The sequence below is a fragment of the Zophobas morio genome, unplaced genomic scaffold (assembly GCF_036711695.1).
Source record: "Zophobas morio isolate AGI-343-1 ecotype UQ-CSIRO unplaced genomic scaffold, CSIRO_AGI_Zmor_V1 ptg000513l, whole genome shotgun sequence".
NCBI lineage: Eukaryota > Metazoa > Arthropoda > Insecta > Coleoptera > Tenebrionidae > Zophobas > Zophobas morio.
Window position 1 is genome coordinate 80781 of NW_026972616.1, and position 69042 is coordinate 149822.

The 69042-nt window shown below is 27.7% G+C and overlaps 5 protein-coding genes and 3 long non-coding RNA genes across 9 annotated transcripts; 5 read left to right on the forward strand and 3 right to left on the reverse strand.

Annotated features, from left to right (window-relative positions):
- Positions 1 to 4988: 4988 nt before the first annotated feature.
- Positions 4989 to 7524, forward strand: LOC135121162 (probable inactive serine/threonine-protein kinase bub1). The gene is made up of 13 exons (XM_064045469.1): positions 4989 to 5078; positions 5138 to 5290; positions 5340 to 5402; positions 5834 to 5921; positions 6011 to 6064; positions 6123 to 6280; positions 6341 to 6533; positions 6584 to 6729; positions 6790 to 6857; positions 6914 to 6955; positions 7012 to 7114; positions 7175 to 7406; positions 7460 to 7524. The coding sequence occupies exons 2-8, from the start codon at positions 5160 to 5162 to the stop codon at positions 6704 to 6706; spliced, it is 810 nt and encodes a 269-aa protein (XP_063901539.1). The 5' UTR covers positions 4989 to 5078; positions 5138 to 5159; the 3' UTR covers positions 6707 to 6729; positions 6790 to 6857; positions 6914 to 6955; positions 7012 to 7114; positions 7175 to 7406; positions 7460 to 7524.
- Positions 7109 to 9240, forward strand: LOC135121168 (uncharacterized). The gene is made up of 11 exons (XM_064045474.1): positions 7109 to 7114; positions 7175 to 7420; positions 7577 to 7697; positions 7753 to 7901; positions 7963 to 8034; positions 8104 to 8202; positions 8261 to 8421; positions 8482 to 8674; positions 8730 to 8836; positions 8897 to 9039; positions 9103 to 9240. Exons 1-11 carry the CDS (start codon positions 7109 to 7111, stop codon positions 9177 to 9179), a joined length of 1374 nt encoding a protein of 457 aa, XP_063901544.1. The 3' UTR covers positions 9180 to 9240.
- Positions 9241 to 9750: 510 nt separating this feature from the next.
- Positions 9751 to 14558, reverse strand: LOC135121156 (uncharacterized). Its single transcript, XR_010278874.1, has 5 exons — positions 14367 to 14558; positions 14068 to 14139; positions 11868 to 11935; positions 11168 to 11312; positions 9751 to 9833 (listed from the first exon to the last, which is right to left on the reverse strand). It is a non-coding gene; the product is annotated as an uncharacterized LOC135121156 (long non-coding RNA).
- Positions 14559 to 16414: 1856 nt separating this feature from the next.
- Positions 16415 to 17702, forward strand: LOC135121163 (uncharacterized). The gene is made up of 4 exons (XR_010278877.1): positions 16415 to 16616; positions 16690 to 16878; positions 17007 to 17493; positions 17631 to 17702. It is a non-coding gene; the product is annotated as an uncharacterized LOC135121163 (long non-coding RNA).
- Positions 17703 to 23900: 6198 nt separating this feature from the next.
- On the reverse strand, positions 23901 to 27420 carry LOC135121160 (leucine-rich repeat protein lrrA-like). Its single transcript, XM_064045467.1, has 9 exons — positions 27272 to 27420; positions 27158 to 27217; positions 26999 to 27109; positions 26831 to 26941; positions 25936 to 26038; positions 25351 to 25488; positions 24931 to 25086; positions 24206 to 24392; positions 23901 to 24003 (listed from the first exon to the last, which is right to left on the reverse strand). Exons 1-9 carry the CDS (start codon positions 27341 to 27343, stop codon positions 23928 to 23930), a joined length of 1014 nt encoding a protein of 337 aa, XP_063901537.1. The 5' UTR covers positions 27344 to 27420; the 3' UTR covers positions 23901 to 23927.
- Positions 27421 to 29061: 1641 nt separating this feature from the next.
- On the forward strand, positions 29062 to 33274 carry LOC135121164 (uncharacterized). Of its 2 annotated transcripts, XM_064045470.1 has the most exons (8): positions 29062 to 29146; positions 29251 to 29332; positions 29582 to 29864; positions 29930 to 30062; positions 30124 to 30258; positions 31524 to 31654; positions 33000 to 33102; positions 33161 to 33274. In XM_064045470.1, exons 1-8 carry the CDS (start codon positions 29120 to 29122, stop codon positions 33251 to 33253), a joined length of 987 nt encoding a protein of 328 aa, XP_063901540.1. In that variant the 5' UTR covers positions 29062 to 29119; the 3' UTR covers positions 33254 to 33274. The 2 variants fall into 2 exon arrangements, with proteins under 2 accessions (XP_063901540.1, XP_063901541.1); XM_064045471.1 differs by lacking the exons at positions 33000 to 33102; positions 33161 to 33274 and adding an exon at positions 31737 to 31764.
- Positions 33275 to 34088: 814 nt separating this feature from the next.
- LOC135121158 (uncharacterized) lies at positions 34089 to 34398 on the reverse strand. The gene is made up of 3 exons (XR_010278876.1): positions 34336 to 34398; positions 34228 to 34272; positions 34089 to 34172 (listed from the first exon to the last, which is right to left on the reverse strand). It is a non-coding gene; the product is annotated as an uncharacterized LOC135121158 (long non-coding RNA).
- A 16715-nt stretch (positions 34399 to 51113) lies between these two features.
- LOC135121169 (transcription initiation factor TFIID subunit 5-like) lies at positions 51114 to 60271 on the forward strand. The gene is made up of 13 exons (XM_064045475.1): positions 51114 to 51162; positions 52120 to 52211; positions 53938 to 54057; positions 55837 to 55979; positions 56165 to 56224; positions 56366 to 56443; positions 56526 to 56573; positions 56674 to 56819; positions 57195 to 57300; positions 58566 to 58628; positions 58940 to 59044; positions 59105 to 59189; positions 60166 to 60271. Exons 1-13 carry the CDS (start codon positions 51154 to 51156, stop codon positions 60269 to 60271), a joined length of 1161 nt encoding a protein of 386 aa, XP_063901545.1. The 5' UTR covers positions 51114 to 51153.
- The last annotated feature ends 8771 nt before the right edge of the window (positions 60272 to 69042 follow it).

Here is a 69042-nt window from a genome sequence, read left to right on the forward strand (position 1 = left end):
AAACCACTCCCTGATAATATTATTATCCCATCAATGGCAAAAGCCGAGTAAATGTGGGCCAAAATAAAAAAACTAAGTGTATGAAGATTAGACCCTTTCCATTTTCATACCGTAGTAAGCTAGAGCCAACTCTAGTCTTTGTTCTATTCATTATCCCGAAGAGGGATAACTATAGCGATAACGAGAGAATGTAAGGCATGGCTTTAAAGACTTTTTATGGCGGATGGCAGCTCTACCCCCTCTTTCGCTGAGAGCCCTCGTTTTTGAACAGCGGGGTGAGACTCCGGATTAAATATCTGCAATGCTCTGCAGAGTAGAAAGAAGAGTGATGTGTTTTTAAAAAGAACGCACGCTGCAGTCAACCTGTAGGTATTCTCATCTATAAGAACGATTTTGGAGCTAAAAAAGGCGTTATTAAAAAAAGGATTAAAGAAGTCTTGAAACAGCAACTTGGCATACAAATTCGCAATTTCCAGTGAGGAGACGAAAATACGGGGCCTGTCCAGCTCAATGCCAATCCTGTTGGCCTCTAAATATTTTAAGAGCGCTCCAGTTGCTAATAGCTTAAAGACCACGAGGTAAGAGTACAGCAGGTTTGTTTGTAGATAGTTATATCGTATAGCTACCATTTTTTCATTGTCCATAGGGATTAAGTTATTTATATACACAAATCGCTCTTGATTAGAAAGACCGGCAGGGATAGAGGCAAGGTCGAGCAGATGCAAGCTTCCTCTTCCCATGTTCTAGCAAGCGATAATATATAGTTCTAAAAAGTTTATTAAGACAGAAATGTCCTGGAACTCTACCGGTTGAAAATATTTTGGAGAAAGGCTTTCGATTTTCACATCTTAATATCAAATAAGTATGTGTTCAATAAATAATATTAATAACTACGTATGATGTAGTTTAATCTAATGTTATAATATGGCATTATTTTAAGGTTTTCATAAGATTTTTTAAAGTTTACTAAACTTAATAAGTTTGACTTGCAAATAGCAATAGAGAATGTAAATTTTTTAAAAAAAAAGTTTATACTGCTCTCTCCCTGGGAAGAAACCCATTCTCGTACCACGGAGATAGAAACCAAGTCACGGGGATCAAGTATTATAGTTGAAGGACAAACATCCTCTAAACCTTTTGACAATACGCTTAAAATATTTAAGCGGATAATGAAAAGTAATACATTTTCTAAAAATCGATAAGTCTTTATCATTCAACAAATCTGGGTACAAAGACAGTTTGCAAGATGAAAGACAAAAAACTGCGGCACCCACTTTCAAGTTTTTATGAAAGAAGGAGAGGTAAATCTGTGTCATAATACTAAAAATACTGTGATATTATGGAAGTTCACCAAAAATTACCGGTCTTCCTTCCCTTTTTTGCAGAGATGTATAATTAAAAAAAAGGAGTTATGTTATTTTTAGTATTGAATATTTAAGCTTATACATAAGATGAATATTAGCTTCCTAGAAAGTTTATGCAGTTTTAAAAGCATTACACAAATTTAATAGTTACTTTATACTAATACTCTAAAACACAGATCCAGTTTTCCTCGGTGCCAGTAACTGGTGTTAACCGGGTTCAGGTTATTAAAAAAATTGTAAAAAGCAATGCTTGTTAAATAAATCCTAACTAAAGGGCGTTTTTTATTCAGTTGTACACGTTTGAATTATCTATTATTGCTTAAAGTCTATTCTTTTTTAATATGAATGTTGTATTTTAAAAGCTGTTTTACGGTGAAAACTTCATTAGACAATGGTTGGTGTAGCATCAACTATGACCTAGAACCACCTTTAAACAGACACTCATAACGATCAAAACAGACAATTTTTGTCAGATCTGGCAAATTAATAAATTAAAAAAAATAAAAAATAAAAAAATTAGATTAGGATTACTAGTAGGTAATTAAAATCTTAAATGAAGCCCATTACGTTAAACCCACCAACAATGTCAACTTTTATCAATAAATAAGCCTACTACCTTACATATTATATTAATACATATTAACAATATACTCAAGTTCAAGTTGCTCTTTGGAAGCAAACTCAAATTTTGTTGGGTGAACTTGGTCGTGTGGGACGAGGACAGCCTCTGCTTCCATTGTTGCAGACAACTAAAGAGATTTAAAAGGTAAAAAAATTGGACAACGCTTCTCCTCAAAAAGCAAGGCTTTCGTATATATACGACCAAAATATATTGTTCCAAAAAATAATGAAGGCGCGGTTTGAGACAACAAATTAGTTTCTTTTTTAAACTTTCATATTAAAAAGTATTTTAATCAATTAACAAGTTTCTAAAAACAAGCAATACATACATGCAGTTAAATTTCAAATTGCGACAATAAAATAGGGTTTTTTTATGAAAATAGTATGTTTTCTGGAACTCTGCAATATTTTAATAATTTGTAATCATCATGTAAATTCATAAACTGCATTTTAATGAAAGCTAAAACACTTAAAATTGTCAATTAAATAGCAGATCCATCAAGTACAGTTTACCATAAAAATGTTATAATTATAAATATTCTTCCAATACAAATTAAACCTCCACTAAAAAGTTAAAGGATGTTTAGGAATTTAAGTCGCGTATGCGTCTTTACGAAAAGTAGGAAAACTCAGACAATAAAAATATTACATACTTTTACGATTGGATAAAACTGCTTTTTACAAGTATTTAGGAATGAGGAAAATTCTTCAGCAAGTTTCTGTGGGGTAAATTAGTATATACAATGTTGCATTAAAAACCTTCTTTTATGAAATTATGAAGTCATGAGGCAATGAAAATAATTCATGATTGCTTATTTAAATAAATTTTAAACTTGCCTTCAAGCAATTTTAGATGCTAGAAAATATATATAGTATACTCTCCATCTAAGTGGCGCTTTGATGTATATCTTATATTAACTTAAAATTTAAGTGTTCTTAATAACACTTTTGATACCAGCGACGTGAAACCGGTTAAATTAAATATCTTATCTTTACTTTCGATATGGGTGCCACAATTTAATATTGCGGTTAACAAAAATAGAACTAGAATTATCCGAAAGATATATTTTATATTATTTTAAAGCGCCGTAAGTTTTTCGTGTAGTTTATGGTTTTCAAAAATAATAAGTTTACTATATCCTTTTATTAAATTAAAATTAAAATTTATATGCCAGAGGTAAAGTTAGATTTTTTGTACTCAAAATGAGTGTCGATCATTTTTAAGTGATTATTTAATATAGGTAAAAATTGCAACAATTGTTTATTAAGAGTGTGGTTGCTTACCGATTTTTCTAAATGTTCAGTTCTTAAAAATTTTACTTTACCTGATAAAAAGTTAGTTATTCACGTTAGACATAATACATCTTTAGCTAGAGGAATATAAGTTTAATATCTTTTGTTGGTAGCCCCTTATCAAAAAACCTTAATAGCTTGATGTAAGGTAATACTACATTAAAAGCTTTTTTTACTCTTAATTTTAATAATCATACATCCTTACCTAAAAGTCAGCTGCAGTATTAGGAAGTAACGCTTGGCTGTTAGTAATATGTATTTTTTTAATGGCGTCACTTTTTTGGTAGATATTTTAAGCTTATCAGTGGCTTTGTAGATGCTCTATCAAACTAATCAAATATTTTGTTAATTCGAGCTCGCTTAGAGAGGCATTTCATTTATACAATAGTAAAATCAATTTTTAATTTTTGTTTACTCTGAATTTTCTCTTTTTTTTTTTTTATTAATTTATTATTGTTTTTATCTTTATAACCTTAAACCCCCAAAAAATTTTAAAAGCACATGTGGTGCGCAACTGTCTTATGGCTTGAACAAACAAAGCAGATATCATGCTAATCTAGCTGTTCTGTATATATTGATGACACTACGTTGAGAGACATGCGCCTTCTGGTAATAATTATAGTCACTCGCGGTTATTGAAAAAACCAGAAATGTATCCATCTTACTTTGTTATTTAGGTGTAGGCCTAAAGCGAATTAATTAATCTGCTTCTGCTTCCTTCCTAAACCATAATTAAATATCTTGGACCTTCAACAGTCTTAAACTCTTTTTTTTTTATAATTTTCAAAAATTTACGCTTGGTTTTTTTTATAGTTCGGAGACTTAGAGTAGGGTTTATAGCTTTTTCTTAACAATAGACAATTAGCTTGTATAGCATGCTCGCTACTATTAGTAAAAATTTAAGTTTGAAGCCACCATAATTGATTCATAGTAGTTTCATCGTCCCTCGATATAATAAAACCGTAAGTTAAGAAAGTTATGTGAGAAGATTCTAGAGTTCTTGAATGCAATTATTGTTTTCAAAACATTAAAATAAAATTAATATTATAGACAATAAGCCAAGAAAGGGAAAAGTTAAGAAGATACTATATTGTATTTTATATGGGAAGCAAAAAATTCTGCAGGGTCGGGTCTTCCTTTACGACTTGTTTCAATTTTTTTTTAAAGAAAGGACGTTATCTTTATAGAAGTTTGTTAATTTTAAGGGTTTAAAAGTTAATTTATGAGCGGCACTTGGAAACTTAAGTTAACTGCACTTGTTACAACTGCACTTTTTAATTTCGTTTAACTTTACGTTATTTATTTCTAAGCTCTTATATGTACATGACTAAAAATTTCTACTTTTTTGACTTTATTGTAAAAAATTTTTTGGTTTTCGAACTTTAATTTTCATCAGTTGCTACTTACTCTTGTTGATAGTAAGTTTTTTGGGTGTCCTAGAATTGAAGCTCCTTCATATATTCCACTTAGTTTAAATACAAACTCAACTTTACAGTACCATATAAGAAAGAGTTTTGTATTAATTATTGAAACGTTTTGGTTTGAGAGCGTCCGATATATATTTCTAAAAGGGAGAATACCCACCCTGGTATCCTTGACAAGAAAGGTCATGGTTTTACGCCCCTGACTCGGCGAGGATAAAAAGCAATTTGTGGAAAGCATCTACCCTGTTCCTTTGTGAGGAAAAGGCTAAGGCGCCTTCGCAGTCATCCCCTGTCCCCAGTTTCATACCTTTTTTTAGTACACCTAACCAGCGAATTCTAGTCAATTGAGCTTTTGACAGTCTGTATAATTTGAAAGGTCAAATTGATTTGTATTTAAGTTTTATAACTTCAGTTTACACTTGATATTTCGAATAGTTGAGACTCTAATTACTTAATTATGGAGCAAAATTGGGAGAGTTTCAAAGAAAATATTGAGCCTCTTAGGCAAGGGAGACAGGTAGAAGAGTTATATAGAATTATAAATAGCGATGATTTAAGCAACAAGCGTGATCTTCAAGATTCCATCAGGTTTAATATTTAAAAGATTTTTCTTTTTTATTATTTTATTTTAATTTAGGAAATTTGAACTGAAACTTTTAAATTCAGAGTTGCAAGACGACCCTTTGGAAGATTGGCTTAGGTAGTTACAGCTATATATATTATATGATTTGAAATTGTTTATAAATAGAAATTATTTAAAAAGTATGGCTATTATATGATTTGAAATTGTTTATAAATAGAAATTATTTAAAAAGTATGGCCATTGTGGCTAACTTTCTTATCACTATGAAACAAAGCTAGGGATTTTTCTTTTTGGAGTAAAAAGTTTTAACTTTCAGTATTTTTAACTTGTTTTAAAAACGCGATCACATAAGTTAGGAAAATTTTAAAACTTAACATATCTGTTTCATAACTAAGTAGTTATCATTTAATTAGGATTTTTTAATAGTACGTACCAATAATAGCGTAGAGTGAGAAACTGCCTTTTTAAATACTAATAAATGTTAGTTTTTTTGTTTATTTATAGCCTAATATATGGTTTTCTCAATAATATTTTAACTTTTCTTTTAGTTATAAATCCTTTTTGCAGCAACAACTTTATAAAGGTGACGAGAAGCGTATGATGAACTTCTATGAACGCTGCCTTCAGAAGTTTCAGGTTTTATCACAATTTGTGAAAGTTATAAACCTTTTCTTTTTCGCGTGCTACTTTTTTTTTAATGAGACTTATGAATACATTTTGAGTAGGGCGACGAGCAGTACGAAAACGATCCAAGATTTCTACGTTTGTGTATTGACTACGTTAGTAAAAATGAATAACAAAGACAACTACTTCAATCTTAGCTCTTTAAAATAAAAGGCGGACTCGGTGGATGATCCTGATGATATTTTTCATTACTTATTGCGCTCCAATATTGGAGCCAAACTTTCTTTACTTTACGAGACTTACGCTGTGAAATTAGAGGATTGCGGGAACTTTAGGAAGGCGGACGAAATCTATCTTCTAGGCCTTGAAAGGTTTTTTCGAATGGGCTCGCTACAGGGTCTCGGTGCATTAAATTTCTCTTATCACCATAGAAAAGCACAGCCACTGTCACGATTAACAAAGAGCTACGAGGCGTTTCAGCATCGCCTGGCTGAAAAACTCAAAGCTCAGGAACTGACTGAAAACCCTTATATTAGCGCGTGCGTCACTGGCGCCGGTGGCCTTAGTGACCCTGCAGCGGACATGAGGCTCCCTGCTGGCGACCAGGAGAACATCAGAAAAAGCGTGTATCTCTTCTGCCCTTGGTGGGCTACTTCCTTACGATCGCCTGACAGGTGCTCATGCGCAACCTTCTTTTCAAGTTTTTAACGATTCTGGAGAAAACACGTGCCCAAGTTCTACCCGGCCTTGTCGGCCACCTTTGTACGTGGATAGGAGGAAAGAGAATGCGCCTTTAGTCTCGCGCTGGGTGCAGCACTCGGTATTGTGCTAGTGCTACCACTCAGCAGCTGACCATACGACTGCCTAACTGACTTTTTAGCTGCCGCAGAAGACTACGTGCGCTACTGAAAACACACCATTTACAGTATATGTTGAAGAGCACAATGGGTGGGTGCCATATAGTGATTTCTACTTTCAGCATTTTTAATTTCGTTTGCGGTCAGCAACACGGGACCCTCTTTTTCTGGAAACGTCCATGCATTCAAGTAGCCACTTTCTGCCTATCTTCTCGCTATTGGTCTGTTTAATAACTATCAATCAGAACGCTGAGGCTTGAACCGAAAGAGAAGTTTTTTCACAGAACGCGCGACCATTGCGAAGATTCTAAAGATCAACTGGCCTATGATTATACCAAGCTTATGATGGTATGCCCTCCTGGTTTCTCGGCCAGCTACACTCCCTTCCTTTTCGACCCAATTGTATAGGGCACCAACCTGGAAATATCTCCTGAGGAGCTCCGGGCCCTACAGGCCCGATATCAGCCCCCGGCTTTTACTTTTACGGTCATCGAACCTTCTAAATTGTGTGACACAACGGGGGCCTCTAGACCACACGACTCTAACATCAGTATTCTGGGCGAGGAAACAAGCACCCTCAACTTATCGTCCGTTTACAAGAAACTCAACTTCGATACTCCGTCTGTTAACATCAGCCAAAGTAGTACAAATAAAGTCCTCCCTTCTTTATTACTTTTCCATTTTGTAATAAAGAGCGCGGGAGCGGTCACAAGAACTATTTCCTGTTAGACCCACCCGAGGCCTCTGAAAGTCGAGAGGCACTCTCCTCCATGCTTGCTTACCTTAATTTTTTTTTGATAATAATAATAGCCTCAACCACCCGCCTGCTCCCCCGCATTCGTCTCTGACTTGTACCGGTGTAGTGACCGCTTAACTGTCAAAATTAGCGATGCTGCCCCGGAAGTACGTTTGGATGAGCTACTGACTTTAGGTGCTCACGTGCTTTGTACCAATTGTTTTCATTACTTACCCTACTCATATATAAGGGCGGGAGTGTTATGGTGTGCAGAAGCTGCTCTCGGTCTCGTCAACCGCCCACGTTTATCTGCTAGGAAAGGTGGTCGAGGAGGACCACGGGGAAGGCGAGTGCGGCGACCCCCTTTATGATCCCGAGGATGCTACACTAGCCATGAAGGTAGTGCACCTGCCTCTCCTTACGCACTTACCATATTTGTGACTTATATGCATAAACCCAGGTGTCCGGTGCTGAAGGCCACTGGGAGTTCCATATTGTCCAGCGAATTGCTCGCGCCCTCGCTTTACTAAAAGTGTTTGAATGCCTTCCCCGTCCACTCTACTGTTGTTTTTTTTACTACCCTTTTGTTTTTAAATGAGAGGAACGAAGGGGAGGTTATTTTGTAGACTACTCCCGCGGCTTTGTGTACAGAGACAAGACTTTTCTACTGATGCGTTATTACGACCAGGGGACTCTCATGGTCCCTATATCGGTTATTCCTCCTTTGTTCTTCGTTTTATATGTTTTTATTATTCGAGGATGCGCTGGAAACCTACAAGCGCGAACAAAAGAAAATGCAGGAAGAACTCGTGATATTTTACTGCATAGAGTTACTGAAGGCTATTGAACTCTTGCATCGTTTCAACGTTGTGCACGGAAATATTGCTTTGGAAAACTTACTCATTCGCGCTGACGGGAGGTGCTGCACCACCATGCCTTTTTTTATAATTACTTGTGCCCAACCATGGCGAAAATTCAGAAGCCTCTCTGAAAGCTGGCATCCGGACGGTTCTAGTGGCTGGGCGGCCCACGGGCTGACGCTGATTGACTTCAGGAAAAGTCTAGATATGGACCAACCTGATGGCAAGCAGGGTCTTTGTGGTACCGGGGAGCTTTCGTCGGGCCTTCGCGCTTGTCCTGAACTTAGAGACGGCCACTCTCCTTCTTTCCAGGCTCGTTCAGTTACTATTTTATTACTATGAATGATTATTACGAGTCCATTCATAGATCGACACCTTTGATGTGCTATTTGTGGTATTCTCTCTACTTTACGCGTCACCACTGAATATTGTATTTGCTAATGGAAAGTGGAGCCCAGCATGTGCTTTCGAATCGTAGCATATATTTTTTTTCCCGTCAAAATTTTTATATTTATAACGCTGTCAACCTAAAAGTTGTGCCCACGCCGCCCTATGGAAAGAAATTTTTGAGCTTTTTTTGAATACTACAAGCGCCAAAACGACTCCTTGCTTCCTTCAATCCGCCCGCCTTCGCCTAGAAGTCTACCTGAAAGGCCAAAGTGCTAGCAGTAGGCTGGGTAGTTGCCTGGTTTTCCTCTTTTGTGGGGAGGGGTAAGCTGATTTCTATTTGGGCCCGCCAGGCGCTTTTATCAGGAGACAAAGTATCAATATATTCAACTTGCGGTACCTAAAAGATCAAGAGCTCGAAGATCTTTAGCCCTACAGCAACTACTTGACTCTTATTACTTTTTTTACACGTTTTAAGGAAAAAATCGCAGGCTTTTACAGTAAAAAATTGGACTTACTTATTAAACTTAATTGCAGTAAAAGATAAATATTTATGTTTTTACTAGTTTCCTTTGGTGTTGTAAAACTAAATATACCGAGTAAGCTGATTTTCCATTTTTTGCCATATTTAAGTTATAAAAAAGCCCATTAAACAAATTATTATAAGCCCCGAAAAGCATGCTAACTGCAAAGTTTTCTCTTCGGTACGTTATAGAATTTTTTATATTAGAATTAGAGCTTCGTAGCTCCATAAATCCATTGCGCTCTTCACTTTCTATATATAATATTGTAAAGCGAAATATTAGCTTTGTTTTTGTTTAATTTCAGCTCCTCTAAAAAAAAAAAAAGAACAATGATTTAGCCTCATCGATCTTTTATTAAAATATTGTAGAGCTTGTATTTATTAAACTCAAAACTTTTTTTTTTAATCCTGCAAATTATAAAAATATATACATTTTTAAGTTTACACGCTTTATTAATAAAGAATAATTAAAAAGATTGCGTATAATCTGCTACTGAGAGGTCTTAAATACACGTGATATTTTTTCTTTTCATCTCAGAATCTTACCTCATCGCTGTACAACTTATAATATATCATAAAATTAATCATTTTAAAGTAACATTTATGCAGAGAAAAGCTTAACTTGAAAATTAATAATAAAAAATCTTATTTTTTTAAAACATTTTTAATGAAAAGAGAACAATCAAATAATAAGAAAATAATTTTCCAAAATTTTATAAAAATATGCAGAACAGAATTAATTATTTTAAATTAAATATTAAATATATGATAAACTCTAACCTATTTTTAAAGTGAAGTATTATAGTAAAAATAAATGTGAAAACTTAAAAAAAATTGGAGTCGTAATGTTAAGACTAACATTATAGAAACAAATATAATTTAGTAAAAATAATTTAAAAAAGTTGGTTAATAAAATATTAGAAAAAATCAAAATTAAAATATTTTAATTTATAAAGTTAAAAAAATACTATAAAATACTGATAAAAAAGTCTTATAAAAAAATTAATAAAATTACAAATAAAAAAATCATTAAATAATTTAAAAATTATAAATTTACTAAAAAAAATTAATGCAGAAAGGTCTAATATAATTTTATAGGGTTTAGTGAATGAAAATAATAAATATAAATTTGAGGGCTTTGAATTTATATGTTTGTTAAGAAATTAAAATTTTCATTTAAAAAATTAAATTAAGCAAAAGAAGTATAAAGTTAACAGTAGAAAGAATAGTAATTATTTTTAAAAGGAGACAAAAAATTTAATTAGTTTAATTAAATTCTTGGGAAAAAAGACAGTTTTATTTTTAAAATATTCTTCAAAAAGTTAAAAAAACAAATAAATAAATTAATCTAAAACTATATTACGTATGTTTCCTTAACCCACATTTTAGTTCGCAAAAGAAATATATCAGTGAAATAATAAAAACGTTATAAAATTATTATTTTTAAAAAATAATTTTATTTTAATTAAAGTTTTATAGAAAGTAAATGGAAAAATATAAATTATCAACTCTAATTTAATTTATATTATATATTTAAATAATTTGCAAGTAATACAATTCTGAAACTTATTACAAAAAGAAAAAACTTATTAAAAATTACCATTAGCTTATAAAAATAAAAAATTAAATCAAGGAACTTATAATCTTTCACTATAATAATTAAATAATTTCAATAGTTTTAAAAACTTGCATTAACTATCAGAAATTGATGACTATAACGTAAATTTAATATAATAAAACTAAGTATAACGAATTAAAATGAAAGCTTACTTTAAAAGTGATTTACAAATAAGTTAAATTTATTTTTTGACAAAAAAAATTAATTACTTTCTATTATCACTAAATAAGTATTGAAACTAAAAAGTAAGTTTTTATATATAAAATTAACAACTTACGATTTCTGATTTCTAGAATTCTTGGTACCACAAATTTTGCCTTCTGAGCTCGTCTTCCTCTTCGGGAGCAAAATCTTTAACAATGTTGAAGTAACTTCGGATCAATTCTGGACTTCTTTCATTAATTAAATTGGCCAAAGTCATACTTTATTATAATATAAATATTTATAAAAATTTAATTACCATGTTATGGTAAAATAAGAATTTAAAATAAAAATATATAAAAAAAACTTTTATAAATTTTAATTAGAAAAATTTTTGTTACAACTTTACTAAAAATCGGTAAAAACAAATTATATTTTTAAAATATTAAAACATCTATAAATAATTGTAAAGTAAAAAAAACTTTTTTCGACAAAATCAATTTTTTTAATTATCTAAATATACTTAAAAAATCAAGTTTTCATTATTATTTAATAATTAAAAGCAATTCGTAAAAGAAATTATCTAAATTTTAGGGAAGAGTAAAAATTTTCGATATAGTATTTAATATTAACTATTATTTAGTAAAGACATAATAATGACTCAAATTTTTAAAAACTTTATATAAATACAACTTGGAGACATTCACCTAAAAAAAATATAAATATTCTTTTAATTATATACAGGCACTTAAAAATGTATCTTTTAAAAAGGATTTTCATATAAATTAAGTGGAAATTACATATATATATATTATTTTATAGACATTGGCGACTACCAAGTCAAATCAAACAACGATTTGATGCAAAGGTGATCGGCAGCTAAAATAAGTTCGAAAAGAACATCCTAAAAAATTTATAACTTAAAATAAATTTCAAAGATTTTTATTTTTATTTTTAAATTAAAAATTCATATGTAAGAATATCACGGTAAACTTTATAAAATAAGGAAATATAATCTAATTTAAAATATAAAATTCAAAAAAAAAAACTTCGAGCAATAAATTTAGTAAAGTAAATAAGAATTTCATTAGAAATTTACAGTTTTACATCTTAAAATATTAATAATAAATTTAAGTTAAAAAAAATCACATCATTATACAGTTTATAGTTTGTAAAGTGTATATATAATGGTTTCAAATCATATTAGTTATGAGTTAAATGCATAAGAGTAGAAAGATTTTATTTTTTATAAAAAGTTAATCTAAAAACTAAATGCATCAAAATTTAATTTCCTCATATTATAATATTTAACAAAGTTCGTTAAACTTATTTTATACAGGTTTATTAAAAGCTAAAATAAAATCCACTGATTTAAAAACTTCAGATATAAAAAATTTGCTTACAACTTAATTTTTTCTATAAATTGACTGAAATAACTATTTAAGTAATTAATAAAACATTATTAATGTAAATATCAAAAAATAATAAAAAATTAAGGAGTAGCCATATTATTCCATTTAAAAAATGTATTTAGTATATATAGATTTTTATAGAAATAATTAACTTCTGAATTGATCTTAAGGTCTACAAAAAATTATTAATAAAAATTTTATAGTTCAAAATAACTTTTTCTAAGAGAACAATATATTGGTATACAATTAAAATAAAGTTAAAATTATTTTTGGTTTTATATTTATAAGTTCTGTGAATAAAACTCTAATAATTTTAAAAATTATATACATTATTTATCCAAAAAATTATATTTAGTTAACTCGTAAATTTTTTTTATGGTAAAATAAATGTAAGTAAGCGAGCATATTAAAATTTTGTTTTTAATTATAGTAAAATATTTTTTTTAACAAATAAACATTTTCGTTGAATTATTATAATAATTAATTAAGCTTGATAATATAGAAATTATATATTAGATAAACTGCACAATTTATAATGTATAATTAGCTTTAAAACAAAAGTTTCATTAATAATAAGAAATTTAAATAACACAAATAACTTATAATATTTTTAGTTATATATTAACTAATTCATTAATTTTAAATTTTTTTTATTAATAGCGTACCTTAATAAAAAGGTAATATAAACAAACTCAAATAAGGAAAGATAAAAGCTCTACTATGTGATTTTCATAATATATATTAATAAGAACTTTTAGTTAGCAAAAAAAAAGAGGATTATAAGAATTGTAATAGCAATACAGAACTTTTGTATAAAAATAATGTATATAATTTAAGGTATTAAATAATATATTTTTCTATAAAAATAGTTTAATAAAAGCATCACTTAGAAAACTTTTATAATAAAAAAAATTAAAAATTAAAATGATGTAAAATAATTTCAAGGAGTATTAAAGTTTAATCTTAACCTAAACTTTCTTTTATTTTTACATTTATTATATTAATGATAGTAATTTAATTCTCAACAATTTTTACTTAACCAAATTAAACGAAAAACAATTAATTTAACAAAAATTATGCTTTATTTTAAAACTTCCATAACTTAAGAATCTTTTTGATATTATATTATATTTATACTAATCATAACTAAATATAAATAATTTTTTATAAGATTTTATACTTAAGAACTTTATATATTTTTTAATATTTTTAAAAACTTTTATTCTAGATATTTAAGATAAAAGTTAAAATATATTCTAAATATTAAACTATAATTCATTAAGAATTTAAAACGCTCAATGTTATAAATTTTAAAAGGCTAATACACTCATCAAAGTTTTCCAAGTTTTTATTTATAAAACCTTGAACAAATATTATTTATACATTATATATTCGAAGTTGTTTAATTGAGAGGTTAACCTTATAAGCTAAATATTAACTATTCTTAAATGTACTTAAAATACAATAAGTTTAAAGAAAATCTAAATATTATATATATGTAAAAGTTTAATAGTTAAGTAAAAAAAATTTAAAAAAGGTAAATTAAAGTTGTAAATATTTTACTGTAAAAATAATTCGAATTATTTAACTTAAAGTAATTATATATGTATATAATAAGCTTAACTTGTTGAACATTAACAAAAGATTTGTCCCATAAGTCGATACTGTCATAGGAGAAGGTTGGCTCGCTATCCATCTAACAATAAAAAAAATATATTTTAACTATAAAAATTATATTTAAGATTTCTGTAAATAATATATTTTAGCCATGAAAAATAAATCAAAACCTACATGCAAAAATTTACTTAAAAAAACAATTTAAAATTTATAGAATTTCAAGTAAAGATGCTGTTAAATTAACAAGCACCAAAGAAATATGTTTCAAAAATTCAAGTTTATAAAAAAAATGTAATAATTTTATACAGCTTCAGTGGACAGCTCATCTTCTTTGTGATACTCACAAAAACGAACAACTTTTTCTAACACTTCTCCTCTGATGGAATCCAGATATACGCTTTTCTTTATATTAGTGTCTCCCTCTAAAATTGTTTATAGTAACGCATAAAATTTATCTTTTAAAGCGTTAGTAAAACGATATGTTTCACTTTTTAACAAAACGAGTAAAGTCGATGAGTGAGTTAAGGCTTTTAAGGAAATGTCATAAGTAGCCTTATCCGAACTTATCAAAGTGATAGTTTCGAGCATATTGTACTTTTGTGTCTAAATATCTAAAGAGAATTGTAAACTATTTACAATTTTATTTTTTTTTAAATATATACGTTATACTTTCCAGATAGTGAGTTGTAAGACTAAGCCAGCGATATTGAATAATAAGATGTTGAAATTGGCAAACCTTTCGCTTGGAAACTTGAGTAAAACTTCCCCCCCTCTTCTAAATGAAATCTTGTATGGACCAATTAATATTTCTTATGATTTTTTTATTTTTCAGCCAAAATATTTGAAGTCACGTGGTTTCTAAGCGAACTACATGGTTCCAAAATTTTAGCAGAAAAATATCACATTTTCGTGATAAAATAGTTTAAAAAAATTAAAATAAACATTGTTGTAGAAATAAAGTAGGTCTCATTATATGAGAAGTTAAAAGTTTTCGCTTTTTACACTTCAATATAAACCTTACGCTTATAGTTTATTCTCGAAAATGATTTTTTTACTTATAAGAAATTATAAAGAGCGTTAAATATTTTAGTAATCACAAACTTTACTAAGAATATAGACTTGTAACTACTCTATTATTAGTAATTAATAACTAGTGTAGCCCTGTTAACTTTTTTGTAGTAGCTAATAAAAGAAAAAGGCCAGGAAGTTTAATAGAGCTAATTATACGAGAAAAACAAAATTTATATGATAGTGTTCTTAAGAACTAAGTTAAAAAGGTATAACACTTTTGTATTTATATTTAAATGCAAAAATAAATTATAGATACGATAAAAACTAATTATTTAAAGGTTTTTATGCAAAGTAATAATCTCTGTTAAAAAATGTTAAGGTTTTTCAACATGTTTTTAGACAGCATATTAACAATGAGCACTAAAATATAGTTTCACGTAATACATTTAAAGTACCAGTTTCATCAGCCCATATAAATATTTTCAGACTATAATTCTTCGCTTGCATTTAGCCTTTAAGCTACTATATTTCCTTAAATTTTAATTTTTTAAAGATTATTTCTGTGCACGGACTTTTGTAAAGCGTTCAGTTCACTAACTAAAGCCAATCTTTTTTGTTTTGCGGGCTATGTGAACGAAAGTGGTTAAACTTTTAGGGTACAGAAGCAACAAACGGAATTTATAATAATTACCTTTTTGGTCTAGGGTAGAAAGAGAATTAATAGAAATAAATGCTTTAATTTTTTTTTTTTTGATATAACTCTACCAAGTACCTACTTTATGTTATAATGTTAATGTTATTATTATTTTAAATTGCCAAATAAATTGTATTATTAGGAAAATGCTTAAATTTTTACAATTTTTTCTAAGAGAAGAGGTATGGTATAAGATCGTTATTTACTATTTTTTAAAGCAACTCTCAAATAGAAGTCAATTAAGTTAATTTAACTGTAAAAACGCCTTTTACTCTCACTGATTTATTGTAACGGCTGCATAAAACTTGTGTATGAAAGTCAACCTATTATAGTTTTTAATAACTATAATTATTATATTATTACATAATGACTTATTTATATAAGGGGATCAATATAAATAACACTAGTTTAAATAATTTTTAATATCACAAATATATTTCTTCCCAAACAACATTACCAAATTACCGGTAGTTACACCTGCGTTAAGATAAAAGCCAATGGTCTTCTTACTTTCTTATCAGTTTATAAGCAAGTGATAACGATAGTATAATCTAGCAATAATGGCCACGCAATACTTGAAAAGAAAAAAAAGTTTTAGGCGTCGTACTTTACCATTAATGATATTGCTACAGGCATTTTTTATTAGACCAGCTAAATAAGTTGAAAAAGTCCAGTTGTCCTGTAAATAGTTTGGACTTGAAATGGTAGCTTTTCGAGATATTTCAGGGGTGTTGCCTAAGACCCCCATTTTGTAGTAATTCTATTACAATTAATTTGCGTAGCACTCTCTTATAAGCGTGTAAGGCAGCAAGGACCGTACTGGGATACACTCCTTGTTGCATCAATAAGTGGTATATTTTATAAAAAAATATTAATTATAAGCTATTATATACGCGCCTCTACAACTTTTGCTTCTCTCTTTAGGATTCATTGCTGTAACTTTGGCTTCCATTGGGAATGTAGTTACCAGACAAAGTGTTGAAAATGACATTTTTAAAGAAATAAAACAATCTCTATACATTTTATTTATAGTTTGTGAGCCTTTTTGAGCAATCTTTGAATTCTCAGTCATAGTTTGCAACTACATCAAACTGGCCTGCGTCCTTGCACCAGGTTTGCGAATCTTTGCTAAACCTTTTCTTTTCGTACAAGCCTTAAGCGCTAAAAAAATATTTTAACATACCAAGAAATACTCGCACCCCTTTTATAAATTTAATTTCGTTAACTTATTTTATTGTTAGGATCACGGCTCCTGCGCTCCTTGAAATCCGCTCTTCTTGGAACTTTCTTAGCTTTTTTTGCATGCCGGATTTATATCGGCTGTTTTCGATACCTTAACAAAACAGTCGACGGAGGAAGGGCGTGGAATATTCATACCCCAGCTTATATCTGCTTATTTATACCAGAACTGCTTGTCACAGCTCTCATAATTTATACCTGTTGTAAGAGAGCAAATAATAAAAACGAAGGAATCTTTCATATAAAATCTGTTCTAAAAAGCAATTTTTTTATTTTGGTTACTTTGGATATTTGTGGGTGTTTTCTCACCCTGGCTTCAGCCCTCATTGGCGTTAATAGTACTTTTTCGGTTAGAGTAATACTCTAAACCTTGCTAAGAGTGCAGTTCCACTGATCCTTACATTAGATGCGGTTTTCATAAAGATGGAAAGCCGACAGTCAACACTTGGGCCCTTCCAGGATGAATCGGCAAGAGCGGCTTTCAGCCAGGTATAGTATTATGTACATATAAAAAGATTTAGATTAAAAATTACGTGCGGTAATATTAAAGAGTGTTATAAAAATTTCCAATAAATAAACCGTAGCTTTACCTTACTATAATTGTAAATTCTATCGTTAAATAACAGACAATAGAATCTTTTCTGGCCAATACATTTGAAGTTCTTTAAAACAGCTTGCTGAAGAGTTTAGTTTAAATTTTATTATACTGAAACTTTCTATCCAAGATGTAACAAAGATGAAATTAATAAAAGCTAACGACTATAAAGATATTTTTATAGCTTCTATTACAACTTTATATAAAAACTTTATTTGTTAGTTTACTGTTAAAATTACCACAGTTGAGCATAGAAGGGAAAAAGAGAAAAGCGATTTACAACTTTAAAATTTACAACGCTTAATTAACTTTCGTACAACCGTACAACCCTCAAGTGTCTAAAGGTCTATTTAAGGCTTTAGCCTTACAAAGAGTTGCTTATATAAAACTTATACGCGTATAATTAATAGGATTGTTACCACAAAATACCGAACCCTAAATCGATCTCTAAGATTCTTTAGTAGTGCACCAAAATTTTGAACATTCGTACCCCCTTTTTAATATTATATAAATCACTAAACACCGGGGAACATAGTTTGAAAGTTAATACACTTAAGGGTATAAAAAATACAAGTTAATGCCGTCTTAAGGTTTAAATACCGTAGATTTTGACCGACATATTCTGTTTCTTACCAAACATCGAAGTAACGGGAATTACCAAGTCTTGTATCGGTTATAGCTTTTTCTCTTACACTTTTTTAAACAGTTTTAGCCCAGGTTTAGTTATAAAGCCAATACGGCTTTAGCAATAGCTTGCTCAAACTTTAAACTTAGTATTTACTTCCATACAAATATTATTAGGCTTTTTTTTTTTTTTTCAGAAGTTTATTGTCAAACCGTTTTCCGCCTACTACCATCAAAACTTTTCTTTGTAACAAATGTTCTTGTACTTCTTTATAAAAAGGTCTAACAAGTGTCACGAAACGATGTTTTTTTTTTCAATATTATTTATTTATTAAGATATGTTCATATTTTAGTACCTTACTAATATACAAATAAAATCTGCAAATTAAACAGACCCTAAGTTTATTCGACTTAAGTTTTACCTCGCATTGCTTATACATCTAAAATCCCTGACTTGCTTTATGTATTTTTAGGACAAATTATGCAGACAGAACATTAACTTAAAACTTACCCACAGTGTATGTCTACTTCCTTTCCTTTTAACTTTTGTTTTTAGCCTTCCCCTTCATAGCGCAAACTTCTCTTCACATTATAAGATACCGTACTTTGTACTGTCTCCTCTTTGTTTACGCTTGCATTGCACAAATAAATTTTATAGTAATTATTAACCGTAACACTTCTTCTCCTAATGGTAAATTTACCTTTTTCCACTTTTTTTAAACCAGAACTGACCACTTGTTTTATAATTACGAAGTTAGGCATTGGTCGAGGGCCAGTCTTTCATGAATTAAAAAAATATTTCTAGAAGGGTTTCACTCATGTTACGTATAACATCAGAATATGTGTTCACTAGTATTGAAGTAGAAAATTCTTAAATAATTTACTTCATTTTAACGTAAAAGTTTCAATATATTTAAGAAAGAATCGTCAGAGGCAATATTAACTTCGTTAATTACTAACGATCAAATTAAACTGTAAGTGAAAGTAACATGGAATCACAGACCCATTCACATGGTGTTAAAAGGCGCTATATACAATTTGGAACGGGATTCCAAGGAAGCACACACAGTTCAAAAACCGATTGGTTGTAGCGATGTTAATTCTCAAAAAAATGAGTTAATTTCTGGGGACTTCTCTACAACTGGGATTAAGTAGAGATATAAAAGGTCCCCTCCAGTGAGCCGGCATATTTTGACTAGTCAATTGGCTTTTGTTTTACTTTATGAGTTCTTATTATTTTTATAATCATAAATATATTTTTACCCGATCTTTTCTCTACAAAAAAAAGATTTATTTTTTACAGTAAGTATTAAAAAGTGAAAATGTTGATTTTTTTGATGCTCCACTTCGCATGAGTTAATTATATATATCTGCACAATGCATTCTTGATGTAAAAGAATAATACTTAGGCGAAGACCGCACGTTTCATAAGGCTCTAAGTTCACTTATCAATAATAAAGAGTATACGTGTAAAGATAATGGTCAATATAAGAAGGCTTTGCTTTACGTAAAGTATAGGTGATGTACGTTATAGAAATAACGTAGTAATATACAGATAAACGTAATTAAAAAAGACGTATTATAAAAGTAAGACCACTACGTAAGCTTAACAAATTTAGATTTAAAACAAATAACTAAGTAAAAGTTGGAAAAAGGTATAAGCAACAGGCATTTTTAAAAAAAATTACAAGAATCGACCTAGTAAAAAGTATGTTTTACGGTATTAATATCAAAAGCTAACCTACGGGAAGGTTTAAATGTTTAGAGCAATGTTGCGTTAGTTAAGATTATTTATGAGACAAGTTATTAACAATGGGAAATAGTAAAGAAAAAAAGGTATGGAGAGTTTTAAAAGTCTAGAAAGTTAGATCTTGTTTGTTTTAACAATACTAAAGGTATTTACTCGCAAAGATCAAATATTTTTTAACTTGTATAAGCTCATTTTTACCGAATAAATGAAATATTTAAAGAAAGAGCTAAGCTAAAATTACTGCTTGTTACTTCATATTATTAAGATTTTGATTTAAGTGCTCATAACTTAGTTTTTTTAGGCTTTAGTATCTTTATTCAAATTTTATGAGAGTATCACAAAAGTTTTGTTATCTTTTAAAATTTTGCTACTAAGTTTTCTAAACCTTTTTACCGTTTCTTTTTCTTTTTATAAGGTTAAATATTTCTAAAATTTATAATTAAAGGCAAGGCAACATTATTAAATTGAGCATGGATTAGGCATACTTTCCATTAAGGTAGTAAAGTTCTTTTAGCGCCACGAGAGAAAATGGTGAATGTATATGATTCCCAGACACTTAATGCTATATTTAGTATCAAGGATGGGTAAGGCCTGGTAAGTTTAATGTTGAAATAGTTTTGAAGAAGCAGCTTAACATTAAAGCTGCAGCGCCTGAATCATGTATTTGTAATTAGGAAGGTCACTTTCATCCTTGCAAAATCTCTACAGTCTTGTTTTAAGAGCTAAATATTAATGAAAAAATTAATTTTCATTTTCATTGAAATTCAAAGTATGTTAAATTTTTAGGTGTATATATTAGAATTAATTAGAAAATAATCAATGCTTGAAAATAAATTTCCCAGTGTCCTAATTTGTGCTCATGAATAAGAATTAAGATTGGTAAACATACTCTTAGTAAAGAAAATTTAGTGTTTCGTCTACATAAAATTGCTCTTACGGATAAGCGTGGCATATTAAATCAAATAATTAACACTTTTTGCACGCTAGCGCTTTTTCTATTTAACCTTTCAACCATAAATTCTGCTTATGCGTTAACTTTTTAAGTTAATTCTGTTATTGGCTTATATTTAACAAATATTTAAACTCACGAAGATAGTTAATATTTTAATAAAAAAAGCTTTGGCTACCATCTCCTGTATCTCTATTACAAAATTCATTTGTTTTCCTTCTTTATAGTTACTATTGTATATAAATTTTAATATTTAATAAGGCAAATTAAAAATTTGAGACATAGTTGGAACCTCATTTAATTCTAGTAGTTTTTTACTATTTTTATTTTTTTACAGTAAAATAATATTTTTCTCAACTAATTTCTTTACATATAATTACAAATCTTACCTTCTACTATATAGTAGTGCTCACTCATGGCTTGCTATTAAAAAAAATAAGAGCAGTATGATGATGAAATTTTCTTAATTGTAAGTTGTAGGTAAAGTTTACCAAAATAAATTAATAAAGGGAAATTTTATTTTTTAGAGAAGGAACTTATTGATATAAGTAACATCAAAGCTGTAAATTATTTCTCCTCTCTTAGACACAACTAGCATTTTTGGGTATAGTTAAACTAAGTTTTTAGTGAAACTTAATAAGCATGTAAATAATACTACTCGGCGATACTCTATGAACCCTTAAAAATTATCGAAACTTAACTATGCTATCAAATTTAGATTGACACGAATTATAAAGCACGATGGAATGCTTATAATTTGAAAAATGTTAACAAGGCTAACTTTCATTAAAAGAAAGATAGGTGAGGAAAAAAAATTAATAAATACACCAAAAAGAGGGCTTCTAAACAAAATAATTTAAAAAAAGATCTAAATAATTCTAAGGAAAAATTTATATAAGGATTTTATCGAGTAATGTCAACTTCAAGCTTCGTAAAATGATGCGTAAAGTAATAAAAATGCTTTCAAAGGTCACTGGGCATAAGGATGACCAACTTTGGAAATTTATCATTATTCTTGTGGACCGCATTTCTCTTCGACCTCTATATAATTATTTGACCTGGGGAAGTAAAGCTGGGGGACTTGCCGTTTTTAAAGGGTAACCAGACTTTCTAATGGCAAAAGATATAAGAGTTACCAATTTGAAGCACCTTAAAGCAGGAAAAAGCAATAATACACCAAATAATATCCGAAATTCTAGAGCACATTGTACGCTAGCATCTAATTCTCATAGCAATGAAGATCATTTAAAAAAATTTCTTATAAAGCAAGGGCTTAAAAAAGTTAATTGTTCATTTGAAACAAACCACTCACTTATTCCCGAAAAACAGGCTTATGCAAGCGTTAATCCGGACGAAAGTCATCCTTTTTTAATTCTATTTAGCTCATCTCAAAGTGTAGCAGTTTTAAAAAGGTTTATGGAACATGAATACAGCTCAGAAAATATAGACTTTGTAATGGCTGTTTTTCTCTATCGAGAAATTAAAAGTAAGAAAAAGCGTACTTTAAAGGCGCTTCAAATACATAAAGAATTTATTGTTTCTACTGGTCCCCGACAAATCAATATTTCTGATATCTGTGCTAAAAACATAAGTGCTGGCCTAGAAGAAGCAGCCCCTGAACTTTTCGATCAAGCTAAAGATCACCTCTTAAGTGTTATTAGAACAAATTCTTTTCCCCGTTTTTCTAAAGCAGTTAAGTTACTGGTGACGGAAAGTTGGAAGCGCGCAACAGAAAAATTTTCTGTTACAGAAATAGGATCAGAGTTTTATACTAACCTTTTTAAACTCTCTCCTAGCACAGAAAGACTTTTTACTAAGGCAAACTCTAAAAGTCAAAGTGCCATGTTTGCTTCCATGATTGATCATTGTGTCACCTGCCTAAGTGATCTAAAAACGTTTATTACTCAAGTATCTGCTTTATCCAAAAGACATCGGACTTATCGCTGCCACAAAGGGCACCTACCAGCAGTTAAAAAAAGTTTTATTAAAACAATGAGGAAAGTGCATGAAAATAATTGGAGTGAAGAAGTTGAAGAAGCTTGGTCTTATGTTTACGAATTAATTGCTGTTATTATGAATTACTGGCTTCCTAGCCCCCCACTTTTATCGGAGAAAGTGGATAGTATAAAATTTTGTTGTACGAGTTAGTGTAATTCACCAGGTATTGCCGTTATATTATGCAAAATTCTAATAAAAAAATATTATAAGCCTGAAAATTAATTTTCAAAATAAGGCATGTAACGCTAGTGATATAATTATTGTTGAAACCCCACAATGTTCTAGGTAAGTCAAATAATTTAACTTCCATATGTTGACTGGCTATTATTTTGTGATGAATCTTAGTCTAAAAACATCGATCGTAGCAAATAAAGCAAGTAGATAAAGTTCTCTCGCTTTCGGTTTACTGCGACTTCAGAAGCTTAGAACATATTCGCATATACATAAGCTCATAATTTCGCTTTAGTGCCCACGGCAAGGGTTAGGTACTTATACCATTCTGCTTTTTGAAATAGTAATATTTTGTGACCAGGCCTTCTCATTCAACGAATTTAGCAATTGCATTGCGCTTTGCGATCATAATATTTCATTAAAATTTTAAAGGTGTAAACTTCTGGGCTTAAGTTAAAAACTCGAAATTTTTGAGTGTCAGCCGCCACCAATTTGTATGGTACGCTCGCATTCGAAGTTTTTCCGGGGCTATTGACACTACTTCGCTGCACACATACGTTAGAAGCTTTCAGAGAACGGCACTTTATTAACCATCTTAATAATTACATCAGTTACAAATTTTTCGGGGTATTAAAGTAAAGAACAAGAATATAAAAATTGTCAAATTTTATTACAGAGAAATTTATGTACTAAATAAATTTAACTACTGCGTACAAGAGTGACAGTGGGATTAAATTTATATTTAAAAAAATTTTAATATGCGTTAAACTTTATTGTAAAACAATGGTAAAATAAAAAAGGCCAAAACGCCAATAAGAAAAATTTTATTAACAAATTCATTCAGTGACGTTATTAATATTAATGGAACTCCAGTTGAACTCGATATTCTTCATCTGCCTAACTGTAATTGGCCTAAAAATATTACAATTAACATAAAAAAAAGTTAATTACATAACTAATAATTAGGAAATTTTTTTTTCTGCTGGTATTCATTGCCAAATACCAAATACCTACTTAATTAACGCCCCCCCCCCTCTCCGCCTCCTATACACACAAATTTTTTTTTACTTTCTATCAATTTGTATACATAATTTTTTGTCTTTCGAAAAGTCACCATTTTATAATGGGATTGTTTTTAAGGTCGATACGCTCAACGACTTCTCCGAGAGTACTCAATTCAGTAGGTAACGCGGTAATCAAGTTATTGCTTAAGATAATTTCTCGAAATCCTCTCAACTGAGGAACCACCTCAGCGGGAAGCTCCTCGATTTTCAAGCTGGAGAGATCCAACAAGTCCAATTCTAATTAATAAATATATTTATGGTTTACTTATTTTTGATCCTTTAACATTTCTTATATATTTAAAGACACTTTTTCTCAATTATTAAAAGTTTATAAAATCTTTTTTATCAATTTAATTATGATAATTAGGTAAAAATCTCGTTATTTTTAGCTATGAGCAGCATTTTTAAGAAACATAATTACTTTATCATCCCTAAAAAAATTAAATTTAAAAAATAAATTTTTATTTATATTCTATTTTTATATTAATTATTACCCTTCTATTATTATACCAATTTTACCTTTATTTAGTATTTTAAAAACAATAATATTTATTATTTAGCTATTGTATTAAGTATCTTTATTTTATTTATATTATTTAATTTAAAAAAAAACCTTCTTCATTGTATAGTCTAATAATTATGTATATATAATTAATTATTATTATATTGACATTTGTTAATATTATATTCCCAATAGAATCGTTAATACAAAAATATAAATAATTTACATATTAAACAATATCATATAATAAAAATCTAAGCTAAATATTTCGACCAATCATGTTTTCCCAAATTCTGGGGAACACTTTGATTGGATTGGGTTTAATTTGTAAGACTCTTAGCTTAACCATGCAATTCATTGAGTTCGGAAGATACTCAAGTCTGTTACGCTCCACATGAAGTTCTTTAATTTTGATGAGTTTTCCAAAATCTTGCACAAAGGAAAAATCAAAATTATGTATCTTACATACTCATCACATTATACAGCCCAATAAACATATATTTAAGGGGCCTATAAGGATTTTTTTATAAATAAAAGAAAACTTAGAAACTAACTTAATGAAAACGTCTAAATGTTAAAGAATAAGAAAATATTAAATAATCGTAATTAAAAAAATATTCTTTTTCAGATAGTCCTGACTTCTGCTTATTAAAGAGTTTTATATAAAGTTTATCATAAAAGTTAACGTCTGACCTTCTGGGAGTTTTTCCAACAAATTGTCAGAGATATCCAAATGCTCCAACGAAGTTAACTGCATAAATTCTTCAGGCAGTTGTGAAATTTTATTTCCACATAAATTAAGTTTTCTTAATTGAACATTAGCGTTTATCCCTTTAAAAATGAGGTTAGAAGCATCATGTAGAAGTTTTTTAAAACAATATTTCAACTGGAACAACTTATAGTGATACGTCAATTATTCAGTGTAGCTACAAACGCATGGCGCTTATATAAAAGCGTATCTGTGAAAAACTGCCACTAAAGAAAATATAACAATAACACTTATAGTAAATTTTCTATTTTCTTTATAATTTTTGAGTTCATTATTAAAAGTTTCTGCTTGTTTTTTAATTTTAATATTATACCACTATTAGTCCTTTATATAACTTTTAACATACTGGCTGACTAAACAATGAAAAGTTGAGGCTTATTATTACACAACAGGTCAACAGTTGTACAAATTTTATTATTTTCCATTATTGTTAGTTTTAATAGGCTTTTTTTTTAACTTAAAATTAAGTTTTGAGAATATAACTTTTATAGTTTATAATACATTATTACCCGAAATATTCTCTAATTCGCACTTTTCAAAGCTTAACTCTTCAAGCAAAGTCAATTTCGTTAGATAACTCGGTACCTTCGTAAACTTATTCGAGGCTAAAAGCTTAAAGAAAAAAATTTAAAAGATATAGTAACAAGAAATGTGCTAAATTAAAAACAATTTTTTTTTTAATACCTCTAATATCCCTTTAAACGCAATTAGTATACATATTTACGGGATTTTTTAGAAGGAAAAAAAGAGCCCTGTAAAGCTACTGAAAAGCATTCGCCCACAAGTTTTTTGTAGGCAGTTGAATAGGAATGTATCTTAGCGGTGTTAAAAGCGAGCATCGTTCATTATAATGAAATTTAAATTTTTTTGTAATATTTTAAAGCAATATGCCTGCTTACATACTGCGCATGTCTCTTAGCTATGATTTTTAGCTTCCAACATTTCAAACAAAAGATAACAAATGTTAGAAGTTGATTTCCATAAAAAAAAACTTTGAAACGAAAAAGTTAGCCTTTGTTAAGATAAAATGAACTAAACGTATATCTTCAATTAAGATGTCAGTTGTTAAACGGCACTACCTGTAGGGAGTATAAGTGTAAAAAGCTATTGTCTTCCCCTTTATAACGCCGTACACCTTGTAAAACATGCAGTTTATTACTTCCCATTAATCAAAGAAGGTTTATTGACCTCATTCTAAATATGTAAATAAGGTAACTTTAACTGCAGAGGATCGTTATAAAGCAAAATAATATGTAAGTATGGAATAAGTATTTATGGTAGATTACTCGCTATAAATATTCTCACCAACCCAAAGCTCTTTGTAAGCAGATACATATAAAAAACAATATTTTACGACAGTGGAACTATTTATTAGACAACTATTATATGGAACTTAGCAGACACCAGTGTTCTAAGAGCAGAGCAAGAAGTAATTTCAAAAGGAAGATTAACAAGGTAATTTCCAGTCAAGTTTAAATATACCAAATTCGGTAAATATTTTATTTCTGAAATTAACTGTTTCAAGTTAACTTTTAATCTAGAAATATAATTTCTACAATGAAAAGAGGCAACCTCACTGGCACCAGCTGCGCTCATAGTAAGCTTGGTGAGGCTTGTAAGTTTCTGAAATTTTTTTTTAGGGAGCGTGTTGAGATTAAAAGAGATGTCTAAAGATCCGGTTCTCTACAAGCATTATAACGCATATAATTAAAGATGGAAAAGTCAATATACCACAGCCTCTGACAAAATTTTAGAAGTCTCAATCTTTGTCTTGTCTCCTTTATACTTTAACTAAAAAGATTATATAGTATCAAAAACATATCAACTTTTATTTTAAAAGCAAACCTTCAACCTAAAATTTTCCACATCTTTCAATAATTTGTTTTGAAATATCCATTTATTGGGGTCTTTTGACATTTTTAGGAAGTCGTAAGACAGGCTCTGATAGACCTTGCCAGGACAAGAGAAGGTGATAAAGAAACTTGGGAGGGCCCTCAGACCTCTCCCCTTTGCTTTAAGGCCTTTTTCTTAAATGTTATTACTTTGACTGGCTCCTTAAATTTAAAATAAGCTTCGATTATTGATAACTGCCATCAGTATTTTGTTTAACTTCTTCTCATTGGTGAAGTAACTGCTAATGATTAAGCTGAACATATACTAAAACGCATTTTTAAGCAATTTTTAGAAAATAGTTTCAGAACACCCGAATAGTGTTAAGAAAGAAAGATTTACCATTCGTCAAAAATTTTGTTTGCGGTTTAGGAATATTTTTGTTTAAAATTTAATCATGGTCATTAGTGCTGCCTCGTAAGACACGGAAGGGCTAAAGCACTAACTACTGCATTTATTACCCTTTTGATAAATTCGCTTGTTTTGGTCAAAGAATCACCCTTAATTTCTACTTTAATAACTTTCAAAGAAACCTTGATAACGGATGTCTACCAGATTACATCTTTATGAACTAAATCAATTCAGTCATCTCTCATATAATAAAGTTGCTTATAAGTGAAGTTATAAACATATTTTATTAAATCATTTTACCATTAATTTAGACTCTATTTACTTTATGTGGTTCAATTACTGTAATATGCTATTAAACTATTTAAGTTCATGTTTGATGAAAATAAATTCACTAGGCCCGACTTTTGATTAGAACGTATAACTAGGTTAATAACGCATTTAACCGACACGAACTCACTAATTGGGACCTAAATTAAAATAGCATGTATATAATATGGACTTATGACTACAAATTTCTAATCTACATATAAAGCTTTTACTTAAAAATTCTAAGCTATTATACGCTTAATTATCATTAAAAAAGATTATACACTCTAATCATGCAAAGTAAAAAGATTACTTATTAACGACTCCTCGCCTTTGGTCAAACTTCTGAGAGCTAATCGCTTCTGTTTCCTAATTCTTGATAGTTAATTCAGGTCACATTAAAAAATGGTTAAAAATTTACACTTTTTATAAAAAATATCAGTTTTAAGCATTTATGTTGTCAAAAGATAATAAGCTTATAAAAAAGGCTAAAGAGGATAATTTATTTGTATATGATTGTTAAGGTTATTTATAAATAAGGTCGTTTGGCTATTACTTTACTTTGGAGGACATAACTGAGACCTAATATGAAAAACATAACAGCATCTTCATGCAAGTAGTGTCTACGGTTATACTATTATTTAGTTTAAAGAGCTATGTAGAGTTTCCTTAAACTTTATATAGAGAACTTTAAATTTTTTCTTACATTTTTTGGTTTTTTTATATTAGAAGTATATTCCATAATACTCTATTATTACTTATAGATACTAGTCAATCTATCTATTAATATAAGTATAAGATAGTAACTCGTAGTGCATAAACTTTGTCACAACTTAAGTTTTACTAAAACTGTACCACATTTCTCAGGGAATGCTGTCTTTAAAAGCCAGTAGCGTACACATTCAAAATATTATTAAAATAAGTTTACGACTATGTAGCCCTTAATCTATATAATTTAAGTTATAGGTAACCGATATAAACTTAAACAAGAACTATAGTACCTTTTTATTTAATTACTTAAAATATATACGAATGAACGCGAGAGTGCTGGTATTTAATTTTTTAGGAAGGTTAACTTGAAATCCATAGAAAAGCTTTCTCATATAAAAAGTTCTCCGGTTATTTTGTTTTTAACTTGATCCCTTTATGAATGAACTTTTGGCAGTCCGCGGGGTTGGCAATAAATATATTGATTTTTATTATTTACCTACAAATTATGTAGTAATTAATATATTATCAGTAAGCACTTTACTTAGAAAACTAAAAAATGATTTTAGTATAAGCAGGTACAGCTTGTTGTTGTTCAAGTGGACTACTTTCTAAAATGTTTTCCTAACTTTGTTCCACGATTTGGGTTTGGTAAATAACTACCTTTTTCATAATATAAGTGAAATTTTTTTTAATTTAAGGTATTTTACTTCAATTCTTAGTTATTAAATATATACAACTTTTATATTATATTTTCATAAAAAATACTATTTCATTTTTGAGTATATTAAAAAATAGAATAGTATTTTATATGGCTTCTCTGCACTCTAACTTTTTAGTTTAACGTTCAATTCCATTTATTTCTAAGTTTTTAACCGTGTTAACGTTTTTATTTTACAGACCCATATGAAAAGGATCTTTTGTGCCTAAAAGGACCTCTTCCTCTTCCAAATAAGTGTGTTCTTGAAGTTACCATTTGGATTAATGAAGATTTCCCCTCTCAACATCCAGTTCTTCACTGTTTATCTCCAAACGAAAAAGACGTGCTTTATAATTTGGTCCTTGATATAAACAATGACCGGTTACGACAAAAACTTACTGACATTTGGGATCACGTAAAACCTTCACTCTTCCACTTTTTAAGCACCGTCTCGCATACATTGGTTCTGCCCAACCCACGCACGTTTGCATTTCTTTATTATTTACGATAAACTAAACAACGTTTCTAATATGCTCTCCACACAACAGTCCAACTCCTAATCGCTCGTGTAAACCCAAAGGAAGTGAATCTTTAGATTTGAGAGAGAATGAAACCAAAAATCTGTTACCGGCAATTTTCGCTTTGAATTCACAAGCGCATAAGTTGCGAGAAGTGGATAAAGTTTATTAAGAAATATTATATTTTATGTACAGCAATTGAAAACTTAATTTTTTATATATAGAAGCTCAGTAAATATGCTAAACAGCTTGAGAAGTGTGATTCTCAAGATCTTGAAAAAGAAATGCAGTTGTCTGAAGTTTTTTGGAAGAACCAACTTAAGCTACTTCGAACTTTGGAAAACTTAAATTTTGAAAAAGTTTAGTAAATTTAATTTAATTTGCAAGCAGCCCACTTGGTAGTCACTAGACTTTGCTGGTTTGCAGGACTTAAAAAAAAGTCATAAACTTTACGGCAATATGCGTATGCCTATAACTTTTTTCTATAGCTTTTCATAAAAAAGATTTTTATTTTCATCAGTAAATTACTATTTTGAGAGATGTAAAAGCATTTTCAAAAAATTTGCATTTTGTTTTGTTCTTTTTTATTTTAATTTTTTTATATGATTCGCGCCATATTTTGGTTCCTTTCCTGTGAAAAATTGATCTTTTTATCTTTTTTATGAAGTTTATACGAACAAACCAAAAAATAAGCTTATAATTTAAGTATTAGACTACTATGTATACACTGAAATATTTATTGTTTCTTTTTTTTTGGTTATAATAATAAACTTTTTACCTTTGAAAGTTTTACAGTTACATTGCTAAACTTGTTTGTTTAATTACAGCTACTGCACTTGTGTGTTGCTATAAATCTTCATGTCAATAAAAGTTTTATCATAGTGAAATTTAAATAATCCAGAAATTTTTTACAGCTTTCACGATATCTCTATTCGACTGTTTTCCTTAAAGCTTTGTAGTTTCGTACATGTAATTTTTAAAAAATTTTTTAAATTACGTTGTGCTAATTTTTATTTTCGATCCTCAATCTCATACCATTTTGAGACATCTTTTGTTAAGACTCCCTAAATTTATTTTTTAACGCTATATCAATTTTTTTTATTTTTTTGTCACATATAAAAGATAATAGCTTATCACCTACTAAAAAGAGAGAACTGTACCTTAGAATTGAAAATTTAATTGTAATAATTTTTTGTCTCGTTATGATGACTTTAATATTTCGGCTCATATGTAAGTACTAATTTATTTAATACAGTTGGTCCTTTTAAAGTCATATTCAGTTTCTAATTCGCTAATTTTGAAAATTTCTACTCTAATTATAATATGTATATATAGTTGTTAAAAAAACGACTACACCGCTCCTCCCGTAAAATTTATTCAAAGGGAAAAGATGTTTTTTAAACATTTTTAACACTTTAAAATTTTCTAAATAGTATATTCGAAAAAGTGTTTATTGTAGAGAAAAGGTCCATTCTTTTTACTTTAAGTTATTAAAAGCTATTAATCAGGAGATAATCGTTTTGTTAGTGGGAAAATTGTATTTATATATTTTTATATTCATATATTTAATAATCCTTATGATGCGTAACTTCTCTTTAAAACCTTAAATTTTCTAAAACTACAGAATCGTCGAGAAAAACTACTGGAGAATATGAAGCTGGAAGAGCTTCGCTTAAAGAAAACTCTTGAGATGTTTACCAATGAATATATTTGTCTAGATAATGTGGTCATCACCACTTCACCAACTTTTGAAGAGTTAGTTTTGAGTCTGTGCTAATATTAACTTTTGTCGACTCATTCAGAAATATTTTCACATAATAACTGTTCAATTCGAAAGAGGTTCCAATTTTTAACACAATGCCAAACCGTTGGAGATAAGCACTTTCATAACTTTAACTTGTTTAAGTTAGAAAAACAATCATTTTATTGTGGATGGGAAATGTTTCTTTTTATAAGTTTATTAACTTTGACTTAACAAGAGTATTATTTTCCTTATGTGTCTTGTTTCGGTAAACATTTCTTTGACGTTAGGAAGGTGGTATGCGTTGGTTTAGCCTTATAAGAACGAAAACTCTAGTCATTGTATAGCACATTTACAAAACTTTGAATTCCAGACACTACTAACTTTAAAAAATAATCTTTGCTATATAAGCTCTCTTATTTTTTACCCATATTAATTTGTATATCCATCGTGCACTACGGCTTTAAGATGTCGTTGTATCGGCTAAATTCTTTTGGGAAATTATGGAGCTTTTATTGGAATTTGTGTATATTCACTTTATAAATAATTGCGTCAATATAGACCAACTAGTTGAATCTTTTTGCTTTAAGACCTTCTTTCGCTCCCTTTGGAGGGATAATTATTAACTTTAATTAACTTAAACATGCTTAAAAATACTTGTATTTAATGATATATACTTAAAAGTTGTTAACATTTTCAGTTGCCTGCATATTTTTCTCTTCAGAGCGTAATACTTCGCCTTTTTTAAAAAAACAATGTCCTGTTCAATAGTTGTTTTTCCGTTATACAATTCTTTGTCAAGCGAATGTATCTCTATACAGTTGCAACTCTGTATTACTAATTGTTAGTAGACAGGTTTATCGCAAGCATTTATTTTTTAGCAACTAGTAAGCTGTCTGCTTCTTGTATCTTCTGTGGCGCTTAATTAGGTTTGTTTGGGTGCACTTAAAGCATTGTTAGAAAAAATGACTAAGCTATAGTTAATCCCCTGCGTAGAGTTTTTCATTTCTACTATTATTAGCTAGTAAGTTTTTATAAATTGTGTTAATCACAATTAGAGAAACTATTTTAATTATGGTCATAACAGAAAGATAAAACTAATTACAGAGAAATATGGCTTAACGTATTTAAAGATGAAATTGGCCTATTTATTGTTATTGAGCCTATTTACTATTGGGCTTAGTTTCATTAAATCTAATGCAAGTAACTAGCTGAAGTTTACTTTTGCAAATATATCATTTTGTAATAGCAAAAACTGCTGCTGTAACTAAATTAAAGTTGTAAACTCCTCCTATATGTAGTTTTCTTACTTAAATGTCTTATCGTAAGCACCTCTTAAAGATTTTTTTTTTTTTTTAGAATTTTGTATCAAATTGCAAAAGATAATGCCTATGCTGACGTCATTAATCAAATGGTGCTTGCTCTCGAGGAAAACGTGTTTACTCTTAACATTTTCGTCAAAGTAGTCTTTCCTCTCGTAAATTCCCTCAGAAATTTGTATTAAAAATATTTTATTTCAGAATGTCAGAATTTTTTTTAGAAAACAGTTTAAGACGAGGGCCCTAACCTTGAAAATGTTACCAGACGCAAAAACTTTGTCGTCGAACAGTTAGCGACAATATTGTGTTGAATAAATACTACGGGGGCGACTGTTACTACTATTAATTCTTTTACTAATCGTCTTTACACTTTATATCCCACCTAAATTAAGATTTTTTGTAGTTGCACACGAGATACTCATCCCATCAATAGTTGGCCAGCGCTTTTTATATAATAGACTTACCAAATTTCCTTACAACTTTTTCATTTTTAATTAATATATAAAAAGTAACCAGGAGGGTAATAATAATCTTTTTTTTTAACTTTCTTCTTCAGAACATAGGAACATGTAAACTGAGGACACCGTAAGTACATCAGTTTTTGTCTTTACCAGTTTTTGATAAGAAAAAAGTTTCAACTTTTGGCGTATTTTACAAGTTTTTTTTTTTAACTTTTCTCATTACTAACAAAATTTCTTTGCAAAATATAACCAAGCTCCACTTTGTGTGCTCTTTTTTCTAGTACTATGCTTTTTAAAAATTCCTATTTCTTTGAATTACAACCTTTCAAGTAAACGTATGAATTAATTTTGCTTAAGTCCTAATAATTAACATTTATTTATTTTAAAAAAAGGTTGTCTTATTACATAATAAAATTTTAAACATTCTACATAAGCAATATTATGACTTGGGATTTTTAATTACTCTTTCAAAGTAAGAAAAAGAGAAAAGAGTTTTTTTAGTTTATTTACGGGGCTACAATGGAAAGTTTTCAATAGAAATATTTACTTTTTCCCGTAGCAGAAATCTGTTTATTAAAATAACGTTAAGTTTACTCATTTGAGTTAAAAGTAAACTTAAACTTATTATAAATTTAACGTAAGAAATCTTTACTTTTTTGAAGATTTCCGTCGTCACAGTCTTCTAAAAGCCGCTTAATACGGATTGAAACGTCAGACATACTCGGACTTACAGTTCTAGAGACTTTTGGAATCTAATAATTATTATAATAATAAATAAATTAGTAGTAGCGATAACGACTTATCTACATTATTTTTCAGAGTCCCACAGTTGATAACTACAAGAGCATTGCTCTGCGGAAATAAAGGTTAAAATAGCAACTGGACAGCAGACTTATAATTTTAATATAAAGAAACTCGTTCATAAAGTGGAGCGTGGACTGTTCGTAGAAGCGGATTGGAAACTAACGCTAAAGAGCCTCTAAAGTTATAAATTAATAAACCAAATATCGAGAATTTGTCAAAATATTTTTTTTTGATAATTGAGATTGGAAAAAAAAACAAATTTATTTATCGAATAAAAATCAGTCTACTCTTTCCAGTGAGAAAGGCTTATCCGCTTCAAGTTATTGCAGTTTATAACCTAAAGTAAAAGCTTGTAGGAACCACTCAACAATAATAAATATTTTATAAATAATTACGGTAACTTCTCCTTTTACAAAGGAATCCACTACTAACTCTTCTATAGCTGGATTACTGTTAAGCAGAACTCCTAACACTATACTTAGAAAAATAGTTTAACTGGTTATAAAAGGCAAAGATGAAAATATTTAGAGCACAAATGATTTTTTGAGGAGCCACTGCAAGACTTTATAGACTTTTGTAAATAGTTTCGAGATAAAGAAAGGAAGTTACAAGTACAATCGGCCCTCGTCCAGAAAAACCAATTTCCTGCAGTTCTATGCAGGAAATCACCGTTCAGTAGATAACGAAGGCTGCTTATTGTAATAATTGTACTACATTTTATTGGCGGTAAAAATGTTTTTAAAAGGCGCAAGAGTTTGCAATAGTCGCTAAAACAATTGCGCTTCGCTCCCCAAAAAACTAATAAAAAAAACTCTTTACCCAATTCACAGAAAATAGTGACCTGCTGTTTCCAAACTTGGAAGCTCCAAAGTCATCAAATCTTCATTTTCCATAATATTTATGTATTGCGTAAGTTGTACGGAAGAAGAGATATTGTAAAGCCCAAATGAATTAAAGATGAAAACTCTCTAATTATTTAATTACTTAGCTTAGAAAATAATATTAAATATGTGATAACAGAGGGACCTCAAGGACCTCTGCTTTTGCAAAATAAATGCTCGGAATATTAACAATATTCATTATTTCTATCACTGTAGCCACTTTATTTATACAAAAGAATTAAATTCTTTAAAAAACAATGGCGCATTGAAGAAGATTAAAAAGAATACGATGCCCCCCCCCCTTAAAAGCGAATATGGTGCATACTTTTTAAAACCAATTACTTACGTAACCCAAAACTAAATTACTCTTACTTCTTATTCTTTATAAAGTTTTTTAACATTAGAATTTAATTTTTCGTGAATAGTTACCAAATGAAGGAGTTTTAATTACTTCCTGCCTATTAATAAAAGTTTTCGCAAGCACAAATGGTTTGGGTTTATTTATTAAGAAAAAAATTTCTAACCTTTTTTCAATTAAACGAAAATATTTCAAGTGTATAACCAAACACGAAAACTTCTGCTTACTCTCTTAACTTTACTTTCATGCGACAATTTTAGTTTGAAGTAAAAAGTTGACTGTATAACGTGATTTTGCACGAGCCTGTACCGGCTCCACAATTCTAACTTATAAATTATTATATTTTCTTATTTTTTCTACTCTAAGTAAATATTATAGACCATTATAATAATTTGAAATAATATATAAGGAAAAAAGTTACAAATATCATGAATTTATAATTATTTAGCTCTCGTTAAGACCTCAGTTTAAAGAATATTATATTAAATTTAAAGTTACGCGGGTTGACAAAGTTACTTTCGTTAAAAAAAACTTTCATCTACAAAAATTTTTATATCCTCGAACACTTGTAACAAACGAATGAATGCTGCGAGCAAGTAAGCATAGCAATTGCTTACAAGATTATATTCTTTTAAGTTTTCATATATAAAGATTATTTTTTTTAATAACTTTATATATATATATATGTATATATATAATGTAAAGTGAAAACTTATAGAAGCTTACACTGTAAACTCGGAAAAACTAAAGGTGTTTGATTAAATTCCACGTCGTCCAAATACATAAACCGGATGCTTTGTAAAGAAGAAAAGTCGACTTTTCTAAGCTCTGTTAGTTATAATTATTAATAAAGTTAGTATAGTTAATATTATCACATCTCTAATAATTTTCACTTTTTCATTTTTATTATAATTATATATAACATTTTACGTAGTTACTTTTAAAAAGTATAATTTACTTAGTATAATAATTATATATAACTGTAAAAAAAGTAATTCTGTTCCGCTAATAAATTCTTTTAATAATGCTTTTAAAAAAATTATGTATTATTAACAAATTTTTCGGTAAAGAAAAAGTCAACATAATTTAGTAAAACTTTTTTTTTAAATATCAAATAACTTAAACATTTATAGGCCAAAAAAATTAAGAAATACGTATCCAACAAAATAAAATTTTACTAGATTTTTAAAATGAGTATAATTCACAGAGATATTTTTTAAAGAAACTTTTTATATATATTATTATAATATAAAGAAAGCTACAACTTATAAATTTTTTCAAAAAGTAATTTAACAAAAAACAACTTTTTGTTCCAATAATGCTGAGGATATCGCAGCTTTCCAAGCTGGGAAACTCCAGATCTACAGAATTCGAATTGTTCACCGAGTCAAGCTCAATTTTTTCAATGTTTGCCAATGAGGGGGCTCTTAAAACTTCAAAATATGTATTGTGGGCTCGAAAAATACTCATATTTTGGGCCAAAGAAAGGTCAATCATTCTAATATATATATATATAAAGATATAACATTAACATAATAACTCAAGTAATAATAATAATTATAAAAAATCATAAAAAATAAATGAAATAATATAAAATAATAAAATTTATTTATAAAATAAACTAAATTTTCTAAATTAAAATATTAATAATAAAAAACAAAATATATAGAATAGTTTTTCTTACTCAAAATGAGAATTTTTTATTCTTAGTTCAAGAATATTATTTAACATCCCGAAATTTAAACTTTTCATAACTTGAGAATGAAGTCCTCTAAGCATAACTTCTTCGACAGTAGTAAGTTTTGGGAACCTTTTTATTTTAAAAAGTGATATAAGAAGATAAAAAGGAAGTTTACAATATAAATTTTATAATAACTTAAAGAAACAAATAAAATTGTTATATTGAAAAATTTTTTATTTAAAAGTAACTTAGGGGAGTCAAAAAAAAATTAAATAAATCTTTATAAATAAAATGGAAGTACAATAGTTATAGCGTTGAGAGTGACATATTTATTATTTTTTTACAAAGCTACTAAAATAAAGAACAGCAATACTAAATCGTTAGAAATAATTGAAATATTATTTTTAAGATTAAATAAAATCTATATATATATTTATAAAAATAGATATATATAATCAGAATATTTTCTTACCCTAAATTAAACATAAATAGTTAAGCTAGTAAAAAAAATATAGAAAGGGAATATTAAAGAGTTCTAAAATAAAGTTATAATACCGCTTTAAATTTTTTTAGAAAAGAAACAATAAAAAAATATTGTAAAAAGTAAAAAAAAATTCAAATTTTTAAACGTTTTTTATGTTCATTCCACGAAATAATTTATAAAGATGCCAAAAAAAATTAATAAATTAATGTATATATATAACAAAATAATAAGGGTAAAACGTAATAGAGTATATAAAAAGTACTTTTAGATAATTACCAATAAGACAAAAATGAGGTAGCAATGGTGGCGCTCGCATACGCTTCATAACAAAATAAGTTAATTAAAATAGATTTAATATAAAGAAAAACTGCAATGAGAAAAAAAGGTTAACAGTTCAAATAAAAGTTGTTTAAAAGGTTCCATCAAAACTTATTAATATTAACACTGAAGCAATAATATCTTGTTTATAAAACATAAAAGTACCCGGTCCGTATACGTAAAGCGTTTGCAATTTATTTAAGTTAAGAAAAGAAATATTCGTCAGTGCTTCTTCACCTTTATCACATAAAAAAAAACAAAAAAAAAAGGAAGTTATAATATACTTTTTTGTACTTTTTATAAAATTTAATGATTTTTTCAATAAATAATAATCTTTATTACTTAATTTTTTTTTTAGGAAATTTATTATAAACTAATCTCTTAAAGAAGAACCACTTAGCATTTTCAAATAGTATATAGCGAATATAACTGTAAACAATATATAAGAAGCTTTACGTACTTTACTATAAGTTCGCGTAATACTATAGCTTTCAATGTTCAAATAAACTTTTAAACAAAAAATGAATAAAAAATTGCAAATATTAATAACGTAATGATTGTTATAAATAATAACTAACTTATTATTACTCTCTACAAAGGAAAATTATTAAATTTGTTTTTAAAGAACGAATAAAATTTATACAAACAAAATTTAATTTACTTTTCTGTAAACTTCTCAACGTAAAGCCTGCATATTATACAGCAGAGAAGATTTTTTACTAAAAATTAAAGTACTAAACTTAAAGAAGAGCGCTGATAAAATTAAAATAAAGGAAATTATGATTTAATTGAGATTGATTAAAAAATAAGTGTTGAGTAAAAAAATTAAAAAAAACCTCTCTCTTAAAGAGACTGTCTAATACTATACAACTAAAAACTAATTAATTGGAATATTCGAAGTCACTAAAGTGTTATTTTTATAGTGGGTATACTTTTAATTAACAACACAATTACTTTATACTAAGATTTTATAATAAAACTAAGTACGTTAAGACGTACTTTTTATTTGCAATTTAAAAAATTAAAAAACCTGAATTTCTAATTGTTAATAGACCGATTCTCTCCAGCAGAGGCAAACTCCTAATAGTGATTAAAAAAGTGCAGTAAATTTAAATATTTTACTATAAAGAAAAGAAGACTTACATATATCCATTAAAGTTATTAATCTCTAACTTATCCAAAACTTGGCAAAGAACTAGTTCTTCATATTCTTCTAGAACCCTGATAGTTTTGGATCCGCATTTAAATGAACATCATACAAATTTTCGGTTTGAAGGTAACTAGTTAGTAATTGTTATGTATACTAAAATAAGGAAATGTAAAATTTTTTTTTATACCTTATAAGAAAAAATAGTAACAGGGAAAGCCCAAAGTATATACAAATAATAAAAAAGGCTGTATGTTTTTTAACAAAGCGGTCACTTAAAGAATCTAACACATCAATGACTCCTGCCGCTGATGTTTTTCCCTCAAAATCTAAAAAAGTTAAACTTTTTATAACAATAAAATGTAAAATAAAAAAGTTCACAAACTGCTTTCGACAAAAGTTAATTCTTCCACTCTTTCGTCTCTATTATTTAATCTTTCAGCAAAAACTTTTTTCCAGTTATTCTCTTGCTCTAAATTCTTATAAAAGTGAGTTAAGGCCTATAGCCCAAAGTATATATTTTTTCCTAATGAAATATAAATTTTTTTTGATAAAATAGGCTAGGTATAGTAACAAACTGTTGCATAAGAAGTAACATAACTATTTTTACTATTCCCGAGTTAACAAAGACTACTGAAAATTGATAAATTCTTAACTGTAAGCCTTATTTATACATTTTAATGAGGATGACGACTCTAAATAAAATGCGTTAATAGTATTTATAATTAAAGTGTATAAAGAAACACATAGGATGTTGCAACTTTTAATAATCTTAAGCTTTAGCTGGGGAACTAAATATTATGTTCAATTTAGACCTAATTTAGGGGCTTCTAAAAACAATTCACAAAAATTAACATCGATAAGAATTTTTAAAATTTAAAAACTTAAAATAAGGAAACAGCTAGCTTCAAAAATTCTAAATTAAGATGCGTTACAACGGCAATAAGGCTAGTCGCATCGTTCAGGTAAGTAAAATTTGTTTTCTATTATTTTGTTGATCATGCAACGAGTCTCATAAGGTATTTAAACGAGTTGTATTTGCTTTTTACTATGCAAGCTGGTTTGTAAGACTGTATATTACTACTTTATTTAAATAATACTTATGTAGTTTATCTAGTGTTTAGCATTGTAGAGCGATACTATAAGCTGCTGTTTTCAGTTTGGATGTTACAGTAAAATAGAGTTAATGAAAAAAATATACCTCACTACTACTTTAATTGCTCTGTGCAAAGGATACAATTATCAAATTAATACAACGTAAGTTATAATAACTTCAATAGCAATAGATTGTCTAATTTTGTTACATGCTCATATTGAAATTGTCTTTAAAATAATATTTACATAAATACACAACTAAATTGTAATGAAACCAAATGGTTTTCCAAAATTAATAATTACATTGATAGAGAACTTTACCTCCATTTCTACCAGTTTCGTAAACTTCTAGAGCGTCTGTTACAATAATCTAACTAGGCCAAGTTGATCGTTTTACTGTTTATAAATGCAGTTATATTCAAACATGTTGCCAACGCGAGCAGATGGGTTTGTGGGCTAAAAAGTAATTAAATTAATGTATTTTTTGGCTATATTATATTAAAGTCCCTAAGTTAATAAGCATAAACTGTCTTATAACTTTCCATAAATGCCCAAAAATTATAAAATTAAAAAAATTACAGAAACTGTACAAAAAAAAGTATGAAGAAAAACCCAGTGACTTGTGCTATCGAGCACAAATGTATTAATGCTGCCCTCTCACGATAAAGCATCGTGCATTACCGCAAAAGCCGAACATATAGCCATGGTAATTAATAATGCATTAAATCCGCATTATATCCTATTAAGTGAAAATTGGGCACTGCGTGAGCAATGGGATGCTTTGAAGTAAAACAACTTTGCTTTTTACCACATTGCTTATAAATATACTGCTTTATATAAGTCATAACCTTTGAAATACTTGATGTGATTTATTTATTCTTTGCTTAATAAAGATAGTGCGCAGATGCATATATTTATTTTATTATAATTTAAGAGGTCGAGGTCAAGAACTCAACCATCAAAGACCGAAAAAGAAAGTCGCATCGGTGAAAATTTGAACCCACGACGTTTTAAGTATGCGCGTCAGTGCTCTTAACCGCTGGACTACAAGGACAGCTTTTAATCCCATATGATGGCCTCAAGTATATAAACCGTTACATCCTGCGCATTTGACGAATTGAGTTGTTGTGCTTTTTAGCGCTCTATTGTAAGTTCGTTAAGCAATATATAGTGGATCCAAGTTCTTAGCATTTTCTGGGCGCAAACCAAGACAACAGCGTATAGTAGCATATAGTCCGTGTGATACAAGCTGCTGCTCCATAAAAGTCTTGTTTAAGGCGCAATACCTGGGTTTAATACGCTAGAATATGGGACAGGACACTGCGCTTCCCATAGGAACAACTGTACGAGTTGGTATCTTCATTATTAGGTTTTTATTTAGACAATGCGTTTTTCACAACTTAAGAACCATCCAAAGCTAGGACGTTAGCCTCAGTTCTATTATGTAAGCTCAAAAACCTTTTAGGTAGGAGAGTGGTTATTATTGAACGGACTTGAGGTTCAGACGCACCATAACCTTATTAAATGCGAGGCTTAGGTAGAGGAAACATGAGTACAGGCATGACTTTCAAAAAAATTAAAAAAAAATTGCCTATATATAAATTGGTTTGTTTTTTAAATTTTATTGTTCATAATACTTTGTTCTTATTATATTTTTATGCAATTAGTTTATCCTTAAGAAAATTAATAAAATTTTAAACTCCGGGTATCTGCACAGAGAAATAAAATATTGCTAAATAACTTTTTGCATAGCGAACACTTAAAAGTGAAAAATACAGGTTATTAAGCTAAAGCCTAAAGGAACGGGAATTCGTAGATATAAAGTTGATTAAATATATAACATAGTTCAGATACTCAAATATCATTAACTTCTAGAGCCATGTAATACTAACATAAAGGTGACTAAATATAACTTAGTAATTTGAGACTTTATAAGGGTATTATATCTTTACTAAATTTTTCCTATTTATTCGATCCTAGGCCCCCTTGGAGCTTGTACTGAGTCCTTTTAATAACTTATTATCCAACAAGAGTTGTGCAGTTATTTAAACCTACGTTAAATTACAGTATTATTTAACAAGTCGATAGGTATTGTAATAAGCCAAAGTAAACCAAAATGCATTTTTAATTAGCTGTAAACAAAACCTAATTTAAAGTTACATTGGAAAATGAGAACTTCAATGACAATAATTATTATTTTTAGAAACTAGTATCGACTTTAGACACTCTAATGAATTTTTACAAGAGGGTATAATTATAAATAGAAAATTACTTTAAGCAGATTATCACTAAGTTTCCTTGAGATTCCATAATTCTAAATCCATATAGGATTATTATGGGGTTATCTTTGTTTGAACCAAGCTAAAGGTCAGACCCGCAACTATCCAAGGCCGAAGTTTGCACTTTAACACTCGCAACTACTGAGCTTCGAAGGTAACTCTCAGCCCTGAATACATGAATTTAAATTTATTTATTTATTAATGACGTTCCTGATGGTCAATCGAATTAAAAACTTCAAATACTCGAGATCTCAAACTAATTACATTGCCTCCAAGTAGAAGTTGGTTATTTTTATTTTAAACTCTCAATGTGTCCTTGATGTTTGCTTTAAACTCATAACTTGCAACCATCACGTTAAGAGGGTGTCACGCGGACGGCAGTATTATTGCTCCCCCTGTGACCCGTGGATTCTACCGCTAAAAGACCATTAAGGTGTTAAACTGCCGCACAAACCACGGCGAGTTTGATAGGAGGCGTGGCGGTTAATAATTGTCGCCCTACCTAAAAGAAGTCTATTGCCGAATCGTAGTTCCAGGACCAGATGCGCACGAGACATACAGCCTTATTATTGCGCTAATAAAGCTTAATTTTTCTGCACAATAGAGGATATAGCACCTGTATCGCGGTCTTAACCTTTACCACTATGTAGTTTACGTGTGCACTTCCCGTAAACTTATATTCTAGTTATTCCAGTTGAGGATACCACGGAATTTCCGTATCGCCGTAGGTAAACGGTGTTCGCAGCGCAATGCGTTCTTAGTTATAAGAAGCAACCTGCTCTTTGATGGGTTAATAACAGAAGTCCCTAGCTAGAAAGCGAGTAGAGATAAAGCTGTAGATGTTAACGTCATTGGACGGATGACTTTAACCTCGAATAAATCATCATATTTTTGCGTAAAGAGCGAACGCGCACGCGAGTTGACTGAGACTTATCGCCCTGTAGGGTACAAATAACAGCGATATTAAAAGAGTACCTTGCGGAACTCCCGCAGCAAAAATGGCTAGGCGGTAACAGCGCAGCGCCCACTTGCACATTGACGACTCGGTCGTTTAGGTACGATTGACATGCTTTAGAAGTTGCCCGAGAGTGAAGAAAGGGCAGCTTGCGTAACAGGTAGGTTTTCATGCCATACTCGGTTAAAGATCTTCACCACTTCGAAAAAGAGTGCGCCAGCGGCTAATCTAACCTTCGAGTAACAGCCTTTAAATAACGTTACATGACCGCTTTAGCTTCTCTTCTTATGACCGAGAAAAGGTTGATGCGTTGGTACTTTACGAGGCTCGGATGCCAGTCGCGGTGTTTGTGGGAATGTTCCACTACTTTTGCAGGGCGCTTGTTCTAACATCTTTTTCGTGATGCAAAAGTATCGTTTAAATCGTTTCTGTGGTAAACACTATTAGAATTCATGTAGGAGAGGTCAAATACGCAACCACCATAGACAGAAAAGGAAAGTCGCGTTGGTGGGAGTCGAACTCACGACCTTAAAGCATGCGCGTCAATGCTCTTAACCGCTGAGCTACGGCAACTCTCGATTCGGTATGATGGTTTTACGTATATAAAATCTTACACTCCAGGGCATCAGCTGTAGTGTTAGCCGAGAAAAATCCGGCTCAAGGGGCACGTTATTAACAATGAAGGGTATAGGCGGCGAACACTGGACATTAGGCAAAGAGTTTCTCTTTGTTTTCATCGCTTTCAGCTACAAAATTGCCGTTATGCAGTGGTGGACGAGAGGTATTTTCGCAATTGACGAATTTCGAAAAGGGCTTCGACCGTTGTCACGTTTTGCGCCTTTAGCTCCTAAGGAAAGCTTCTGGGATGGTATGTCACTTCACGCGTCACCATTTTTTTTTTGTGAGCTTCTGAAACCGCACGTTTGAAGTGGGCTATGCCTTTATCGCTGTTTTTGTTAAAAAAAATAGGTATGTAAAATATATAGTTGCAACAATAAAAGAAACAAGACAAGAAACAACTGGATAGAGTGTCATGTGTTGTATCGGCACTAAAATAAATATGAAAAATTTGTTAATAGGGTGTTACATTTTCAGGGAGTTTTTAAAACAGATAAGACGGTTTTCCCCTGCAGTAATTCCTGATGTTCTCTTTCTTGAAGCGCAGATTGTTTATTAAAAAGGTGGTTCATGCGCTTTTAAGTTATAATTACTCACAGAAATAAACTACAAAAAGTCTTAAAGGCATTAGCCTCTTGCAACTGATATTAATAAAAATTTTCTTTCAAAAGACGGATGGATATCTACTGCAGGCTTTTAAAGGCGAAGGGAGTGGAGGTTAAGAAGGAAATGCCTATAATAGAAACCAAACTATTGGTATATGTACACTCACTATCTACTTTTACAATTTTTAACTAAATATTTACAACCAGAGTTTAATAGAGGAAAAATGGATGGTATACTAAGGACATTTTAGAATAAAGGGAATTTGTTAAGGGGCTGTAAGTGAAAACACAACAACCAAACAATAAATAGGTTTATCAGTATAAGTTGTAAAAGGAAAAATTTTTTAAAAGCGTACCCTTATCTAAACCAGTACTCTTTAAATCAAATGAAAACTTGTTAAGTTAATGGCCTGCAGCACTCTCATAAGAATGGGCGTAGATTAGAATGGAAAGTAGAGCTAAAAATTACCGTTATTTAGTAAAAAAAAAATTTATATTGAAATCCTAGATTTTCTAAAGTTTGGTTGGATTAAAATAATTCACCGTAGTTCTTTCTGTTTAGCTGTCGATTTACTAGAAGTCAACTGTTATATTTGTTAATTTTTTACAGCAACTGACATTTTTTTTTAAAACAGTGCACTTATCTTTTAGCAATCCTTACCAACGCTACTTAATTTTAAATAAGTTCCAGGTTAGAAAACACTAAATTTCTTCAACGTACTATTGTCATATAAATATACTTTCTAACCATTCCAACTTTTTCGTCCTCCTAAATTTATCAAATACTCTTTCTAACCAAAAGTATTTTTATGTATGATAAGAGATATCCATATTAACCACCAAAAATTATACTGAAGTATATATATTATAAAGCGCTTATAAATTAATAGCTTAATGCTAATTAAATTGAATACTTCTCCACACATCATGTAGCCGCAACTTGTGTTCTTTATAAACGTACTAATTTAAAATATAATTTGATGCACATTTTGTTAAAATTCCTTAAAGATAAGTTGAGACCTACAGGTAGCAACTAAAATGTATGATATTTATATTATATATTAGATACTTGTAATTTTTGAAGGTAAAGGAAGTTAAAAAAAAATTAAAGATTGACTTTTTTTTAAAGCGAATCCAGGGTTTTCGGGCTACTATAATGCTTTAATAAAACTTTAACTCTTTAAAAAAAAATATTACTACTCATAATACTTTTTAACTTTTACGGCAACTTTGTACAATTCAAACTTGGAGTAACAGTAACGACTACTATAGTCTTGCTTAACGACTGCTATAAGGTGACGCTTAGGGAAAGTAGCCCCTCACAGAGAACTGAGCACGGGGTTTTAGTAACTCAGGTAGCTCCTTTCTTCGAAATTGTAATAATTTTAACGTGAACAACGAATTTTTCTTTTTAATCCTTTTAAAACTTATTTGAAGTTTCTTATAGTATGACTACTATAACTTGATGCAAATATAAAATTATATATATACCATGAAAAATCCTCCTGTAGCTTCGAAAGGTTAGCTTTGTGGCGTTGCCAACTTTGAAGTTTTTCAAGTGAGTTGAATAATATATATGTATATATATATATATATATAATAATATAGAGAAAGTTGAAAGAGGTGGAGGTCTCAAGGAAGAAGAGCTAAATAGGATAGTCCTTTCTTATTTAAGTAAAAAAGGGTATAATACCACTAAAGAGGCATTACTGCGAGAGGAACTTTTTTTTAAATTTTCTCTTATATAAAAGTAATTTTTTTTTTTACAGGCAAATAGTTTGACTCTTGAAGAATTATCTATTCAAAGTCATTTTGATCCTGAAATCGAATTGTCTTCTCAGGTAAATCAGTCTTATCTTATAATTTAGTAGGTTAGTAAATTTTTTCTTTTTTAGATCCTTTTTTATAATACCGCTGATGATGATCCCTCGCAGTACACTAACAGTTATGAAAAATTAAAAGACTGGATTAACGGCTCTCTTGATATGTATAGAGTTGAAGTGCGTTTTTTCTTTTCAATAAAAAAATTAAATTATTTTTATAATTTTTTTAAACTTTTGCCTCATAACAATTAATTTACAGTATTAATTTGTTATTACTATAAATATATAATATCTTATAGTTTTAATATTACTATTAATATCTGTTTAAACCAACCTTATAACATTGTAGTTTTTAAATTTCTTTTATTAATTTTTTTATTCAATTTTGCTATTCTTTACATAATTATTTCTTAGGAGTTTCCTTTTTTTTTTTTTCCTTTAAAGACTTTTATTGAAACATAAGTTTTATTTTATTTTCACAACTATTTGTTTTTAATATTTTTAACTGTCTCACTTTTTTCAATTATGAAAAGTTTAATTTTTAAGATGACTTGTAGTGGTTATAATATTTTATATTATTAGTTAAAAAAAAAATATATATATAATACATTTTTGTAGAAAAATATTCAAGTTAATTATTTTTAATTTTATTATTTTAATTTTTTTAGAAAATGTAATATTCTTTAAAAGTTTTATATTTAAAAATGTTTATTTTAGTGCTTTTATATAATAACAATAAGTAAACTAAAACTTTAATTTAAGTTATTATAGTTTTAAATAAGATTATATCATAAATAAGTTTTCATACTATTTTTCATTTTTCTAATTTAGTTGCACTTATTACTTATTGCTTAAATTAGATTTATTAAGATTTTTTATTGTTTTCATTATATTAAGTTTTCTATGAAAACTAAAGTTTTTGTTAAAAAACATTTAACTTTTCATGAAGTTTTAAAAAACTGTTTTTAGGTTTTTTTTTAGTACTATTAAAATTATTAATACGAAGTTTTTTTTACTAGTTCTTAATATTTGTTGGGCCTAAAAAAGTGCGTGATAATTTTTAAATGATTTTATATATGAATAAAATTTATTTTTAAATTTAATTTTTATTCTACTATAAAAAAATTTTATAATTATTTTTTATAATTTTTAGTTAATATTACTAATTTACAAAATGTTTTGGTTTTCTATGAAATTTAAAGCGAATAATTTGCTTTATTTTAATAATAAAAAATTTTTCATTTTAATTTTATTAAAGAAGCTGTATTATTTTTTGGAAATTCAAAGTTTTTCAAGGTTTTTTTTTAATTTACTTTTATTATATTTAGTTGGAGTTGGTCCTTTTCCCTATTTTTTTGCACTGTTATCTTGGCTTGGTTAGCAAAGGATTTGTCAACGAAGGTAAGAAAAAAATTATATATTTTTGCATATATACTAAACTTGTTTTCTTATAAAAATATAATATTGATATTGTTCTGGAAAACTATTATATAACACTTTTAGTGAATAACTTATTGACGTTTTCTTTTTAAATTAATTATTTTATGATTGGCATTTCAACTCGAATCTCTTTTTTTAATTTTGTAGAACGCCGTAACTAAGAAAAGTTTTTCTGGTTTTTAGTATTAATTGCTGTTGCATAGAAACCAATAGAAGTATATGGACGAGCGCTTATTTGTTTTTTTAAAAAATTATAAATGCATCAGGGCTATTGGTTGTGTTTAGGAAGAAGTTGTTATTTCACCACTCCTGTTGCTTAAAAATTAAGCTGAACTATTGGATTTAGTGCACTTCACTTTACTAATCGTTTTATTATCTTCAATTGGTTGTTTTATTTTGATCGTTTTGACCAGTGGAGAAATTGATTTTCTGTTAACCTAATGAATGCTCTTCTTTTTTACTTGCTTTTTTTTCTTGTTTTTATTGGTTGCATTTTTAATTTTTGATAACCTTTTCAGCGGATCTCTTTTTCGAAAAATTTGGGAACGATCATGCGGAGCAACATAACAGCGAACTGCAAATATTACTTTCTATAAAGTTGCCTTTGCACGTAAAAGAAAACGAGCTGGCAAAGTTTTTATATATACCATTCAGAATTATATATAGATTATTATTTAGGTAGAATACACGAAAATAAAAAAATCATATTCACACTTAATAGAAAGCGCCATTAAAATAATTTTAAAAACATATTTCTTGATTGATGGTTCTATATTAATGTTTGAATGTCTCACTAAAATTTATTGATTAGTGGCTTATTATAGTTATAGTGATTGGCTAATTTTTACTTCTTTTATTAGTCTATAAAAGATGTTTTAAAATAATTGGATTACTTTTACGCAAACTAAAGTTTTTTAATCTTGTTATTAATATCTAGGAAGAATTAACTATAGTTTTAATGGTCTTTTTATAGATAATTTGATTGGTTTTTAGCATAAGCTTTTAGTAAAAGTTAATAATAAGTAAAGAAACTTTTTAATATAATTAAAAGTATATCGAAGCGTGCAACTGGTTCCATCTAGACTTGTGTACCTTTAATACTTCAAATTTTTATATAATTTTATTGGTGTTCAAATTTTTTATTTAACTGTTCCATATTTGATTGGTTCTTATTTTTACAGATTATTAAGTAATTTTTTTTTTACTATGATTATATATTTTTACTCGAAGTAACTAAGAAGATTATGGGAATGTGTAAATAATAACTGTTTATTACCTTTTATTGGTCAATTTGTACTTAATTTGATTGATTTTATATTTTTAAATAAATTTTTATATCCATTGAATTTGCTTGGTCGTTTATAATATTATAATTGCTGAGGATATTATTGGTTTATTTATAAAGTATATGTTTATAATTAATCAATTTTTTAAATCTAAATCTGATTGGTTTTTATGAAACGTGTTATTAATAAAGTTATTCCATGTTAAATTTTTAAATATTTAGATGAATAAAAATATTAATACAACTTTTTGTTTATAATGAGCTTATTAAAGGAATTTTTTTCGAAACTAGCTAGTTTTTATACAAAGTAATAACTTTTATAACCTTTTTTAAAATAAATTGATTGGTTTTTTTAGGATTTTTAAGTTTTTTTCTGTTATTATTTTTATATACCTAAAGAACATTTATAAAAACGAAGTATTCTCTGGAAATATGTAGAGTTTCTTATGAATTGTTGACTACATTTTTGCATGACAATAAATTAATATTGCTTTTGAGTATTATAAACCAGCACTTGAGTTTCATAGGTTTGCTATTTTTGTTAATGTTTTTATGATTTCTTCTGACTAATTAAAATTGAGATAATTCATTAAATATTAGGAATTTGTTCTAAAGAAAAACCTATAATTTTTTTAATAATTTTATATTTATTTTTTTGACTACTTAAAATAGAAATAAATTTTCTTTTAAAAATGTTTAAAGAAAAAATTAAAAAAAAATATTTGCTTTTTTCAATCTGACAAATTAAAATAAATATAATTTTTTTATAAAAGTTAAAAAATTAGGTATGAAGGAATGATTTGTTGATAAAATTTTTTGTTCTTTTTAATTATATAATAAAATTTGTATATTTGCTGTATAAATTAATATCGGAATAGTTTTTGAGGGATTTATATTATGAAAAACTTGAAGTTTTTAGTGTATTTTATTAATTTTTAGTTAATTATTATATTTTTTATGACAAATCAGCATTTAATAAATGTAGAAAACTTAAAATATTTATATAAATTTTATAATCAAATAAAATTATTTTTTAAAAATATTAAAATAATCATGGAACGATTGAAATTTTTCCTTTAAGAATATTTTTTTTATACTCTTCATTAATTTTTTTAATGATTAAAAGTGACTTAATATTATTGAAAACTTTTTAAAAAAAACTATATTTTAATGTTAAAAAATATATAACTTTAATGATTTTTATCTTATTGTTTGTGAAATATTATTAATTTTTTTTTGCGTCATAAATAATTTATAATCTACTAAAAAACTTTGTTTTTTACCATTTTGTATAATATATATTAATATTATTCTTTTATTATACATATATTTCTTATTTAGTTTTTAGTGGAAAACCAACTGAAGACGAAAAAAATTGTCGGAAGAACGTTTTTATTGGAAATGTATAAATTGTTATTTTTTATACTAAGAATAATAATATACTAAAGTTTATATAATACTGTTCCGCTTTGAATATCTATTTTAACTTTTTATTATAAATTAATATATAATTTAATTGTAATAAGCAATTATTAAAAAAGTTTATAATAATAAGTTAAGTATAAATTTTTATTATGTTACTATTCATTTTTTATTTACCTGAAAAATAACAAAAATAGTAATTAAAGTTGTAAAAATGATAATAATAATAATTTATAGTAACTTTAAAGTTTTCATATATTACGAAATTTTTTTAATTAATATAGTAATAATAACTAAAAAAAAAATGTTTTTAAAAATTTATAAATCAGTTTTTAAGTTCAAAGAGACTGCATTAGTAAAGTTTACTATTATTATTATTGGTGTGGTAGACTTTCGCAGAACTCGAAGAAATGGAGCAAAAAAAAATTTTATGGTTTCATTAATATATATTTTTATTATTATTATTACCATAATTATTATTATTAATTAAAGGGGAACTTTCGAAGAAGATGCGGAACTTTTTGAATATCAAACACAGATGAAGGAAGTAAATTATTATTATTATATTTAATATGATTAGTTGATTTGATGTAATTTAAAAAATATATTCATACATTATTGGTTTAAAATATTTGTAATTTTTTATCATCCGAAAATATTTTTAGCAAATTGTTGAATTTTATTTGTTGTTGTTATTAACATTATTTATAAATCTTTTACATCTATTTAAGGTCTTTTACTATTTGTTGTTAGGAAATGTTCAGAATTATAGTTTTATTTATTATTAATTTATATACTAAATTATTGGTTTATATATGAATTAACTTATATTAATTTTTTATATATGTTCTATGGATAATTGAAAATTATATAAACTTGTTACTTTTATTGTATTATTGTTTTTTTACTATTTCTAATAGTTTATTCCAACTATAAAAAATTTTATAGCTTATATTAAATTTGATATAAAAGTTTTTTTTATTATTGCGAGAAATTGTTGATATTCATGTTATTTTTTTTTTTTAATTTTTTTGTTTTAATTTTTTTTGTATTAGTAATATGTTCATTCTAATCGTTTGTGAAAATTTATTAATAAATCTATATATAGTTTGGAACATATTCGTATATATACATTTTTTAATGAACAGTTTAAAATTATTTTTATTGGTTAATAATTATTTTTATATTTATTATTATTTATTTTTCTTCGGTACTATTAATTAATTTGTTTTTTTTTATATTAATTAAATAGTCATTATTATATTTAGAAATCAACAGTTTTAATTTATTATTGGACGTATACAAAATTAAATATGTTTTAAATGATATTATTAAATAATGATAATTGATGATATTTTATATTTATTTTTGTGGGTTAATACTCATTCTTTAGCCCTTTTTATTAGTTAACTATCATTTATTTTTTTAATTATGTTTTATTTAATTGCAATAGAAGTTATTAAAAATATAGCAATAATAAAATAATTCTAATAATTATTTAAAGGGAAAAAAAATTATTGTCCCTCCTTCCAGGGAAGACCTGGTTTCTGTCCCTCCCCACGTCCCTCCTCGTGACCGCATCCCTTTACCGAAATTGTAGTAATTTATATTTGTTTTTTTTGGAGCAACTTTTATACAAGATATAAATTATGAGTTTTATATATAATCTTTATTTTACTTGGCGCATGCTCAATGCTTATATATTTTTAAATTTCTCGAAAATTGGTGTCTACCCTCACACGTGGTAGAGATTAAGCCTTAGTGGTCAATAAAAGTTTTATTGAGTAAATTATTATTATTTACAATTGTTTTGTTAAAGTTTTATTTTTTTTTTAGATTTTTTAAAGTATCACAAACGTCTTAATACCTTTATATGCCTTTAAATATTCATTTCTGATTTGTCTACGCATATCAAATGTCTGATTTTATTGGCTACCACATATAATTGTCTTTGTCCGCCCTTGCAAAGTTTTTAAAGAGATCATATATTTGATATCGAGATTTCCGATTGGTTGTCCATTATTTGTAGCAATTCGTTTGCGTCCCATCAAATTGGTCGACTAAACTTTTGGGGATAACAATTACCTAAGGAAAGAGTTGGTTAAGAGTTTCCAACCTCTCAACTTTATATATCAAAATGTTTCGTCCCTATTTTTTTCATCGTCCAGTAAAAATGATGGGCTAAGCGCTGACTCAATGAAAAAGTTCTGAGAACGTGGCATACATGGGAAACCAATAGATTTTTGCATTAAGAATACTCTTTATCTGTTATTGGCCGGTTACTATTTGCATGTGTTTGGCTATACTCCATTAACCAATAGGAAGAATAGAGCTTTCTTTAAGTAAACCCAATCCTCGCACTTTATGTGTTTAAAGAAGATTCTTATTGGTAGTGATAGAGAATTGAAGTAGAGCATTGGTGGGTCTAGTAATAATAATAATAATAGTAATAAATAAGTAAAATATATACAAAGTTTACTAATACTAATAGGAAACCTTATTTTTACTATCTCATTTATTTACATATTTATATAATTTTATAATTATTCATAATTATACACTTTAGTATTATTATATTGATAAATTATTGTTCTAGCCGTAGTATTATTATTATAGTTTTTTATATTTTTTATAGTTACTTAGTTTATTTATATATATTTTAGTTATTTTTGTATATATTACTATTTATTGATTGATTAATATTAATACAGTTATAAATTTATTTATAATTAATTATTTATTACTTATTTTATATTTATAATTTAATAATATTATGTTTATTTATATATTATTACTATACATTTATTACTTTATTATTTCCAATATAATTAAGGTTGTTTATTTTTTTATATATATTATTATAACTATAGTTTTTTTATTATATATACTTATTAAACTATATTATTATTATTATAGTTTTATTTTTTTATTTATTATTTACATTATTTATAGAAAGTATTAAAGTTTCATTCTAATTTTTTAAATTTTTAATATTATCGTATACTTATTATTTACTTAAACTTATTTATATATTGTTGCTACTAAATTTTGTAAATTTTGTTTCTAATGTTACTATTTTATATTTAAATACATAATATTTATATTCCTTTATTTTATAAATTTTTACTACATTTATGTATTACTGGCTTTATTACTTTATTATATTTATTTATTGTTATCATATATGAAATTTTTTTTACTTTAGTTATTTACCAACATAATTATTATAGTTTATATTTTTAACTCTATACTTATTCATTATTTATTATTACTTTACTTTATTACTGTTATTATTATATTACTTTTATTTATTTATTATCAGAACTGAGAGAGAAGTAACTCGGCGAGTGAATGCGTTCCAAGAATCCAGCGTCAAAGTTAACTTGAGTTCTTCCTCGCTGCCTTCTATTTGCATGTATACTTTTTTCAACACCAACGGAGGGTTACTATTATTATTATATATTGATATTATTTATTATTTATTGTCTTTTATTATTATTATTATTAATACCACTATTTATTATTTGTATATTTTACTGTTATATTATTATAATAATTACTATTTATTATAATTATTCATTAATTTCTTCTTTGCTACTATTTACTATTATATATTATTGTTATTATTATTTATTATATCTTTATAGTATAATTATTTATATTAATTATGTATTAATATTAATTATGTATTATTATACATATGATGCTTGTTGTTTACCATTGACTATTTATTATATTATCTTATATTACTTTTGATATATTATTAATATTAATATTTTTATTTAATTTTTATAATCATTAGTAAAAATTTATATTAATATAATTATTATTATATGAAATCGTAAGCGTTACGTATGTTTTTAGAGAAGAAAAAGTTTTTTTAAGTTTGCATGTAAATAACTTTTATGTCGTTATTATTATATTTTCTTTGGATTATAAAAGTTTATTTATTTCAAAGTTTGTAAATTAGTAAATTTATTATAAAATAAATGATTGAACTCTAAAAAAAAAAATTAAATGTAATAGAAAGTTTTACCTTATGAAATTATTATAATAAATGATATACATTTTATATATACTTTAATTACTATTATTTTATATACTTTTAAATATTATTTTACTTTTTTTTTTAAAAAGTAACCAAAAAGTTTATTGTTATAAATATAAAAATTTTCATGATGTACTTTTATAATAGTTTTTGTAATATTGTTTTCACTATTATGTTATTATTTATGTTAGTTATTTTAAATAATAATTACTGAAAAGTGTAAATTAATAATTTTAATTATTAAAAATATCAGTTTTATTTATTTTTTTTCATTCAGTTTATAATAACTTTTGTTAAAATATTTTTTATTATTATAATGTTTACTAAAAAGTTTGGTGATTGTCAAGTTTTTATGTTAACAAAGTCAATATAATTTTAATTACTTCTTTTACTATTTATATCATTATTAATAATGTTATTGATATTAAAAAACTTTTTTTCTGTAGAGTTTGTATGTTTGCTAATGAAAATAATAATTATAATAATATTATTATAATTATTATAATTCTTTTTAAATATTTTTTTATTAACAATTTAATCAATGCGTTGCATATATTTTTTTAATGTAAAGTTTTCATAATGATTACATTATCATAAAAATTTTATAATTATCTTTACTGTTTATTATTAGTGTTATCACATCAATTTTGTATTAATTTTTTTATTATAATAACCTTTTTTATATATTTCTTATTATAAATATTAAAATTATAAATTTTATTATATAAAAAAAGATTATTATAATTTTTTTATATTGTTAATTATTATATTTATAAGAAATTTTAATTAAATATTTTTTTACTATTAACATTATTATAACTTTTATTATAATAAAAGTTTTTATTACAATTATTTTATTAAGTATAATATTATTAATATTAATGTTAATATTCTAATAATTAAGTTTTTAAATGTTTTATAAAATAATTGTTATTTAAATATTTTTCTCCCTATTGTTGTTATTATAATAATTTTTTTTAGTTTATATCATTATAAATATTTTGTTTTTATATGCCTAATATAGTAACTTTAATATTTTTTTTAATAGTAATAATTTTATTATAAATATTGCTGTATAAAAAAGTTTTTATTTATCATCTTTACTAAATATTATTATTGTTATAACTCTTTTTTTAATATATAGATTACTACTAATATTATTATTATTAAAAGAATGAATTGTATGGATATTTCGGAGGACAGTAGCTTGATGGCTGCCGGTTTTTCTGATTCGCAAATTCGCGTGTGGAGTTTGACAGGGACTTTTTTATACGAGCTCAAGTCTAATGAAGAACTCGATGATTTGGAAGATTCTGGTTGGAAATTATTATTGAATGCTATGAAAATTTTTTTCTTTATTTATTATAATGTAATATATATATATATTTTTTTCATGGTTCATTATTTGTGTTTTTTATAAGAAAAAATATTAATAATTGTTATGTACGTTTTTATTAATATTTTATAAATTTTATTTTTATTTTTAAATTTTTTTATATAGAATTTGATTATAATTCATTGTTTGATAAAAGTACAGGCTCCCTTTGCAAAACTTTGATTGGTTGTTATCTTTATATATTTACAAATTTTTTTATAAATAACTTTATTGTTAATGTAAAAAAGTTTATAGAGTTAGTCACTATTTTTATTATTTTATTATTATTATTACTAATAGTATTATTGTCATTATACATTTGAAAAGGTCACAGTGGACCTGTTTTTGCTGTAAAGTTTAGTCCAGACAATCGTTTCTTGATATCTTGTAGTGAAGATACTACTGGTAAGAAATAATAATAACAATAACAACAATTATAATAATACTAATAATAGTAATAATGATATTTTTTAAAACTGCTCAATAGCACGTTTATGGAGTTTGGAACTGTATAGCAATCTTGTATGTTTTAAAGGTAACGGAACTCTTTTTTTTACTTTTTTTAATATTTAATAAACAACTTTTACTATTATCGCTTTTATTTTTAAATATTTTCAATTTGCATTATTTTAAAGGCCACAACTATGCTGTTTGGGACGTTGATTTTAGTCCAATGGGAACGTACTTTGCTACTGCCTCGTCCGACCGAACGGCTCGACTTTGGAACACACAATATATATATCCACTTCGAATATTCGCTGGTCATTTGGGCGACGTTGATGTTAGTAAAGAACAATAATTATAATATAAAATAGAACGATAATAAATTAAAAATTATACCAATAACTATAGGAAAAAGTATAATTGTATTACTATTATAAATCAATAACAAAATTTGTTAATATATTATAAACTCTATAGTAAGAAAAACTTAATAATATTTTTAATAAGTAAACTTTTTTCCTATTTTACGTATTTTTTTAATTTTTTTTGTGTTTAATATACTATTTATTGCTTTACCAACTTGGTACTAAAAAACTTTTTAGGGATATGAAAGAAATACATAATAATATTAATAATAAAACGCATTATTATAACATTAAAAATAATTAAATAATAAGAAAAAATAATGTAATAATATCAATAATAATAAAAGTGCGTTAAGTTTCACCCAAACTGCAACTATTTGGCGACTGGCTCAAGCGATAAGACTTGCAGATTGTGGGACGTCCAGACTGGCACGTGCGTTCGTTTATTTACTGGTAAATATAATAATAATTATGTGTATGCAACTTTAAATGATAATAGAAATAATATATAAAATTATAAGTAAAAAGAAAAGTTATAAAAATACTATTAACATTAATTTACATATAATAACATTTTTTTAAAGTTTTACTAAAAATTCTCATAAAAAATATCTATTAATATGATAAATTTGAATATAATTTTTTTTAATATTTTCAAGGTTTTATGAACAATATATAAATATAATACTATAATTAAAAAAAGGAATGTATTAATAATACTATTATTATAATAGGAAATAATACTTCGAGTTTTCTATTTCAATATTTAATAAATAAGTAAATAATAATAATTGTAATTGAATGCTTTAATTAATAATATTAATTAAAAAGTTTAATTACTATAAATGATATTAAATTATAACAGAAGAAAAGATGAATTCAAGATTAATAAAAAATAATAAATTCTATATTATATATTTTATAAGGAAACATTAAAATTGATAATAACGTATGAAAAATAAATTATATATATATTTATAGAAAAAAAGTTATAGTAATAATGGGTATGATTTTTATTAAATTAGATGACTAAAAAATTAAAAAGTATATAGTTTTGATTATTCAATGAATAATTATATTTAAAGAATGGAAATTTTAATAAAAGCAAATATATATAAATAAATTTATAAGATTATTTTTAATACAAAAAAAACAAATTATATAAAACTAATTTTTTGATAAATATAATAATAACAAATATAAAGCAACATAAATATTGTATTTAGCTACTAAAAATACTTTTTGTGGCTAATAGTAATAAAAATAACGATTTTACACAGAAAATTTTTGAAAATATAAAATTTGGGAAAGAAAATATATTAATGTTTTATAATTATTAAAAATTTTAAAAAAAAATTGTAAAACTAATTTAAAATAATTAATTTATAATGAAATTATTACAAAAAACTGAAAATAATAAAAATATAAATAATTAAAAAAGAATATTATACAAGAAATAATTATAACAAAACAAATATAGAAAAATAAGAAGTAAAAATAAATAAACCGAGTTCTAAATTTTTAAATTAATTATAAGAATATTTACTTGAAAAATTAAAAAAATTTCCAAAAAAAATGTTCGATTAAAGAAAAATTGAAAATTTAAATTAAAAAGTAGTAATCTAAAAAAAATTTAAATGATCAAGTTATTAATAATACTAGCGAGACTTATTATAACACTGGAATTTTTAATAATAATAGTAATATACTATAAATAGGCCACACGGGCACCATCTATACGCTTTCTATTTCTCCTAATGGAAAATATTTAGCTTCTTCTGGTTACCTATGTTTATATTATTATTATATTACTATTACTAAAATTATATCCATGAAGGTGGTTTGTTTATTTCTCCAATACTTTAATGATTATGAATTTTATTTAGATATAATTATTATAAGTGTTTTTCTTTCTAAATGAATTGTAATTAATAATTCTACGTTACTCATTATATTCTTGTAGCAGTTTATAATTAGTTGCTAACATCTCTACTTTTTAGTTAGAAATCTTCATTTATATATTGGTTTCTTTTATTATTATATGGTAGGCAGTAACCTTTTTGTTAGCTATTAAACATCTTTTACTATGTAGGAGAAGATAAAGTTATTAACGTTTTTGATTTGTCTACTGGAAAGCAATTTGGCTCTTTTATCGGCCACTCTTCCTCTGTTTATAGTCTTCAGTTTAGTTCTGATGGTTTCCTCTTATTATTCATATTTATATTATTTTTCCTCACTTATATTATCTGTCGAACAGGAAACATGCTTGCATCAGCTTCTCAAGATAATACTGTTCGCTTATGGGACTTTGCTGGTCTTGATTCTACGCCACGACCTTCAAAGTAAGTAAAATAATAATAAATAATAATAATGGTTAATAATTATATAAATAATTTTTTTATTCTAAAATTTGAATAATATTTTTATGGTTAAAAACTTTATAATATTTATTTATTTACTTTATTACCTAAACTTTATCTTTTATATTTTACTGTTTATGATATCAATGAGTTAACTAATATTATTCAACAGAAGTACTTTTTATTTTTTTTTACTTTAATATTGAAAATCTAGTTCTGCCTCATAAATCAGTAGCATATATGATTTTTATATATATATTGTTTTATTTTTTCTTATCTATTTACTTTTATATTTTATTAATTTCTATTATTCTTTACAAAAAATGTGCAACGAGAAAAAATTTCATTAAAACTTTATTATACTTAATACAATTAAATTGTAGAATCTTTTTTATTCCTCATTTTTTAAGTAGTTAAAGAAAATAAAGATATTAAATTAAAGTATCAAAATGCTTTACTTATTTTTTTGTTTAGTTTTAATTTTCTTTTATAAAAATTTTTAATGATTTATATTATAAGCACGTTAAATTTCTCCTTTACTATTTAGGTTAGTTACCATAAAATAGTTATAATAAAAATTAAAAAAAAGGTTATTTTAATTAGTTTTTATCTAAACTTGACGCACTTGTTGTTCATAACTTGTTGTACTTTATATAAATCAAAAGATTCCTTTAAAATATTTTAGTGGATTGGAAAATACTTTTTAACTTATTATTTATAACCTTTTCATGAAGTATTTACGTATAGGGAAAAAAGTTATATATAAAATTTAAATCTATAACTTTTAACTTTTATATTGAAAATACTTTTCATGTAGCCCTTTATTTGTTGAGTTCTCAGGGGCTTAAATTTCGCGCCACTCATTAACCTATAAATACTCCAAATCGCAATAAAATATTTTTTTTGTTATATATAACTTTGATTAATCTATTAATATCTATATTTTTTTATTTTTTAGTCTTCAGTTAGCAGCGTTTCCTACAAAATGCACGCCAGTCGTGTATACCCGCTTTACCCGCAAAAATGTTCTTCTTGCCGGTGGTTTTTTTACTTCCTCGGATTAAATAGTTTTATGCGAAAATCATTAAATTAATGAAACTAATTTTATTTTCCAAGAAATAATGTAAACGATTCTTTTTAAGTAGACTTAATAAAATATAATCTAACTTCTTAAGCTTCCTTCTACTTTTATACACTTTTAGAGCCGTTGTACTATTCCAAGGTTTATCTTATTTAACTACTAAAAATTATTTTGTATTAAGAAGTATATACTTTAACTTTATAAGTATTTTGTGAATTTACTTAAGACATAATAGTTATTAACCTCATTTTTATATTTATAGCCTTTTATACATAATATATCCCTAGTAAAAGTAATAATAACAATTATTATATCTATTATAATTTCTTTTATTTTACAGTTTGTATTAAGTTAGCTTTAAAAAAATTATAGTTACTTTGCACAAAGTTGATATACTTCGTTATCACAGGTTCTAATTCTTTTATAACAAGTTTTTGTAATTTTGCGTCATGTTGGGCTTGGTAGGCTTAATAGTTTGCGTGTTGAGGAAAACTCTACTTTCAAAGTTACTCAGGAGGAGATAATCGTTAGCCTTAGGATTTACAGATAAGATTAGTACTAACGCAGTCTGCTAGACTTATAAAAAAGGATATTAGACAAAAAAGTGATACTAACTTAGGTTAACTATTAAAGAATTATCTATTTAAGTATAATATTTTTCCATATTTTAGTTTTTTCTTGAATAACTTGGAATAAGAGTGTTATGAAAGCTCATGGTTAGTAAAATTTAGCTTTAATTGAAAACCGTCTCCTTTCAGTCAAATTAACATACAGTGTGAAAAATATTTTAAATAGGTTACAATACTTTCTTTAGGGTTTTTCCACATTCTTTTAATATTTATAATTTTATAAATTGCAAAACACACATGATACCGGTTGCATCGATTATAAGCAAACACCAGTAGGTGTGAAGTTTTACAAATCAAAAGCAGCTGTATGCCCTACATCTTTTTTCCATAAACATACACCGGAGCGTACTGGGTTTGTTTAGGCTCTTCGTATTTTTATTACACACTTCCTGTGAACTGCCAAAAAGTAGCAGAATATCCCAACGCACGCATAACTATGCTTCAGCCCCGTCATTGCGTGGTATTTTTTCTAACGTATCCGCCTACCTTAATTTTTCGTTTAAAAAAAAGCATGAGGATTGTTATAATAGCTGCGTAACTTTAAAGCGGAAACAGGGGCAAATTTTTTTATTAATACGTTGAATATTATACATAAAATTTTAGGGAAAAAAGCTTTTATTAATTCCGTAGGTTTTTATACTTGTCCCAGATTTTTTTGTTTATTTGCTGTACGACTGGATCTAGTGCGCCTGGTAAATCTTTAATATAAATTTACAGTATTTCCAAGTACTCCAACTTACCTATATTATATAACCCATTCACTGTATTTATTCAATGTATTCATCTTCTACTAATATTTGTGTGAAGACAATTTTTTTGTCAAAAAGAAATTTCGTTTGTGACGAGTTGGTTTTCGGCAAGAAAACGTGGAAACCATATTGGGTATTGGAATTTTTGGATGGAAATATGAACTAATAATTAGGAAGCACCTCATATTCGTGCTTCTGAGTGTAATTGCAGAATAATGCAATAAACCTGTTATCTCTTGTATATTAATGTTATTAGTCAACTCGAGGTACCAGTAACTAGAACCCTTTTTATACCTTGGCAACTTATAAAAAGATAGTACGTACTCTCACAATATCGGTTATTACTTTAACCGAATACTATTGTCATAGTCAGGAATTATCTTTTTTTTAAGCCATAAAATTGATAGCTTGATAAAAACCTATCACACCGTGTTCCTCTATAGCAATAAAGTTTAGCCTTAAATGTCGCAATCTTTATCCCTCATTTTGTATGGGTTATAATGAATACGCAAGTTACTTGATGTAAAGTTATTTTTTTTTAAGTGCTTCAAAAGGAGTATTTATAACACCCTCAAGAGGAACTGCCAAAATTAAAAAATTGTAATATATTAGTGCCTAGTGAGGTTGATGGCCTTTATGGTACGTAAAATATTCAAGAAGTAATAAAAAAAAATTAAAAAAAAACAATTCTAACCGCAAAAGGCTTACCTCATAAGCTCAACATTTACATTGTTTAATGCATTACAATATATTTTATGCGCATTTAGGAAAGGGAAGTAATACATAAATTTTATTCTGGGAGAAACTAAAGGTTAGTTTTGAAACTTGGAAGTATTTAAAACTTATAAAATGCAAATTTTCACAAAACGCCATACATGATCAAATTAAACTGTTATATACAATCAAAAAATAATAATTACTGATTATTATTTTCCTTTCTTACTACAAAGTAACAACGAATAATCATCCAATAATTGATGATTAAAATTCCGTTTACCTTTTTTTAACTTGGTAGTGAAAGCTTGTGTCCTAATGTGGTAATAGGGTGTTATTATTATGCTAACAGCGTTTTTCAAAAATGTAATTAAGGAAAATTGTTGGAATAGAATTTGAGGTTATAGATGAAAAGGTACAGTCCGCCCTACCAAATTAAAGGAGGATACTATAAACCACAGTTATTAAAGGAAATACTCCTATAAGAAGTGTAAAAAAAGAACAGAAGGTCAACAAAATTAAGAAAGATATCTCTATCGATTCGTAAGGAAAGCTTGCATCACCTAAATTTTTTTTTTATTCATATTGCTGATAAGGGGAGCTTGAGCTTGAGCTTGGAATTAAATAAAGCCGAGCGCTATTTAAATACCTCTTGCAATTTCATTATAAGGAAGCAGAGGTATTCAACCATGGAACTCGATGAAGATCATCCTTTCTTAATTCTTTTTAGCTCTTCTCAAAGTGTAAATATCTTGAGGAGTTTTATGGAACATGAATATAGTACGGAAAATCTAGACTTCGTGCTAGCTGTGTATGACTATCAAACTATTAAATGTAAAAAAAAGAGAATTATAAAAGCGCGACAGATATACGAGGAATTTATTGGCCCATGCAGTCCCAGACAAATTAATATAAACAGCCCGTGCTTAAAAAAAATTAAAGAAGGTTTAAATGAAGCAAATGTTGCTCTTTTTTTTGAAGCTAAAGACCATCTTATAAGCGTGATAAGGACCAATTCTTTTCCTCGATTTTCAAGTGCAGTTAAACAGTTAGTAACGGATAGTTGGCAGCGTATAACTTCCAAGTGTAACATTACAGAGCTCGGGTGGGCATTTTATTTCAACTTATTTAGAGGGTCTCCTGGAATAAAGAGCCTTTTTAAAACAAGAAACACCAAGCAGCAGGCTGCCATGTTTACATCTATGATCGATTTTTGTGTTACATGTTTAAATGACTTAAAAATATTTATAATGAAAATGTCTGCCTTGGCAAAAAGACATAGCACTTATCACTGTCATAAAGGGCATTTAATATTAGTAAAAAGAATTTTTTTAAAAACTGTAAGAAAAGTAGAGGGAGACTTTTGGAGCAACAAACTCGAAGAGGCTTGGTCCTATGTCTTTGAACTGATAAATATTATTATGAGTTATTGGCTGCCTGATGCGCGCTTTTTATGGAGTCTTATTAACCGAATCAGGGCCTTTTGTAGAATATAGTATATTAGATACGTAATAAAAGTTACAATATTATTATTTTATTATATATATATATAAGCCAATTATAATTTTTTAACTGCAAATTGAAACTTTGCCTGCGGCTTAATGTAAGAAACCAAGACCTAGCTTCTTAGTGTTGCTCGTGAATGTGCTACAAAGATTTCTTTGTTACTTGTCAATTTGACAGGCCGGAAGTCCTCGAAAATATATATTTCTAAACAATACGTTATATAATATAATAATAATAAGATATACCATAAACTTTGATGTAATATAAGAAGAACTAAAGCACTATAGAAATCTACTTGGCGATTGGGGGCTCTCTAGGAGCAGCACGCTAACCTTACAATAAATAAGAACAATGAGGATAAAAAAATTTGTAGCAGCGCGTGCATGAGCTGCACTTATATAAGCACATGCATTCCTCGATTCCTTGTACCATATACAGCTCCCCTTTTGACTATATTGATGGTTATAGTCGAAAAAAAATTATGTTTAGTTTGTAAAGTCCCTGCTGCCGGTAAAAAGGGGCCCTTAAAAGTTTACAGGCTGATAATATGCTATAATTGTTAGGTTTAAAAAAGTTTTGCAAGATCCTTTAATGACATTTAGCATTCTAACAGGTCGTCCTCATTAGGCAAACCAAAGGATTTAACCCTAAAGACCTCTTTTATCTTTATCCACGCCTCCCATTGTTGCAGATATACCACCTAGCCATAATCTTTTATACTTACCACTAAATGTCTGGAACATCTTCTCTTTGTGACAGCAACTAATATTCGACCTGTAAAATAATTCATTGAGATATTTTTGTTAATAAACTTCTTTAGATTTATATTAAATAAACTTAACTTATTGGTTGAGGCTTTCTTTATATGAACTCGGTGTCGCTTAAAAGATTTACCATTTAGTTTAAATTGACCCGTAAACAAAACTCTCTCTATCTCAACGGGCTCCGCCAATTTTCACCCCAAACTTTAGAACTTTTGTTATTAAAATAAATCACATAAAATACTTTTATAAACGAGGAGGACCATATTTTTTTTTTATCGTAATTCTCTTCCTTTAAAAGTTTCGTATAATTCTTGTCGCCTTTCAAGTTTATCAACCTTAGTTACACTCTACTCAATACCATAAACCAGTACTTTTTCCGAGTTAGCACTTTCAATAATGCTCTTCATATCTGTGCTGCCTTTGATGGTACATATATAAAGTAATTAACTAGAGTTTCTAAAAGCATAATTGTGTGTAAGGCGCCTAAAACACCGGTCATCCGTTATATCTAAAAATATAATCAACCAGTAGGTTATCCCATCTGGTGTATTCTTCAAAATATCTTTATGCTAATGGTTTTTTATGGTTTAAATAGCATGTCCGCCAGCCCATTATTATAATGGCGCTCAATAGTAACTACTTGATGGTTAATATTATACTTTTTTATAAAGTTCTTTTTGTCCATTAAACACGGTGCCTTAACACGTTATGACTTTAGCAGGTTTTTTCATCTTACATATAGTTTTTAGTGCTTCTAGTATCTCGTCTGTGGATGCTTTTGACAGCTTTTTAACCCAGATGTAACAGAGTATTTTTCAATTATAATAATACACTATCAATACCAGGATTAGTGCCAGGAAATTTTCATGACATCCATATGAAGGCTATAATATGTAAGCTTGGTCAATGAGTTTATTGCAAGTTTTCCTTGTAAAGTGGGGCATAATAACAAATTTCTGCCAGAAATCAGAATTGTTGACCACTTCATATATAACAGTTTATTCCTTTAGAAGTCCTAAAAATTTCTCTTAGTTTTATTCTTCCGGTGTGAAAAGTATTAGCGTGCACCTTATAAATAAATTCTTTGCTTATATATCACTGGTAATAGACGCCACGATACTTTTTGTAACTTTAGGCTCACTGGACTCTCTATCTTCCAGACCGGTCGAGACAGCAAGTCTGCAAAAAAAAAAAATTCGTTTTCAACACCTAGGAGATATCTCCAAGTTTATGGAAACGAATTCATAATCTGCTTCCATCTTATTATACGATTCCCTCTTTCCAAACCAAGTTCACTGCCATTATTGCACAGACCCAGTAAATCTCTCTGGTCCGACCAACTACTACTTTACTTCCACTAAGCTTAATTAGACCCATTAGTTTATTAGCGCTCCGACCGCCCCTGGCGATTCTCGGTCAGTGGTGCTGTAGTTCCATTGCAAGTATATAAACTTCGAACTTACAAAGGCTACATTACGCGATTCCCCACCATAACGCAGCAACGAGGGACTACGAGGGACTCCTCCCATACCTACGTTACTTGCGTCAGTTTGTAAGACTTACGTATAAATGACTTTTATTTGTTGCAGATTTTTGCTCATCGCACCACTTGAACCTCGCGTTTTTCTTTAACAGTCCACTGAGGTGTTCTCAGACGACGGCGTAATTTGGAAGATATATGCCCCAGTATTTAAGCCTATTTAATACTACTTAATTCTTTTTTGTTCTCAGGGGGTTATGTGTTTTTAAAAGCCTGCTCGTTTATTGCTCCTCTTCGTACCTTCTTTAGAGTGCCCTGTTCAGCCACTTTATTGTAGACTTCATAAAACTACACTTTTTAAATCTTAACTTAAAATTATTCATATCTTGCCACCAGTTTACACAAGTAGTAATGATCCACTTCATTCTCACCACATATCAGGCAATAATCTACATAAGTTTAAGTGTCTTTCAGCCCAGCGATCAGAATGTCCATCCCTTTCTGATACTCAAGTAATGCATTGATAAGTCCACTGCACTCCGCGACCATCTGGCATTGTAAATGCAAAGCAGTTTCTGCTTTCTTTATCTACTTCTCTATGGTAAAAGTCGTTGGCCTTCTCTAAAATGGTATAATACTTACTGTCTTTAGCTTCATATTTATTAGTTTCTTCTTAGAGGTGTTTTATCGTTTAACAAAGCATTGTTCATTTAATACCCTCTGATCGTTACATCCCCGAATAGGTTTCGGGCTCTCTGTGTAACTTTCTTCAGTAGCAAACTCTAAACCAACTTTAGATACCACGACATGTCTATAATTTCAATTATAATTGTTGGTTCATTTTAAAAATTCCGCTTCTAATAACTTCTCGCACTCGCGTTGAATAACCCTACGCTTTGCTATCTTTAATAAAATATGTGTTCAAAGCTACTTAGGGTTTCAGTTTCATTGAAGAGTTTAAGTAGGGACCCGTTTGAGCACATATATACGGCTCGCCAAATCTTTTATCATTTTTGATTTACTTCTGCACTTCTCAAGTTAAATAGCTGGCGCTGAAACTTTAGTTACCTTTAAATTACTAAGCATTCTTTCAACATTACATATTTCTATATGTATAGCTCATCTCTTTTTTCCATAAAAGTATATTTTTTACCTTAAATTCAACATTTTTTGAGCTTCATCTCCAGATTTGAATTATTTCATTTTTAGTTTTACTCATGAGTAATGGGCTATTAAAATTTTGTTACTCCAAAATCGGGACTCAATAATTGCAAAGAGAGGGTTCAAGGAGCTTATTGTCTTTTTAGTCACCCAATAAGGCTTCAAGAATAGAAGCTCCTCAATAGTAGAAAGCGACGTAGTGCAAGAGAGATATCTTGAATACTTTCACTAGCAGGATTTATGGCACTGTGTTATGTACTACATAACTTTTTCGATGATAAGAAACAATTTTGAGCCCAATCCTATGAAGTGTGTATTCAACAGATGTAACCTTGAATAGGTTTAGTATAGACTTTAGCAGAAGGATAGTCAAAAGCTAGAAGAGTAACTGAATAACTTTTTGTCCTACAAACCACAATTAAACTTTTAACGAAAAAGCGAAGGTTTTCACCTTTTTCTCTTGAAGTCACAATGATCTCCCCCGGGTTTGATTATTTTTATTAGGTAAAGCAGCTGTCTTCCAGGCGCTTACACTAGTAGGTTCTCTAAAAATTTTAAACAGCTTATAAACAAACTAAAATAATACTTATTTAGGTATAACTATTTAAGTCTTAAAAAAAAACATAAAAGTTAACTAAAGCAATATGCATTTTGCTGGCGCTGAATAAATTACTGGGTATAGCAAGGAATTTGCAAAAAGTGATATTAAAACGGGTTGTTATTTCTGACTTGTATTAAAAGTCAAGCGCGATGGATGAAAGTTTCCCAACTTTGGTCGGGTATTCCCTAAATCGTGCGTTCAAACTTTTACTCTTTTTAAAAAGAAGGAACCGACTGGCTGCTTTATATGTAAAATATATAACAGAAGATAATGTAAGCACCCCTAAGTCTTTAGTCAAGAACTTGGGAAATTGAAAAAAAATATATTTTTGAGAGCAGCTCAGATCGATCTTAAAATATTTATGACTTTTATTTTAAACCGTGCAATTTATAAGTGCAATAAGAGTTCTCGACAGTAAATTAACCCCGTAAAATAGTATTATATATCTAAGCATAAAAACCTCAAGTCTTTTTTTTTCTTTTATAAATATTACAGCTGGCTTCCCTTTACCCATGGCAGGCTTAGAATATGATCAGTTCATAAAATCTGGTTAAAAAAATTTTATTTATTAGCCACAAAATTTTAATTAATTTTTGTTGTATTTTAAAGCACGGAGTGAAACTGGCCTAATACTTGGTTTTTAAAAGTTGAAGAGTATAAAAACCATGACAGTACTAACTGATTCCAAGTATAAAGAAAAGAAGAAAAAGAAAAGTAAAAGAAACAAAAAGAAGATCAAAAAAAGAAGAAAAGCAGTGTGTTTATTTATATTTATATTTATTTCTTGCGATGTTACAGTTAATATTAAGTAATTCAGGTTACTCTAGAGGGTAGCGGGAGCATCAGACGCAATCAAGTCAACCTCGAGTTCTCCTGTAGTTCTTGTATAAACTTGGACCGTAAGTAACTTATAAAAAGTGACGGATTTGAAGGAATCTAAAATTTTTTAATGCCAAAATTGCATTGTATAAAAAAGCTTGGGAAAAACCACGGCGCATCTAATATAGTTCTCAGTATATAGTTTTGTATAAACCTAAAGCGGCTGAATAATGAGTAGGGCGTTATAAGATCACGCCGAAAATGTAAGTCTCAATTTGAAGCTAAAATTGTGAAGTTGATTTGAAGCTTGGTTCGTTTAAAGAAGAGGCTT

Coding starts and splice junctions, on each gene's coding strand:
- LOC135121162 (XM_064045469.1), top strand. CDS start 5,160: ATGGAGCAAAATTGGGAGAGTTTCAAAGAAAATATTGAGCCTCTTAGG. Junction 6,065..6,122: donor TACGTTTGTGTATTGACTAC/GTTAGTAAAAAT, acceptor TTAAAATAAAAG/GCGGACTCGGTGGATGATCC. Junction 6,281..6,340: donor TATCTTCTAGGCCTTGAAAG/GTTTTTTCGAAT, acceptor TTATCACCATAG/AAAAGCACAGCCACTGTCAC.
- LOC135121168 (XM_064045474.1), top strand. Junction 8,203..8,260: donor ACGACCAGGGGACTCTCATG/GTCCCTATATCG, acceptor TTATTATTCGAG/GATGCGCTGGAAACCTACAA. Junction 9,040..9,102: donor AAGTGCTAGCAGTAGGCTGG/GTAGTTGCCTGG, acceptor TGGGCCCGCCAG/GCGCTTTTATCAGGAGACAA.
- LOC135121164 (XM_064045470.1), top strand. CDS start 29,120: ATGAATGAACTTTTGGCAGTCCGCGGG. Junction 29,333..29,581: donor TGTTCCACGATTTGGGTTTG/GTAAATAACTAC, acceptor TTTATTTTACAG/ACCCATATGAAAAGGATCTT. Junction 33,103..33,160: donor CTCTTAACATTTTCGTCAAA/GTAGTCTTTCCT, acceptor ATTTTATTTCAG/AATGTCAGAATTTTTTTTAG.
- LOC135121160 (XM_064045467.1), bottom strand. CDS start 27,343: ATGTCAAAAGACCCCAATAAATGGATATTTCAAAACAAATTATTGAAA. Junction 27,218..27,271: donor TGGAAAATTTTAGGTTGAAG/GTTTGCTTTTAA, acceptor TAATCTTTTTAG/TTAAAGTATAAAGGAGACAA. Junction 24,004..24,205: donor AACAATCCCATTATAAAATG/GTGACTTTTCGA, acceptor TAATATTTTTAG/GCCAATTACAGTTAGGCAGA.
- LOC135121169 (XM_064045475.1), top strand. Junction 56,225..56,365: donor CCTTTGCAAAACTTTGATTG/GTTGTTATCTTT, acceptor ACATTTGAAAAG/GTCACAGTGGACCTGTTTTT. Junction 57,301..58,565: donor GTGCGTTCGTTTATTTACTG/GTAAATATAATA, acceptor TACTATAAATAG/GCCACACGGGCACCATCTAT.